General features: G+C 27.0%; 1 protein-coding gene across 1 annotated transcript; it reads left to right on the forward strand.

The window, feature by feature from the left end:
* Positions 1-17597: 17597 nt before the first annotated feature.
* Positions 17598-58779, forward strand: LOC100200601 (UV radiation resistance-associated protein). The gene is made up of 18 exons (XM_065788308.1): positions 17598-17747; positions 21496-21628; positions 32762-32796; positions 32976-33039; positions 34196-34299; positions 34484-34561; positions 35388-35447; positions 36825-36859; positions 37135-37240; positions 39138-39219; positions 39704-39748; positions 39884-39968; positions 40081-40168; positions 41258-41333; positions 49131-49296; positions 49519-49597; positions 57327-57418; positions 57838-58779. The coding sequence occupies exons 1-18, from the start codon at positions 17676-17678 to the stop codon at positions 58367-58369; spliced, it is 1932 nt and encodes a 643-aa protein (XP_065644380.1). The 5' UTR covers positions 17598-17675; the 3' UTR covers positions 58370-58779.
* Positions 58780-64506: the final 5727 nt, after the last annotated feature.

Genomic DNA, 64506 nt, shown 5'->3' on the forward strand with positions numbered 1-64506 from the left:
CTATTTAACTTTCAACTGCCTTTTTTTCATAAGTTATTTCTGTACCTATTGTATATTTAACGTAATTGCATCTACAGTAGAAACAATTACGTCGCATGTTGAAACTAATTATGTGCTGTAAAAACTAATTTTATCACTAGCTGCTGCGTTATTGATTGATTTATGGCAACCGCTAAACATGACATAAAAGTTAGTTTTTTTAAACTGAGTTTGCCAGTTTCGTTTTTATCGCAATACGTTTCGGCTGCAGAAACTGTTCACGGTGATTAACATTGGATGTCTCAATGTATCCAATATGAAGCATCGTGATATAATATATATCTTCCCCTATAAGGTATCAACACGAAAACGGTCACAAACAAAAGCTGTTACCATTATAGATTTTATTTTAAAATTGTCACTTTCTATTTTTATTTTTTTTTTCGAATTTCAGTTCTTTTTTATTACCAATATTAATTTTTTCCTTAAAAACATCTCTCTTATTATAACAAATAGTATATCAAAGACAACACAACAAATGATTGCCGAGCGGTCGAATAAAATTATAAAGTAAACAGTTATTGACTGTTTACTTGAGCATCCATCTAGCGGAATGCTTTGGCGCGAGAGCTAATTTTTAAAGCTAGCAATTTTTAAGTTTAATGCCACGCAATAATCAGCACGCTATTTACACAGTTTTTTACCAGTTCGATTTTCGCCCTTTTTGGATACCTCGGACACCTACTTTCTTCCTGCTTTCGGAGCATCAAACATTTCTTGAATGTGATTGGTATCAAGTAATCATAGCGTTCCGTTGAAGGCCTTACATATTTATGGCAGAGATGTGCTCTCTGATTGTAGTCCGTTTCTTAAGCAGCAAACAAAATCAATTGGCTCGCGCCAAACCGGTTTTTCGGAAACAGTGCTTTTCTTTTCGTTGAAAAAAAGTCTATTTAGAGAACATTAGCTTCAATTTTACTCGAACAACCTCAAAACAAAATTGTTTTAAAATTTTGTCTGTTGCTTTGTGTAAACAACAAGAAATCCAAAATGTCAAGACGTGCACATTCTAACATCTAGGGCATAAATTTAAAAGTTGCACATTCTAATATCTAGTGCAATTATCTGTCCGCTTTCTCTTTGCTATCTTTCTAACTGAACTTCTTCTGAGTTTCACTCTAACTTACTTTGTTCTTTGTAAACTCACTCACTCTTGGTCAGTGAAGCGAGTTATGATTCTTTTTAGTAAGCTGAACTTGTCTTCACTGGTCCGGGTATGTGGTCTCTATATAGCAATTAGCCATATAGAGACCACATAACCGGTCGTGTTCATCGCTTTTTACGCAAAAGCCACTACGCTAACCGCATCGAATCAATATATACACATATATATGTGTATATATATGTGTATATATACACATATATATACACATATATATATACACGCTAAAATTTTGGAATTGGTTATTAACGCAGCTTGAGACAACGAAAAAGTCAGAATTGTTCCTCGTCATTTACAGCTCACTGTTTGCAACGACGGGGAGCTGAACAAACTGTTGTCGGGTGTAACCATTGCAAGAGGCGGTATGTTGCCAAACATTTAAACTGTTTTGCTGCTCAAGAAGAACAAAAAACTTCTAAAACCAGCAGCAGCCAAGTAAACATTGGTCTTGGTGAGCAATACAAGCACAAAATAAAAGACTATTTATAGCCACACATCTGTTAAAAAACATTTAACTGATAAGAACGATTGAGAAACTTATGCTAATAATGTGCTTAATAATTAGTTAAGTCTGCACATTTAATACACATTAAAGAGACAACTTTTTTCTTAAAGGAAAAAAGATCTTACTTTCAAACTTATATTTTCTTCAAAAATAATTAACGGGGCGATGATCTTAAAAAGCTACGGATGGACTGGAAAAAAAGTTTAAAGACTATATAGAAACCTAAAAAAGAAAAAAATTTATTAAGTGTTCAAGTCTGTACTTGTACTGTTTATAGAAGTTTTTTTATATCACTTATCAAAATAGCGTATTCCAAAAAAATTATTTGCATTTCAATTAAAAGATGCAAAACTCAAGCGAATTCTGACTTTTGTCCTAGAGAGACCTGGTTATATCTGCAATTAAAAAAATGCGTACTATTGCTTTAGGTGTTGATGTAGATGTTGGTTTTGTTGTAAGAAGCACATTAAATGCTCTACCCGTCGACATGGGCGACGAAAAGTTTGCCGCTTATAGTTTTTGCTACATAGAATTTGCAGCGTTTTGAGTATACACACCTGCACTTCCAACTTCTTTTATCATTTCCCCAACCTCATTGTGCTCAGTACTGTTATTTTTAGAACCATGAGTCGTTCAAAAATTTCCACAGCCGAAGCAATATACCAAACTCCCTAATTGCAGTTTCTAACGATCTAATAGGAAATTTATTAGTTTAAAATAGATATACTCTCTTTTTAAATCCTTTGTTGCCTTAGTTCACTTTAACTTTTGTTTGCATGATCTTTTATTTAAAGAAATTGCATAAAAATATATACACAAAATGTGCAGTGACGGATCCAGGTAGGGGGGGGGATGCATCCCCCCACGAGAATCTGAAACTCCTTAAAAAATCTTAGAAAAAGAGGATCTTTTTTTTCTTTTTAGGAGACGCAAATGTGATACAAAATGCAAAAATATTTCAACATCAATCCCCCACCACCATCACAACCACCACCAAAAATTCCTGTATCCGTAATATATTTTGCTTAGTAATATATTATGCTTAAACAACCTAGCTACAAAATGTACCAACAAACAGTTGCGTTTACAAAAAGTAGAAAAATAAAAAATTAACATTTAAAATTACAAAAATAGATTTATACTCGGATTAAAAATAATAAAATACTTTGAAAGTATATTCTTTTAAATAAAAATATGCTAAGCTTTTCAACTTGTTATCCAATTTGTTTTTCTTTTCACGACGTTAGTTTTTAGTGAGTTTTTTTTAATATTAAACTTAGGTATACATTTTTCTCCAAGTAACATTAGGAACTAATTAGGAACAAAATTTCCAACTCAGCTTTTTAAAAATTTTTTAAGGTATATTAAGAGAAAACATTGTAAAAGAGGAGACTCTACAAATTATTTGTGTTTGTCAAATACAACAAAATTATGTAAACCAAGTTAACTCATTTATTCAAAGTTGAAACTAAGAAATTATGCATAGATAAGTTTATTTGTAGAAACTTCTTGTTTTATATGTGTAAATTTTTCTGTATATGAAACCGTTACGATTGTTTTTTGCATGAAAGTATGATGAGGGTTTATAATCTCTATTTATATAAAGAAAGAATTTCAAAATACATAGTGTTTAACTACACCAATTCGGAAAATAAGTACATATTAACGCGTTTTGACAGGAGCAGTTTGTAGTTTTAAACTTACTATAAACACTTAAAGGAACTAAAAAAAAAAACTAAATAAATATAAACAAAAAAAAAGAAAACTATTATTTGGTTACCAAAATAATGAACGAGCTGAAAACTATTTATTTTAAGCTACCCCCTTTTGCAGATCCGCCGTTTTTACGCGGAGCCATCAAATGTTATTAATAAAAATAATGCATTTAAAAATACAGAATATATATTAAAGTAATAGTAATTAATATAACTCGAAAGATAATAATTTTTTGTTTAAGTTCATCTTTAATTAAGAATCAAGTTAATAAAATTTCAGAGTAATGGAATTCGACTACTTTTGTTTTGACTTCCTCGCTGGCTGTGGTTGACTAGACATTGATCCAATATTATTGTGAGGACGTAAACTTTTGTTAAGTGTAGACTAGTTTTACGAGAAATTGCAACAAAAATAATAAAAATTGTATATAATTTTATATATATGTATATATATATATATATATATATATATATATATATATATATATATATATATATATATATATATATATATATATATATATATATATGTATATATATATGTATATATATATGTATATACATATAAATATATATATATATATATACATATATATATATATACATATATATATATACATATATATACACATATATATATACACATATATATTCACATATATATACACATACATATATATATATACATATATATATATATATATATATATATATACGTATATATATATATATATATATATATATATATATATATATATATATATATATATATATATATATATATATATATATATATATTGAATCACAATTGACATTATTAAGTTATAATATATATATATATATATATATATATATATATATATATATATATATATATATATATATATATATATATATATATATATATATATATATATATATATGTAAATTATGTTAGTGTATTTTACAAATAGAGTGCTCAATGTTCTTAAAAAACAGAGCAATAATTAATTAGTAAAAAACACTTATCTAACTTTTATCTTCAACTTGAAGTTTCACCATTGCTGGATCATCAGGAAGAGTTACTAAATTTTTAGTAACTCTTCCTGATGATCCAGCAATGGTGAAACTTCAAGTCAAAGATAAAAGTTAGATAAGTGTTTTTTACTAATTATATATATATATATATAAATTTTCTTAAGTGATTTTCTACTACTAATATATATATATATATATATATATATATATATATATATATATATATATATATATATATATATATATTTAACTGTGATTCAATATATATATATATATATATATATATATATATATATATATATATATATATATATATATATATATGTATATATATATATATATATATATATATATATATATATTTAACTGTGATTCAATATATATATATATATATATATATATATATATATATATATATATATATATATATATGTATATATATATATATATATATATATATATATATATATATATATATATATATATATATATATATATATATATATTGGATCACAGTTAAATATATATATATATATATATATATATATATATATATATATATATATATATATATATATATATGTATATATATACATATATTGGATCACAGTTAAATATATATATATATATATATATATATTATATATATATATATATATATATATATATATATATATATATATATGTATATATATATATATATATATATATATATATATATATATATATATATATATATATTGGATCACAATTGACATTATTAAGTTAAGTAAAACAAAAAAACAACTATGGTACATAAATAGAAATACTAAGTGTAAAGTTTCATATCTAGTTTATCTTTATAATACAGTTCGTAATCAAATCAAAAAGTATACTCGTTCAGCAATTAGAATCTTTAAAGAGGCTTTAGCAAATGACAAATGCAATCCAAAAAGGCTTTTCTATAGGCTTTACTATATTAATTCTAAACATTCATCATCAAGCTCTATTAATGCATTGACTACTGAATCAGATATTAGCATAAAGAAAGTGGGTAATGCAAATGTACTAAATTTGCAATTTTAATCCGTTTCCACAACCGGAAATGTACACATACTGGCGCATATCCCTTACAGAACATCAAGCACAATCAGTTAATTATAAATAGACCAATCTCTAGTAAAATCACATTTGCTCAAATTAGATACAAACAAATCATTTGGCACTGACTGTGTAAGTCCATTAGTTCTACAAAGTTGTGCAAAATCATTAGCTAAACCATTGTCACTTATTTCAATATTCGATTGATCAATCTAAATTACCAGAATCTTGGTTAGAAGCCTATGTTACTCCATTATATAAGAAAGGCTGCAAAACAGATCCAGCAAATTATTGTCCAGTTTCCCCCACTTCTGTTACTTATAAAAATTTTTAGAAAATAATTAGAGAAAAAATCGCAGAACATTTATCTCATGTCAACATGGATTTGTTACAAAATAAGTGTCACAAATCTTTTGGAAACTATGGATTTTATAACCTTTGTAAGATCAAGTATAAAATTGACAGATGTTATATTCCTTGATTATGCTAAAGCTTTTGATAAAGTATCGCAAAAACCTATATCATTTAAACTGGAAAAATACGGAATTGTTGGTAAACTTTCTTCTAGGATAAAATCTTTCTTTTCAAATTGTCAAAAACACGTTGTTTTAGGAGAAATAATATCTGATTAGGTTCCTGTCACTAGCGGTGTTCCTCACAGTTCTGTTTTGGGACCTACTTTGTTTATTATATACGTTAATGATCTGCCTGATAAGGTAAACAAAGTTTGTAAAATATATGCTGATGACACAAAGATACTAGCCGCAATTAAAAGCAAAAAAGATGATGAGCAACTGCAGAGTGATATTAATTGGATTACAGAATGGGCAAGAATAGGGAAATGCAATTCAACAAAAACAGTAAAGTAATGCATATTCTAGGGAGGTCTAATTTACTAAAATTTGATTACTATATAAATGACCTTTGTACACACCAGAGAATTAAGCTTGAAGTAACATCAACTGAACAAGATTTAGGTATAATGTTGTCATCTGATCTTAAATTTCATGATCAAGTCACAAAAGCATCATATAAAGCTAATCGAATGCAGGGAATTCTAAAAAATACATTTTTATTTAGAAATGTTACTATATGGAGTAAACTTTATAAAATTTATGTGCACCCACACTTATAGTATACAGTGCCAAAATGGCTGTCTTATTTAAAAAAAGATACTAAAATTTTAGAAGAAAATTAAAAAAGTGCCTCAAAGATACCACACAATCTTCATAACCTTAATTACTCTATTCACTGTTTTGCAATTAAATATTCATTACTAAAAAATAGATGCGAGCGATGAAATCTAATTAAATACAAATATAAAGCAGAGAATTTTCAAAATAAAGTAGCCTAGCACAAAGAACCTATGAAGGTTTCTCTACAAGCTGATCAACATTTACAATACCGCAGAGAAATTATAAAGAACTGTGCTCAACGATATCATTTCTTATACAATAGAGTTACTTCCATTTATGATATGTTGTCATGCAGCAAAGAACAAACTCTTTTAAAAATAGCTTGGACAAATACATTGAACAAAATTTAAACTTAATAATTTAATGAGACTGCAAAATGAAAATGCAATCACAATGCTACTATAGCTTTCTCATTCTGTGTCTGTATATATATATATATATATATATATATATATACATATATATATATATATATATATATATATATATATATATATATATATATATATATATATATATACATACGTACATATATATACAGGCTTGGCCAGGAAGGCATGCAATTTTAAGTCTTTATATGACTACGCAAATAATTTTTTTTTTTTGATGAATTAACCACCATTTTTAACAAATGCGTTGAAAAAAATTGGTTTTTAATTACGTTTAAAATAAATAACTTCGACACGTTTGTCTTTACTAATGTTTTTATATTAGCAAAATGCTTTTAAATAAAGTAGCTAATGATTTTAATTAAAGTATCATTCAAAGTTGTATAATTTTTTATTTATACTGTTTAATTAATTTATTAATACTATTTAATTTATACTGTTTAAGATTTTTTTATAATTATAAAAAAATAAAAGAATAAAAAAATAAAAAGAGTAAAAATAAAAATAAAATAAAATATTAAATTTTATAAGCAATGACTTTAAACAGCGAAGGTCCCTTTAATAAACTTTATATAAGAATCATTAAAGTTTTAGTTGAGAAGAAAAAAAAAGACAAACTTTTTTAAAAGCTGTTTGAATTAAATAACTTTGATCTTTACTAACGTTTTTATATTATTGATACACATTTAAATAAAGTAACAAATCACTGCTAATGATATTTTGTAAAAACATTAATGAATAATATATATATATTTTTTATATTATATAAGTATTTATTTTTTATTATAAATGTTTTTAAATTAAAAAAAGTTATATTAAATTTTTATATAAACAATTTAATTATTTTTTCTTTTGTGGGAAGAATTGTTAAGAATCTTTTTTTTAAAATGTGCACGTTTATTAAACGATCGTCAGTTGTATGTTGTTAAAAGTCAGTTGTTGTTATTTGAAAAGGATTTAAAGCATAATATTGTATTATAAAAACATTAGTAAAGATAAACGATTCAAACTTATTTATTCCAAACGTAATTTAGATAATCTTATCGTTGTAGTTTATTATTTACTTTAGTTAAGTTTTAATTTTATTTTTGCTATTTTAGTTTTAGTTAAGTTGTTTTTTGTTATTTTGTTAAGAAGATCTATTTGCTTCTTTAACGATAAGTTTTTTTAAAAGTTTATTTATAGTTAAGATAATTTTTTTACCGCGTTACAAATTTTTAAAACATATTAACAGCCGTGGTCTACATTTATTTAAGTCATGTTTTTAATTACGTTTGGAATAATTTTTTATCTTTATTAATTTTTATATAAAATTATTGGAAACTCTTAAAATAAAAAGAACAATTTACTTTTGATGATTGTATAAAAATTTGATGATTGTATAATACTTGCACTTTATTTAAATTATGTTTTTTTTTACTAATTTAAAAATATCATGTAAACTAGTAAATAATTACACATTAAAAAATCATTTCATTCTTTGTTTTAACATTTGTACTTTGTTTTTTTAAAATATGTTTCGAAATATTAACATTTATCATAAAAAGTACATAATTATACAAATTAAAAAAAAAACAGTTTGTTAATACTTCGTATAAAAACTCATTAGAAGTGTTATGTTACTTCATTAAAAAGCATTTTAATAATGTAAAAGTATTAAAGATCAAACTTATTTAATTGTAACGGTTTTTAAAAACATGTCTTTTATTTTCAACAAATTTTTTTAAATGTAGTAACTCCAATAAATCTTATATTACAATTCGTTAGAGAGACTTTCGTTGTTTTAGAAAGTCATCGTTTATAAAAACAAAATTATTTTTTGATAACATTTATTACAAAAAATGCATTCTTGAATAGTTTATATAATATATAAATTTATATAATATATAAGTTTATATATATAATATATAAGTTTATATAATATATAAATTAAAAAAATCATATACAACTGTCAATGATACTTTAAAAGAAAATCATTATCATTAAATTTTTACTTCATTTAAAAGCTATTGGGGAAACAAATTCTATCTGTTGACCAGCCTTGCACCCCTTCTTCATCTATTAGGCTGGCACAGATGTATTTTTAATACATCGTTTCCAGTTTAGGATGTTGAATGCTGAAAATTGACTTGTATAGGTTTTGCTTTTGTCTCTGTTTTTATGACTAGGCAACTCATTCTATTATCTCCTAATAAAGGTACAGCTCTAAAACTCAGTTTTATGTTTCTAAGGCCGGCTGGTAGTCAGGTTTCCCGAACTCTGTGGTAGCTCTCAGAGAGGCTGATTCCATTAACAGCTGAAAAATATCAAAGTATTAATAGTGCCATGTTGCGCATTGATGGTGTCCCTGTTTGTACTTTTAGTGTGCATTGCGGAAGCCAAATTTGGAGCCCTTTGTTACGGCTTAGAGTTTATTAATAGTAAACAGGCAATTGCTATGGCTATTAAACAGTGTTCTGAGTACCATCTATGCTTTGAGTCAAGTTCTTCAACAAATTTAAAAAGAAATAAAGTATAAAAAACTATAAAACACAAAAAACCATCATCATCACCAAGTTCTCTAAACCTATCATTCACTAATATTCGTGGTCTTCGAAGTAACTTCTCTTCTGTTGAGTCTTATCTCTGGCAAAGTTCACCAGACCTACTTGCTCTTTGTCAGACTAATTTGAGTTCAGCTATCTCATCTTGGGATCTTAGTGTTGATGGTTATCTTCTTTTAATTCGTAAAGACTCCAATAGTCACATGCTTGACCTGGGCATTTACATTTGAAAGAATTTACCCATTTGTCGTGAAACTAGGTTTGAACCCACAGACTATTCTTTCACGTGCTTTCATTTAGCACCACTTCACTTTATAGCCTTTCTCTTTGCTCTATATCGCTCTCCTTCATTTCAAGACTGCACTCTTTTCGATGTCATTTCTGATCATGTTGATCAAGCCCTCTCTCTTTATCCATCAGCCTATGTTGTTGTTGTCGGTAACTTTAATGCTCATCACACTGAATGGCTTGGCTCTAATGTCAGTGACTCTGCAGGCATTAAAGCCCATAACTTTTGCCTTTCTCAATCTCTAACTTAAATAGTCAACTTTCCAACTCGCTTTCCTGACAACCCGAATCATTTACCTTCTCTACTTGACTTATGTCTTGCTTCTGAACCTATTCAGTGCTCAGTTTCTCCATATTCAGCCTTAGGTGCTTTTGATCACAGTTTGATCTTTCTAAAACTATTATCTCATTCTTCTTTATCATCAAAAACCCCTATCATCGTACCTCTTACAACTACCTTAAAGCTGACTGGGATTCTTTCCATGATTTTCTTCGTAATGGCCCTTGGTTAGAAACCTTTTGTCTTCCTGTTGACAAATATTCTTCTTACATAACTTCATGTATTCAGGCTGGCATAGAATCTTTTGTTCCCTCTCAAGGATTCCAGGTCAAGCCTTACTCTCCTCCATGGTTTTCCTCACATTGTGCTGCTGCGATTGCCAATCAAAACCGTTGCTTCCATATCTATCAGCAAAACAATTCTCCAGAAAACAGACGTCTGTTTATTACTGCTAGAAACCATTGTAAAAAGGTTTTGTCTAATGCCAAAGCCCGCTATTCTCAGGTCATGAAGTCTCATGTCTCATCTCAAAAATTAGGCTCTCGTGACATCTGGAGAATCTTTAATAGTATTAATAATAAGGCGAATCTTTAATTCCACCTCTCTTGTATGGTTTAGATTTTGTCATCTCACCTAAAGACAAAGCTGAATTATTTGCTAAGAACTTTTCATCAATATCATCTCTTGATTCCGCTAGTTGCGTTCTACCTGATGCTGCTAACAAACAGGTTGATCCATTGCTTGACATTCGTATCACTCCAGCTTCTGTATCTTAAGTGATTTCCTGCCTAGACTCTTCTACAGCTTGTAGCTCGGACAACATACCTGCTATTGTTTTGCAGAAGTATTCTCCGGAGCTGTTGTCTATACTCTCAAAACTATTCAACAAGTGCTTATCAGGGTCTTGCTTTCGAGTCTGCTGGAAAGCGGCATCTGTTATTCCTATCTTTAAAAATTCTGGAGAGCAATCTGATTTGTCTAACTACCATCCCATTAATCTTCTTCCTATCATAAGCAAGGTTTTTGAATCTTTAATTAACAAACACTTAATCTCTCATCTTGAATCTAATAACTTACTTTATGATCATTATTATGGATTTCGACCTTCTTGTTCTACAGCTGATTTGCTAACAGTAATAACTGATAGGTTTTATCGTGCATTAGATAAAGGTGGAGAGGTTAAGGCCATTGCTCTTGACATTTCAAAAGCTTTTGGTAAAGTTTGGCATGCTTGTCTTCTCCATAAGCTTTCTTCTTATGGTGTATCAGGTAACATCTTTAAGATTATTGAATCCTTCCTTTCCAATCGTAGTATAAAAGTTGTCTTCTATGGACAGCACTCTTCTTCTTATTCTGTAACTTCAGGGGTTCCTCAAGGTTCTATCCTTAGCCTATACTCTTTTTAATTTACATTAACGATCTTCCAGATATTCTCACATCTAAAGTGGGATTGTTTACTGATAATACTACCATTTATTCTTGTCGTGATAAGAAACCAACACTCTCTGATTGCTTGGAGTGGGCATTTGAGCTTGAAAAGGATCTCACTTCTGCTACAGCATGAGGCTAACAGTGGCTGGTGAACTTCAATACAGATAAAACTCAATTTTTTTCAGCCAATCGGTATTGCAATAAGTTAGATCTTCTTATATTTATGAACGGTGATGTACTTGATGAGTGATCTACTCTTCATCTTCTAGGGTTAACTCTTACTTCTGATTTTACTTGGAAACCATATATCAAATCTATTGCAAAATTAGCATCTGCTAAGGTTGCATATCTTTATTGAGCTTGTCACTTTCTTACTTCGGATTCTGTTCTCTATCTCTATAAATCGCAAATCCGGCCTTCTATTGAATACTGTTGCCATATCTGGGGTGGATCTTCTAATGACGCCCTTACTCTTTTAGACAAAGTGCAAAAACGCATTGTAAATATAGTTGGACCTGCTCTTGCAGCCAACCTCCAACCATTATCACATTGTTGTAATGTTGCTTCTCTTTCTCTTTTCTACAAATACTATAATGGGCACTGCTATAAAGAGCTAGCGCCTCTTACTAAAAATCTACTAAAATTCATTCTCGTGTTACGCGTCATTCAATTAAGTCTCATCCTTTTTCTGTGACTGTTCCTAAGTCCTCGAAAAACTCTTATTCGTATAGTTTTTTTCCTCGAACATCAATTCTTTGGAATTTGCTTCCTTCATCTTGCTTTCCTGATTCATATAATTTGCAATCCTTTAAGTTGTCTGTCAATCTTTATCTTGCTCTTCAATCTTCATCTTTTCTCTTCCAGTAACTTCCAACTTTAATTAGTGGTTGCTTGCAGCCTTGTTGGAAGCAAAGAATTTAAAAAAAAAAAAAAGCGTTTCACTACAATAAAAAGGTTTGTTAAGAAATTTTGATGTAATTTATTTCACCTTAGGTATAATTCAGAATATTTTTCTTCTGCGCATTTTTAAAATATATTTTTTGAAATAGCCACAGATAGAAATAGAAATAGTTCAAATCGTCAAAGCATAATGTGGTTTGCCTGGTCATATAATCACTTGCAATCGCACATCTTCCTGTGAAACACTGGATATATTTAAGCATGTATGTTTATATATATATATATATATATATATATATATATATATATATATATACACAACCCTCAGAATTAGGGTCGGCATTCGGCAACGTCAACCTAACTGCTGACCTAAAAGTGTTTGAGGCAAAAAATTACCGACCTTGTTTCTATGTTTTATGGTAACCCCTTTGTATCAAATTTTTTTGCTGACCTAATTCCGACCTGTAACAGGGTGAGGTCGGCAATTTATTGCTGAATTCATTTTTCCTAATTCTTAGGGTTGTATACACACACACACATATATATATATTTATATATATATATATATATTTATATATATATATATATATTTATATATATATATATATATTTATATATATATATATATATATATATATATATATATATAATATATATATATATATATATATATATATATATATATATATATATATATATATAGTTTAGTTATGTATCTCATTATCCTAAATTCCGGATTTTTTATCCAAACAATTTTCTGGATTTTTAAGATATGACTAGGAAGACCTATAATCTATGATATATATGTATATATATATATATATATATATATATATATATATATATATATATATATATATATATATATATATATATATATATATATATATATACATAAATATATATTAGGGGTGTTCACATAACCACTGGAAAAAAAATAATTTTCTTTGATCTGAATGCACATAAATTAATGTTTAAAGGTTGCTCAATGGCCTTTTAGTTTTACAATAATAGCATTACGCCTTAAATAATTTCCTAGTTTTATCCCATATTCAATTTAGATAAAATATTAAATAAATTTGATGTACCATTGTCTTTTATGAGCTAACTTCTTTGTTTCTTTCTTCTAACTGTGCCATAGCTTCACAATTTCAGATGGGTTAAAGCAAAACATTTTATGAGTTAAATCATAGTTTAGCTCCTTATTTTAAATCACTTATACACTTTAATATTATATGTTTATAATTTGTCCTGATCTTGTTATTGAAACATTGGTTATTACAATTAAATTTGACAACAGTGCCCAATAGACATCATTTCTTGGTGGTCAAATGAAGTTTTGGTATGGACCATGAGGGTGCATAAATTTAATTTGGATATTATTTTTAGAAATATCTATTTCTGAAACCATGCCTACCCACAAAAAGAATTCTATTTGCATGCAACTAAATCATTTAGATATGGTAAGAATTTTCTTTGATCTGAATGCACACTAGTTTATTTTGTGCCCATTGGCATTAAAATTCACTGTGCAAAAGATAATTAAAATAAATTAATGTTTAGAGGTTGCTCAATGGCCTTTTAGTTTTACAATAATAGCATTACGCCTTAAATAAATGCTTAATTTTATCCCATGTTCAATTTAGATAAAATATTAAATAAATTTGATGTACCATTGTCTTTTATGAGCTAACTTCTTTGATCATGTGACAAGCAGCCATTTTGTCATCTGATGTTTTTGATTAAAAAAAACATTTTCATTAATTGTAATTTTTTGCTGAACAACTGAAATATTTAAATATTTTGAGGTTCTTATTTATTTTAATCCTATAAAATAATTATAGCTGTTATGCCACTATCTTGTTTTTTAGTGCTAAATATTATTGGGTGACTTAACTTACTTTAGTGTTAGTAGTTTTGTAACACTTATAATTTCTCAAGTTGAGTTTAATTTGGTATCATTTAATTTTAGTTTAGTTGCTGAAAATGAGTGAAAAGATAAGTTCTTCAAATTTTCCTTTGACACGTAATCGAACTGCAATATGGTTGATTGGTCAACCTGAGAAGAACCTACCAAATAATGTCCTTCCAACGATGGTTGATGTGTTAAGGACGTTTTTCCACTATCAGAAAGCATTGAAACAAACAGTTCCAGCCAGTGCAAAAGCAACATCTAATGGTTTAGCTCACATCTGGAAAAAAGCCAGAATTCCAATGACTTATCAGCCTCATATTGTATCAAAAGTGAAAGCATGTGTTGATGAGCATAATTTAATTAAAAAGAATAAAGGAAGAGCTATTAAGTCACAGATTGCTAGAGAGAAAGATTTTAGTATCAAATTAGATTTACTGTTTGACATTTCACACAAGGATGCAAACAAGCTAATTAAAATTGATGAAGATAAAATATTTCTGGAAGACCAAAAGAATACTTGTATGATGAAGATGGCTGGAGATGTAAAATTATCTCAACAAGAAAAGCGAACAGCAGAGCGTCAGCAAGCAGAAACAAAAAGATAGCAGAATGAGGAAGAGGAAGACAAAAAGCAAATGTTGTCCTTACCCCAAGCTGTAGCCACTTTAGTCTTGATTGTGATAGTGATAGCAAAGCAACAGAAGTCAGTGACATTCCTGATGACAATGACGATTATGAACTAGAAATTCCGGTTTATCACAAAAAACTAGTAACCCAATCAACTGACTGTGAACAAAGTCTTAAAAATAAAAAGCCACATATTCTCAATGAAATTTTGTCTTCTCCAGATGTATCATCCACACTTGATCGAATCAATTTATCTGACCAAAAATTCACTATATTAGCAGCTGCAATTGCTAGAGCAAGTGGAGAGGACCTCCAAAGTACACCATTATTAAGATCAACAGTCCGCCGCAAATGCATCATGCACCGTTCATCAACTGAAAATCATATTCGGCAGAAATTTATGTCAAGTTAGAAACAACATATGGTCGTCCACTGGGATGGTAAGATAATGAGAGACAGCACTAACTATGAAAATCCAAAATCTAATGTTGATAGAATTGCCATTGATGTGACTGGTCGTAATCTGGAGAAAATACTGGGTATTGTAAAGATATCATCTGGCACTGGACTGGCACAAGCAAAAGCAACCTTCCAGTTAATGACCATATGGAATGTTGCAAATTATATTGTCGGTATGTGTTTTGACACAACAGCGTCAAACACGGGTTCCAAAAATGGTGCGTGCATCTTGCTAGAGAATTTGATGGAGAAAAATCTTCTCTACTTTGCTTGCTGTCACCATATGCATGAAGTAATTATTGGGGAAATATAATCAGTTTTGCTTGGACCCAGCAGTGGGCCCAACATAGCTCTGTTGTCAAGCATAAATCAAGCCAATTATGCTCCATTAGATGATGCCCATTTTGCTGAACCACAGCTTCAGCAACTTAGATCAGAGGCTGGCTGCTTTCTGCAGCCTTTCTTATCAGAAATCTTGTGCGAATTTTGTACCGTTGCTGCTCATATCTATGTACCAGCATGGATTGCCTGTCCAATTGCAAGTGATGCTCCAGCAAATGATCTGATGCTCTTCACAAGAATTAAACAATATTATGAGATCAACAAGGTCATTTCAAATGCTGCTATGATGAAGCTTCAAAATCACACTTGGTACCTTGGGTCAGAAATGATTCCACTTTCATTATTTTCTGACAGGGTTCGTGACACAGAAAAAAGTTGATTGTTGAAGCTATGATTCAAAGTGGAGCTGATTGGAGTGCCAGGGGTATAAACTGTCCAGCAGCAGAATTAAACAAGTTGGAAAAGAAGCAACTTCATGAGCTTGTTACATCATCATCAACTGCTGCTTTGCAGTCACTTGGTCTCGATGTAACCATTTTATCTGGAACCGATCGAAAGACCTGGGTGGAAATTGCTGAATTTCGTTATACTAAAGCAATTGTTAAATCTGTGAAAGTTATCAATGACACCGCTGAGCGTTCTGTTGCTCTTATGAGCACATTTAATCAATACATCACAAAAACTGAATCTGAAATGCAGAAACTAATATAAGTTGTTGAGGACAACAGAAAATGCATTCCAGATTGCCACAAAAGCATCTTGATGACATATGCCACTGTTGTTACAGACTTTTGATCTTGTAAATAGTGCAATATTTGAATGTTATTTGCATTATTTAAGGAATTTTTTGAAAATGATTAATTGTATATCATAGCTATAACTCAAGTTTTTTAAATATTGTTGTTGCGGCGAATGCTTTTAACATAGTAAATTTTTATTTTCCTTGAGCAAACTCTAAATATTATCCAAAACACCTAAGATTTTGCACAGAAGTTTTTTTCAATCAAAGAAACAATATTTAAAACTGTGCAACATTTAATTCAAAAAAAATTTTTTTTGGACACCTTTAATATATATATATATATATATATATATATATATATATATATATATATATATATATATATATATATATATATATATATATATATATAAACATATATATATATATATATATATAAACATATATATATATATATATATAAACATATATATATATATAAACATATATATATATATATATATATATATATATATATATATATATATATATATATATATATATATATATATATATATATATATATATATATATATATATAATTAATTAGTAAAAAACACTTATCTAACTTTTATCTTCGACTTGAAGTTTCACCATTGCTGGATCATCAGGAAGAGTTCTCTTCCTGATGATCCAGCAATGGTGAAACTTCAAGTCGAAAATAAAAGTTAGATAAGCGTTTTTTACTAATTAATTATTGCTCTGTTCTTTAAGAACATTGAGCACTCTATTTGTAAAATACACTAACATAATTTACATATATATATATATATATATATACATATATATATATATATATATATATATATATATATATATATATATATATATATATATATATATGTATATATATATATATATATATATATATATATATATATATATATATATATATATATATATATATATATATGTATATATATAGTTTAGTTATGTATCTAATTTTTCAGATCTATAATTGTTTAAATATATATATAATTAATGGCTGTTGCAAACATTCAAAGTTATGTTGAATGGTCATAGTCGTTTTCGACCACGCTTTGAAGTCAGCAAACATACCAATCTTCCTACTCAACAGGTAAAATAATAATATAATTATTTAATACTAAATTTAATGTTACTGCCATTACTCATTTATGAGTGTTTGACACATAAGTCATGGCAGCCATTACACCCGAGTTAATGGCGAGAAAGATTTGCAGCACTTGTATTAGACAATGTGTATGCAAATATCTATTTTATGTAAACTTTAATTTATGTAATGTTGAAACATATATAAAGTTTTAAAGTTTTACTTTTATTTTAAAATTGATTTGCAGCAACATTTCCTTTAAATTTTATTTATAGCATTTATTTATCATTTTATTAAGTCTTTTGTTTATTAAATACTTTAAAACTTTAATTGAACAATAGGCCTTAGCGGCCGAAGTAGTTAGGTTGCAGCATTCTGAAGTGGATCGGCGTTCATATAATTGCTTTTCAGTATTTCTTTTTTTGAATTCTTTTTTGATTTTTAAAAATAAAAAATGAAACATTTTTGAAGTTCAATAGATGTTTTTGCTTTTATAAAGTTTTACTTATATGAAATTATCATTAAGAATGTGGATAGTGGATTTTCCCTATATTTACGTGATGACTTTAACCTTGTTTTTACATCTATGTTTCCAGACTGTGCCATAGCTTCACAATTTCAGATGAGTTGAAGCAAACTTTGTATGAGTTAAGTCACGGTTTAGCTCCTCGTTTTAAATCACTTATACACTTTAATGTTATATGTTTATAATTTGTCCTGATCTTGTTATTGAAACATTGGTTATTACAATTAAATTTGACAACAGTGCCCAATAGACATCATTTCTTGGTGGTCAAATGAAGTTTTGGTATGGACCATGAGGGTGCATAAATTTAATTTAGATATTATTTTTAGAAATATCTATTTCTGAAACCATGCCTACCCACAAAAAGAATCCTATTTACATGCAACTAAATCATATAGATATGGTACAACCACAACATCAGATCTTGTTGCTTTTTGGTAATATAAATCTGTCTGCATATTGATGTTTTATTTTGATTACATTGATGTTACATTGATGATTAGTTTTAAGCGAAAAAGTGATGATCATTTGTTCTTTTAAAACTAATTTTAAAATTTGAAATTTTGAAATTATTTTTGTATTTTGTTTATTTAAAAATATCACCATGACATAATATGATGTGATGGTGATAACTACTAGTCTCTAGAGTAGTATTTATCATATCAAATTATTCCTCTAGTTGTTGTTGCCTTGCTGTTGCTGTTTGTTTGGTAATGCAAACATAGTTTTCACCTTATTGTACAGCTGCTTTATCTAACCGTAATCTTTTTTTTTTAAATCTTTGTCACAAGAATAAATCTCTTCAGAAAAAATGCCTTTTTATTATTGCAAGAATCACTCTTGGTTCTGTTGCTTAAGTCATTTCTCAATTAAACTCTTGTATGGCTTGTGGTCTAGACAACATTTCTGTCATAGTCTTACAACAGTGTTATCCAGAAAAGTCATATAAATTCTCTCTAAACTTATAAGTGCCTGACTGTATCTTGTTTTCCTACCTGCATCTTGTTTTCCTACCTGCTGGAAAGGCAATTGTGGTTGGAATTTTTAAAAACTCTAGAGAACATTCTGATCACTTCAAATAATGTCAGATCAGTCTTCTCTTATTAGCAAGGTCTTTGAGTCATTAATAAACAAGTTTTTAACATCCCATCTTGAGTCAAATAACTGTAAACCCAACGTAATAGATGCCTTTATCTTCTGGGGTTGTTTTCACATTGCATATATAAATGATATTTTTACATTTTCCATTAAGTGGATATAAATCAATCTGCCGTCCACGCTTAATGCAATTTTTTTAGACAACTTGACCACGTTTATATATATATTTTTTAAGAATTAGCGTTTTAGGAATTGGCGGCAAAACAAAGATTAAAAAAAACCTACAAAGAATAAAACAGCAATACTTGAAAGGAAACAAATATTTTATGAAATAGAAAAATCTTTTTAAAATGAACTAAAAAAAGATTAAAAATTAAAAAAATTAAAATTTTGCGAAAAAAATAATATACCTAAATACTTTACTGTTTTTGTTTTCTTTTATCTTTTTTTAGGCCATTTGTTATTTTCCACAACCAAAAAATGATACAAGTTAAGGAAAAAAGCAAATATGATTATAATGAAAATGAAAACATCTTTTGATATACAATTTTTTTGCAACATTTTTCAGTCAATATATTAGGGAAGTACTTTATAATTTGCGTTAGAAACAGACACTTTTTAAATTTGTTTTTCAAATATTTTTGTTTAACTTTACTGTTTTTGTCAATGCACCGGAAAGCAAGAAAACTAATTGTTACTTATTCGTAAAAAAAAAAATTTTATTTAACAAATTTTTCATGTAAAAAAATAAAAAGTCTTTAATACCAATATTTAATTATAAAATATTTTTAGGAGCCTATTTAAAACTTTTTTTTTAAGTTTCAAAATACATTTTTTCAAACAGAGCAATTGTTATGTTCATTATCTCTAGTAATTCGTATTAACGTTGGAAATTGGGGAATATAAAAGAAAAATTCATGCATCAAATGTGGTAAATACATTTATAAATGAAACCATGTTATTCTTTTTTTTAATTTATTCCGTCATTACGAAATTTATTAATCAAATAATATGTTTTACCAATAAATAGCAGTTTATTTTCTTATTTTCCTATTATATAAGTATTTTAAAAAATGTCAAATTTTTAAAAGCGAAAATACGTCTAAACGAATCAAGGTAACAAAAAAAATTACCAATATTTGTTATAGTTCTAGCGTACATAGCAAATTAGTTTCTTAATTATACAGAGTGATAAAAATTGTGAATAAATTGCATATCAAAACTTTCAATTGTTGTTAAGTTGTTATAAAAGATAATTTTCATCAGCAATGTTTTTTTCATTAATTTGTGTAAAAATCGGTAGCTAAAAACAACAACCACTCTAAAATAAAGAATACCAAAAAAAAAATTTTTAATTTACTTTTTTTAATTATAAAATTTTCTAGTTTATTTAATTAAACCTAATATTTCGTTACAATTTTGTTTACTTTTTTTATGATTGTTTTTTTTTCCTCAGTTGATAAGTTTAGCTTTTTGCCGCGAATTATAGAAACTCTTTATAAGTTAAAAGTTGTAACTGTCGTGGTCAGTGTATCTAAGAAAGTTACTTTAAACATGGGCGAACAAGATGTACAACCGCTTGCGCTTCCTGGAAGCCTTAATATATATCACCCCTCGGAATTAGGGTCAACATTTGACAATGCTGACCTAACTGCCGACCTGAAAGTGTTTGAGGTTGTCAAAAAATCCTGAACTCGTTTCTATGTTTTATGGTAAGACCTTTGTATTAAATTTTATTTGCTGAACTGATGCTGACTTCTATAAGATTGAGGTGAATTTTCCTAATTCTGAGGGTTGATATATATATATATATATATATATATCAACCCTATATATATATATATATATATATATATATATATATATATATATATATATATATATATATATATATATATATATATATATATATATATATATATATATATATAAATATATATATATATAAATATATATATATATATATATATATATATATATATATATATATATATATATATATATATATATATATATATATATATATATATATAAAATCTCTTTTACACAGAAAAAGAAAAAAGAAAAAGAGGATATATATTATAATGATTATACTTTAAAAGGCTAAATGTATGTATGTTAAAACTTTAGCGTCGTCTCCGTCATCTTACATGCATAATTGGAAGAAATATTGATGCAAAATTAGTTCCAGTAACTCGACAGAATAAATATTCTCTTCTGAGCTTATACTTTACACTTCATGCATCAGATAATCAAAACAAAGGTAATCATTAAAATTTAATTATGAAACTTTCATTTGTATATATTTAAAAAGTTTTACAATCTTGCTTTATCACTGTAAACCAATCAGACTGCAAGGTTTATGTTGTGGCAAACTAAACCTTTAAAACATTTAAAAAAATGAGTTTTTAAAATCTAAAGACAAAGTGCTAAAGAGCAAAACAAGGCAACAAGGCAGACATAAGGGTAAGTCTGAGTAAGTCTTTAGTCCATTAAGGAATCATTAAAAAAAATTATTACTTTTATTTAATATTTATAGTTAATTTTTAACATAAAATTACTTAACGAGGAAATCATACTTTGAAAAAACTTAAATAACATAATATACATACATAAATAACATCTACAACAGCATAGTTATAAATATCTTTAGCAGTACATCCATATCAATACATTTATATATCTATTTTCAATACATTTATATAACTTAAATTGCTAGTTTAGATGAGCACTCTGACGTCACACTGAAATAGCCTGCTGCTGGGGGCTTCAGTACATACATTGACTGACAAATAGCCTTACTCGCACCAGAGTGCTGCTACATCGACTGAGCGTTTGGTATGGGGCAACAATCTTTTCTTTCATTATTCTTTGTTTTTTCTTCTTTTTTTAAAAACACATTATGCTATAAAGATAAGCAAAAATAGTGAGCAAATGCTCATCTAAAGCTATAGAAGATGTATTTCTATATTCAATATATGAATGTATATTTATATTTAGATACATAAATATATGTTCATACTAAATGCATGCAAATACATGCATTTAGTAAGTGACCAGGGCCCCGGCTAAAAACAGAGGTTTCAAGTTAATTTTTATGAAAGTTTAAGAAAATATAAGAAAAAGTCACAAAAATAATATATACAAATATAATATAACTCATAAATATTTACAATGACAAATAAGAAAGAACAAAGTAGATCAGATGGATATATGGTGTCTTTAAAAGATAGGAAAAGTAGCAATGATCTTAGAGAGAGTATGAGAGTAGTAATTATATTTATAGTGTGTATCAGAGAAGATGATATGATGCCAATGATTAAGATGATGATCATGATCATTGTCATCATCATCATCATAATCATCTTAATCATCATCAACTGTATGCTTGATGGTGATAATGATGATGATATTATGATGATGATGATGATGATGATGATGATGATGATGATGATGATGATGATGATGATGATGATGATGATGATAATGATGATGATAATGATGATGATGATGATATTATGATGATGACGATGATGATGATGATGATGATGATGATGATGATGATGATGATGATGATGATGATGATGATGATGATGATGATGATGATGATGATGAGTATGATAATGATGATGATGTAGAGATGATGATGATGATAATGATGATGATGATGATGATGATGATGATGATGATGATGATGATGATGATGATGATGATGATGATGATGATGATGATGATGATGATGATGATGGTGATGATGATGGCGATGAGATGATATATATATCTTTATATAAAATATATCATGAATTTTAAATAACAATATATTTATAAGGAATATCAATAGTAATGCAGCCCCGGTCACAAACCTGGCCCCGGTCAAATATTAACCCCGGTTGCTTACTACATGCATTCCTATGTATGTACAAACATAAGTATTTGTATGTTTATATATCAATGTACACACACACACACATATATATATATATATATATATATATATATATATATATATATATATATATATATATATATATATATATATATATATATATATATATATATAACCCGTAGATGTTGTCCGAAAGTTTTTTCCATATTTTGTTGACAAAAAGTAAAAATTAAAATGCAAGACCGGAATTGTTTTTTTTTATTAATTGATAGACTGCCTGCCCCAACCAAACCCTCAGTCGCTGTAGCAACACTCCCTTGCGGGTCAGGCTATTTGTCAGTCGATGTAGCAGCACTCCCTTGCGAGTCAGGCTATAAGATAGTCGATGTAGCAACACTCCGCGCATGATTTACAGTAAAAAAAAAAAAAAATTTTATTAAAAAAATTAAAAATAAAAAAATTTTATTAAAAAAAATAAAAATAAAAACATTGTTTATATTGTTTAAAACATTCAGAATGTTTTTAAAACATTCTGGTCAATTAAATTAGCGTTTTTGTGGTTTTTTTAAAAAACGATTTGTTTGTAATTAAATTAATGGTTTTTACTTTCGTCCAACACGCAAATGTTGGACGAAAGTCAAAAGTAATTAAAAGTGACGTATGTGTTGGCATAAGAATCACTTTTTTCCTTCCACTCTTCCCAAAGACAACAAACTATAGATCTCTCTCTCTCTCTCTCTCTCTCTCTCTCTCTCTCTATATATATATATATATATATATATATATATATATATATATATATATATATATATATATATATATATATATATATTAGGGTGTATCAAAAAAAACTTTTTTTTCAATATCAATTAACAGTAAATGGTGTTATTGCTTTATTTGAATCGGAACTAAAAAGGCCAGTGCAGTGGCTTGTTTGTCAAATACATGGTAATGAACTCCCCCTTCGACATCTAATTCAAAAACTAGATGGACCAATGTCAGGCCCTAGTGGATGGACTGGGCCAATTGGAAGAGAAATTCAATTTTGTGAAACATTGCCAATAGTTGATTTTGTTCCAATTAGTATTACTTTGCCAGAACTTGAAAGAAATTCTCTTAGTTCAGACCAAAAGTACTTACTTAATATCTGCACAGCTGTATCTACAGGTTATTGTCTGCCAGATCTGGCTCTAAGAAATCCTGGAAAACTGAACCGCGCTAGATGGGTGACCACAGCAAATAGAATATTGCGTTATTATGTTGGATGCAGCGAACCTTCCAACAAACTGCAACAGATCGTAGAGTTTGTCATGAAAGTGTACTGCCAAATGTGGTTCACCATAAAATCTGAACCATTGTGCACAGAAGGTGCAAGACACTTGTGGCAAATGATTCATTTATTAAGGTATGCTAGTAGTGAAATAAAAGCAATCGTCTTGCTTGCTATGCTAGTAGTGAAATAAAAGCAATTGTCTATCCCGTAATCCAAAGAAATGGATTTTTTGCACACACCCAGAGAACTTGCTTCTTTCAATGATATCGGGTTCTCGCCCACATGTCAGAAAATTGGGACTACTGCGAATAATGAAAGCAAGATCTTTGATAAAAGCCAACATTCGACAGTTTTACATACCCAAAATCAATTTTGAAGCAAAAGATTACATAGAGTTAATTGATTGGCAAAAATGCAAACTCACTGAACCTCCGATTACAACTTGCTTCTCAGATGAATGTCTTACAGAAATGGTAACAAATGGCCATGTCCCAGAAGTCCAACATTTTCCATGTCATACTCAAGGAGTAGAGAGATGCATCAAACTCATTACTGAGGCTTCTGTTGAAGTGTGTGGTTATGATAGCAGAGATGGATACATTTGAGCAAGACTTGCTTCACGACAAATAATGCCTTCATTCAACACTAAAAGTCAATTTCAGACAAAAAAAATTGTTTGATGCTTAAACAATGAACAATATTGTCATATTTTGTTCAGTTTCCAGTACTTAAAACTTAAATTTTTAAGTGTTTTGTTGAAAGATTTTTTTTATTTCTTCTTTTAATTGTTTAACTGTTTTAATTATTTAATTTCTTATGATAATAAGTGAGTGTTATAACTTTTTAAAAAAAAACAATAATTGATAAAACAAATATTAAAAAGTGCAAAAAATAGTTTTTCCAGAAATATTCTTCTCTTAAAAACTGAAAACAATATTTTTGTTTTTTGCTGTAAAATTGGCATTATTAATATTAAATTGGTAATTATTTAGTAATTTTAGCTCATTTTTCACTTTATTACAAGTCTGATATATACATGAGATCTGTAACATAATTTGCTATTTTTTACTAAAATTGATGAATAATATAATATTTTGTAAAAAACAGCCCTCTGGAGGAAACTGAAGACATTTTTTTCTTCAAATTGTTCCAAAATTATATCTTATAAATGATTAAAATGACTCAATGTGTTTTGTGTTATTTTTCCACTCTATTACAAATTTGATATTATGTAAGGGATTTACACTGTAGACTTTTTGACAAGAATTTTGACAAAAATTTGTCTTTTGTTACATATCAGCCCCCTGGTGGCAACTGAAAACATTAAAAGTTTTTGTTAAAATTTTTCCCGAATAATAAATGACTCGTGTCATTTTCCCACTCTATTACAACTTTGACATGAAAATATGCATGCCCCTTATCGCAACATATTTTGCAATTTTAATTAAAAAAATTGAAAAATTGTGTTTTTGTTCAAAATTAGCTCCCCTGGCGGCAACTGAAGACATCACAATTTTTTCTTGTAATTTTGCTCTATTGATAAATGACTCTTTTTGTCATTTTTCCACTCTATTACAACTTTGAAATGTGTAAGGGATTTGCGCACTTTTGTTGTCAAAAAACTTGAGAAAAATAAAAAAATTGTTTTTTTTTTTGCAAAATTCCACCCCCTGGCGGCAACTGAAGACATTAAAATTTTTTCACAAAAGTTTGCATAATTAATCACTGCCTGGTTATACAACTTTTATGCACTATTACAACTTGATATTGAAAAAAAAGTTTTTTTTGATACACCCTAATATACAGCCAATAATAATAATAGACAGCCAACACAATAGTTGTCTAAAAATTTAACTGTAACCTGTTTTTGCAGTTAAATTTTTGTCTAAATCAGAGTTTGTTAAAAATTGTCTTTAAACAATTTTTAACAAATTCTGATTTAACATGATGTTTATAACCTCTAATATTGGATGCTGGACCTGGTGTATTGATTGAATGCATTTGTATCTGGACTTTCTTCATATCAATAGATTCAAAACCTTTATATAATTTATATTGTTGTATAAGGTCACCCCTTAGTCTTCGAACTTCTGTTGTTAAATCTAATATTTTTAGTCTTTGATTGTATCCCAGATATCTTAATTCTGGTATCAATTTAGTTACTCTTCTTTGAACTTTTTCAAGTTCTTGGATATCTTTTTTATAATAGGGATTCTAAGCTTGAATCACAAATTCCAAATGAGGTCTAACGTACATGCAATAAAGCATTTTCATGAGGTATTTATCTTTATATCTAAAAGTATTATTTATTATTGCAAGCATATTGTTTGCTTTACTGGCAGCATTCCTTACTTGTCTTTCCCATTTTAAATCCTTGTATATATAAGTACCTAAATCTTTTCCGAGAGTAGATTTTTCAATTTCTATTAGTTCACCATCATCAACCGAATTTGTTTTGCATTACATCACTACTCGTTATTTCCTATTCAATAAGAATAATTCAATCCATTTATAAGGCATACCAAAAATACTGGAAGCATAAACCTTAGCACATAATTTAATTTGACTCTGTCAAATGCTTTTAATTTGACTCTGTCAAATGCTTTTAATTTGACTCTGTCAAATGTTTTTCGAAAGTCAGTATACAAAACATCAATTGGAATACCGTTTAATAATGCGCTTGTTAAGGTGTCAAGAAATTCTAGTAAATTCATTGTGCAGCTCTTACCTTTCAGAAAGCCGTGCTGTTCTTTTGCTAATAACTTGTTTGTTATTAAATGCTTGATTATATTAACAGCAACTATTCTTTCTAATATTTTACATGGTATTGACGTCAGAGATAGTGGTTTGTAATTTTTTGGTTTCAACTTACTACCTTGTTTAAATATAGGCGTTATATTAGCTTTCTTCCAAATATTAGGTACAGTACCATCTTCTGTAGATTTTTTAAATATTAAATAAAGAGGATATGAAATTGATGAACTCCATTGTTTTAGAAAAAAAGGATGTACCAAATCAACTCCAATTGATTTTGATATATCAAGAGCCTATAATCTTCTTTCTATATCATTTTGTGTTATCTCGACTGAATTAATGTTTTCCTTTATTTGGTTTCTGATTTCAATCTTTAAATGATTATCTTGAGTTTTATTTGGTTCATGTTCCCAATTTGTTGATTTATTTAAAAGCCACATTTTATTTTTTTACTTAATTTTTAATTTTAGAGCAGAAGTAATGTTGCGATATTTTGAAAAATATACAAGAAATTTTCAAAAGGCTATACTCAAGCTAGAAATATTTGATGACTGGTATTTCTCATTGAAAATATATTAATATGAGTTGTAAAAATATAATATTTCACTTGAAATACTCACAAGAAATTTATTTTCATAAAAATAGCTACATAAAGTTGACACATTCGCAACTTCCGTGCGTGACTTTCGTGCATGATCATTCTTGAACTGCGTTTAAACGATTGCTGTGACTCTATAATTCATAGTGCAATCCTTTAACTTTCAGAAAGTCTTTACTAATATCTAAAACATTGTTTTTTAAAAAAAGTATGCTACTGAATTTTATATCTTCAGAGATATTAAAGTTAATTTATCTAGTAACTAAATTTTACGTTTTTCTATTCCGTGCGTGATTATGCTTCAAACTTAATTTATTCTTTGATAACATTACTAGTGAATACCATTTTTTGCTTACAAAATGTTTATGTATATTAGAATTAAATGAGACTAAATTGGAGATTGCCAGTTTTATTTTTATGAAAATAATAGACAAAACATATAAGAGTTTCCGTGCGTGATTTTTTGGAAATGCTCATGTGTGTGTATATATATATATATATATATATATATATATATATATATATATATATATATATATATATATATATATAGAGAGAGAGAGAGAGAGAGAGAGAGAGAGAGAGATCTAAAGTTTGTTGTCTTTGGGAAGAGTGGAAGGAAAAAAGTGATTCTTACGCCAACACATACGTCACTTTTAATTACTTTTGACTTTCGTCCAACATTTGCGTGTTGGACGAAAGTAAAAACCATTAATTTAATTACAAATAAATCGTTTTTTAAAAAAACCACAAAAACGCTAATTTAATTGACCAGAATGTTTTAAAAACATTCTGAATGTTTTTAACAATATAAACAATGTTTTTATTTTTTTTAATAAAATGTTTTTATTTTTATTTTTTTTAATGAAATGTTTTTGTTTTTATTTTTTTTTACTGTAAATCATGCGCGGAGTGTTGCTACATCGACTATCTTATAGCCTGACTTGCAAGGGAGTGCTGCTACATCGACTGACAAATAGCCTGACTCGCAAGGGAATGCTGCTACATCGACTGACAAATAGCCTGACCCGCAAGGGAGTGCTGCTACATCTACTATCTTTTAGCCTGACCCGCAAGGGAGTGTTGCTACATCAACTGAGGGTTCGGTTGGGGCAGGCAGTCTATCAATTAATAAAAAAAATAATTCCGGTCTTGCATTTTAATTTTTACTTTTTGTCAACAAAATATGGAAAAAACTTTTGGACAACATCTACGGGATGTATATATATATATATATATATATATATATATATGTATATATATATATATATATATATATATATATATATATATATATATATATATATATATATATATATATATACACACACACACACACACAATAGAGTGCAAAAGTAACCGGACAAGAGCATAACTTGAGATTTGAAAAAAAGTTTTGTATTTCTTTAATAAAAAAAGTTTTGTATTTCTTTAATATAGTTCTCAAAAAATTGCTAATTTGTTAATGAAAACTTTTCTATGACCTAACTTCTGAATACCCCTAATAAATATACAGTAGCGTGCAAAAGTAACCGGACAAGAGCATAACTTAAGACTTTTTAATGAAAAGTCCAATTTCTTTCAAATTTTCACTGAAATGTTAAAAAATTGATTACAAAACTAAAAACAAATGAGTTTTTACTAAATTTAAGCAATCTAATCTTAAAAGTTCATTTAATTAAAATATGCGTGTGCAAAAGTATCCGGACAGAAAAAAAAAACTTGAATTAGATTTTTTTTTTTAACATTTTCAAAATCGAAAAATGCTTTATTTTAAAGTAAATTGCTTTAGTACTTCGTCGGGAAGTCCTTAGCATTAATTACTGCTTGAGTGACAAGACATTGAGTCCACCAGCTTCATAATCACAATAGGTTTGATTTTTCCCCATTCTTGTTTCAGAGTAATCAATAAATCAATTTACTTTAAAATAAAGCATATTCAATTTTAAAAAATGTTTAAAAAAAATCTAATTCAAGTTTTTTTTTTCTGTCCGGATACTTTTGCACACGCATATTTTAATTAAATGAATTTTTAAGATTAGATTGCTTAGATTCAGTAAAAATTCATTTGTTTTAAGATTTGTAATCAATTTTTTGACATTTCAATGAAAATTTGAAAGAACTTGGACTTTTCATTCAAAATTTATCTCAAGTTATGCTCTTGTCCGGTTACTTTTGCACACTACTGTATATATATTAGGGGTATTCAGAAGTTAGGTCATAAAAAAATTTTCACTAACAAATTAGCAATTTTTTTAGAACTATATTAAAAAAATACAAAACTTTTTTTTTAACTATTTTTTTATCTTGCGCTGGCCTCTTCAAGTTTTAGAAAAAAACATTTTTTTTTAAATTGCTTAGTATACAGGGAGAAAAAAAAAGCTAGATACTATTTTAACAAATGAATATATTTGTTATTTAAAAGACATAAAAATTATCATTGTAGGTTTATTTTCTGGCTGTCCTGTAACCATTGCGGACACTTTTTACCAGTTGCAATCAATTAATCAATGAAATCCATGTTTTTCTGGCAGAAAGTCTTCTGATGAAGATAGAGCTCTGATTTTTTTTAATGTATGCTTAAATAAGTTATAAAAAGGATCAGCAATGTATTTTGTTAAAATCCTATAAAAAGAAGGGTGTGGGGATTGTTCCCTTTGTCCTTCCAAGCTGAAATTTGGTCTAAAAAAGACATTTTTTAAACGTCGTTTGAACATCTTTTGAACGTTAAAAAAACCTTTTTCTAGATTAAATACTGGATGGGTGCATGATGTAATTATATTTTTTCTTATTAAACACGGTTCTGTTTTTTATTGGAAAAGAAGCCACAGAACATAAAAATTAACATATTGACTTCCACAGAAAATGAAAATTGATATCTTGCCAGCTTGGTTCAAGATATTTGTTCTGCAACATAAAATGTAGCAAGCTATAATTTCCAATTTAAAACTATTATTTAAATAATAACTCTTTTAAAAAAGCTAGCTAATTGTATAATTCTTTATTTTTTAAATAAAATGGCAACAGATCAGTGTCAAGAGGAATGCATTTTAGGATCCTTTATATTTACCTGGCCTAAATTTTGATTTCAAATTATCACTGCTAGTAGGCTGATCATGAATATCAATGCATATACCACAAAGTTTATGAAACTGAAGAAAAGTAAAGGATCTGTCACTTTCAATCCTTGGAAACTATAGCTGGTACCAACTGCTATTACTATTTTGCTGGAAAATTCAGACACTTCAAACACTAAATAAGAAAAGAGTAACCAAAATGCTCTATAACATGCCCAGACCAGATGACTATGATATGGATAGACATAATAATAAAGGTTTCTTACCTGTAATGAAAGACATATCTGTACTTAACAAGCAGCAAAAACTGGTTGACTTCATCACTGGTAAATCTCATGACATTTTTGGTCATGAAAAAACCAAGTGTTAACGGATGATTTATCTATATTAGATTCAAGAAATTGGGATTGTACACTGCTATTCAAGAACTCATCTAAATCATTATTTTTATGACAATTTAAGATATTGAAATCCCTTTCAAAGATGAAACACCGTCCATTGAAATCTTCATAAAGGTTGAAGTTGAGTCTAAACCACGTAGTTATAACAAGTCTAGAACAAAATCTGATGTATTTTAAACATATACAAGATCTCTTGAAATTAAATGGCCTATACTGTCATTAAACTCACCCTTCTGCACATTATAGTAATTGGAAATTTTTCAATTTAGAAAAACAACCAAAAATGTTGGTTTCTGTAAAGTTTACTTTCTAAACCTTTGCATAGAGTAGCAATATTGTCTTTGCATAGAGTAAAAAATTGCTCAAAATCTCCTAAATTCATCTAATTTTTAACTCAAAAAAAGTGTTTCCATCCTGCTTAAGATGGAAAGAAAGTTATTGAATTCGAATTTTTTGATAATCATTTTTGATTTTAAAATAGTCAATCTATGGTAACATAACAAAATTAATATTTGTCATGTTACCATAAAGTAAACTTTGAAAAATTTCTAGAGTTATCTAACTTTAATGGGTTCAAAAATATTTTTTAGATAAAAGTAGAGATGTTAGGATTGATAATAAATAAATAAATTGATAATTAAATCTATTTTGATATTAAAGTTACAATAATGCTGAGACAAGTTGAAGTTTTTAAAAAAAAAATTGGGCGTACTCAAAAGCAGGATGATATTTGCTGGGTGCCAAAAACAAGTTATTGTTAAAGTGAAAATTTAGTTTCATTATTTGAGTAATATTTGCTTATTCAAATCCTAATCAATGTATGTATGTATGTATGTATGTATGTATGTATGTATGTATGTATGTATGTATGTATGTATGTATGTATGTATGTATGTGTGTATGTATGTATGTATGTATGTGTATATATATATATATATATATATATATATATATATATATATATATATATATATATATATATATATAAATGTATATATAAAATATATATATCTATGAAATATATATATAATATATTTATATAGAGAGAGATTTTTTTTCCCCCTTCTCACTCTTTTTTTTTATATTTTATCTCTCACTTTATCCACTAACTTTGAATTGCAATTCTCAACCAGCAGTCAAGGCAGATCTCAGAGAAAAAAGTTGTAATTTATTCCATTACTTTGCTAAATTTTTTAGATTACTTGCTTTTTTTATTGCTTGATCAACTTTTAATTGTTTTTTGTATTTTTCTAAACAGTTGAATCTAGCACATCTCTTTCTCGCTTATACTATTATTAGACTCCTAATGTTATACACTTTTTATACTAAACGCTTTCATTAGCCATATTATTTATATCATATATTAATTTTATATAAATATGTATTTAGAAAATTTTTTTTTTTTAGTTTTATACAAAAGTGAAATAATTGAAAACACACTTGTAAGTATTATATACTTATCTATATTTATACTTATTTTATTTGCAGATTTATATATATATATTTTTTAGATTTATTTATTTATGTAGATTTTCTCGATTTACACAATAAACATTATCATGCTACTGGTTTTATGAAGTTAAATGAATATAACATGTTATTATGTTTTTTTTCTTTCTAGAATCCAAACTGGCGCGATTTTGATCCTGAAGTTTTTTTAAAAAACTCATCCAAGAAAAAAGATTGTATCTTTTTTGTATGCCTGTCTTTGTATATGTTTTATATATAGTTATGTTGACAACTAAGGTTATTAATTAATTAGTTGTTACAATAAATTTCACAAATTGTTTTTATGATTAAGTAAAAAGCTTTCTGTTGATTGTCAAACAAAACTCAAGATCTAAGCAATTTTTTATTGATTGTGTTTGTATATGAAGGAAAACAAACGATAATGTAGGTTAGTGAACGTTTCTGAAATCAACTGTCACTGAACTGCTGTTATGACTTTTTATTATCTTTTTTTCTTTTATCTAAGTTTAATGTCCAATCTTGGTTCACACTTTAGAGAGATTTTCAAAATACAATTTTCTAATTAAAATTTTTTTTGAAAGTGTTGAAGCAATTTTTTACAACTCTTTCTATGTGTTATCTTTTGTAAGATTTTCCATCACTTTTCAGATTTCTAATTTTTTGTTAGATTTCATGGTTTTTTTATAAGATTTACCATCACCAACTTAGTGCTTGAGTAGTACTTTGGAATGCAAAAATGTCAATGTCATAACGGACACAATTTAAATTAGTCTTAATGATTATTTTTCGCTGTTCCTATGCTAAGCCAACAATATCTTCAAATATAAGAGGATTACATAGAAAAACATAGTATGAAATTCAAACAAAAATATTTTAAAAAGTAATTGAAGTCATAAAATTGAGTCAAATTAAATGCTTTGGTAGGGTATACACTCTGATTTTATTTTTGAACTTTACCTGGAAATATAAAATTTCATTATGCATTATTTTTATTTTTAATATGCTTATTTTATGTCGCTTTTTAATTTGACATATAATTTTTTGCATGACTTTAAAAAAAAAATGCACAGTTAAAGATAATGGAAGGTTTTTGTTTTAATTTTTGTGAGATACTTTTTAAGATTTTTTAGAATTTTCTAACATAATAAACTTGAAATTAGTTGAAATTAAATGGAAACTTCATGATTTCTATTTTTTCAGCATGGAGGCATTGTTCATATTAGAGTTATCTTTTTTCTTGATAAGTTATTTTCACGCGTCACTTGCCCCTTATACATAACAATTATTTATAAGTAATTCTTTGTTGATAAAAATAGTTTTAGTGTAATTTTTTATTATAAAAATATTTATATTCCTTTACAATTTTGTAAGCTTCTGTTCTTCTTTGTATATGGGGGTCTTGCAAAAATAATGATTTCAAAATAATATTAAATTACCATGTTAATTTTTCTGGTCTGCAATATTTTACAGAGCAGGTTTTTTTTATATTGTATCATTAGTTTTTTTATTTAATTTTAACTTTGTTTTATTTGTTTTACTTTTTAATTTTTTTTTTAATTTTCAATATATATATTTTTTATTTTATTTTATTTATTATACTATTTTTGTATTAATTTTGAATAAGTTTGCCTAACAAATTTGATTTAACATATTCTCTAGTTGCGTTCACAAGACCATCGCTATGAAACCAATTGTATTTTGTTTCGTTTGTTTGGTGGCTTTTATTGTGCACCAAAGGTTCTTTTTTATTATTATAATATTTAATTAATAGTTGTTATCAGTTATCTTAATTATCAGTAATTATTAATGTAATATTCACTATTGTATTAATATATTAAAATAAAATATTTATCAAATTTATATTACTAACTTCTAAAAGTATATATGCATATATGTATTTATATATAAATATATATATTTATATATATAATTATGTATATATATGTATATATATATGTATATATGTATATATATATATATATATATATATATATATATATATATATATATATATATATATGTGTGTGTGTGTGTATATATATATGTATATATGTGTGTGTGTATAATATATATATATAAATATGTATATATGTGTGTGTGTATATATATATATATATATGTATATATATATACATATATGTATATGTATATATATATATATATATATATATATATATATATATATATATATATATATATATATATATATATATATATATATTCTAGACTGTTTTCAATAGCGTCAACCGTATTTGGGCACCAACCAAATTAAAATTTAAGGACCTTTTTCTTTTTATGTTTTTTACAACAAATTGCAAAAAAAATACTTCTGCTAAAGTTTGCCGGAACAAGGGGTACTGGCATCCAAATTTTTTTCCTAGGATAGGCCTTGTATATACATATATGTGTGTGTTTGTGTGCCAACTTAAAAACAAATAGCTTGTTTAAATATTTTTTTAGTAGGTTGTATTCACTTAACTTTTGAATAATTTTTTAGAAGATAATTTTTGATTTGAAAAACAAAGTGATAAAATTGCATGAAAATGTTATTTATATTTTAAAGGACGACTGCACAATTGAAAATGATGTAAAAAATCAGTTTGTTAAAGTTCACATTGACCAAGTAAAAGTTTTTTTTTTTTTTTTTTTTTTTGTAAAGATAGTAATGATGTATTCAATCAATCATATCGATCATCAATCATATACATTCTGAAAAAATAATTTCATGGATATTTACAATTAGTAATTCTACTAACCCTTAGTAAACACCGATCTTTTTATATATATTTAGTAATAATTACAAGAATAGTAATGATAATAATGAAAATAGTATTTATAATAATGAACAAAACAAAAAGTATATAATAGTAAAAAAAACAACAACAATTATAATAGTAATTATAATTATAATCAAAATAATAAGTCACCTTTTATAAACACAATAGCTAAACATACATATAAGTTAGTTACAAATAGTTGACTGATAAAATGTAACAACTAAAAAGAACATAAAACAGTTATTTAAATTGAAAATAATAAAATTAGAATAATAATAATAAAGTTAAAAATAATAATAACTGTGATTACAATAAATATTTAAAATTAAAAAAAATAATACTATAACAAAAGACAAAACAAAAATATGATAAAAGTTAAAGATAAAATAAAGAAAAATAAAAAAGCATTAAAAAAATGAGAAAGTTTAATATTGTTACACGCATACAAACATAAATATACAAACATAAATATAAAGATATATACATATAATTACACACATGCATGATACACACATATTTGCACATAAATACACACATGCGCGTACATTCATTCACATACATATGTATACATACACATATAGATACATATACATATAGAGCTTTAAAAATATATACATTTTTAAAAATGTCCAACCAACATAAAACTAAAAAAAAGTACTTACCGAGTACTTACCAAAAACAAAAAACAAATGTCCCTCAAAATTAATAAAATTTAAAAATTTTTCTTTTTCGTTTCTTCAAAATTTTATAATTTAATTCTTTTTAATTCGAATATTTTTTACTTTTAACTTTGGTTTTTTGTCTTTAATTTTTCTTTTCTCGTTTTTTTTGTTGTTTTTTTCTTTTGTTAATTTGTTTGATTTGATTTTTAATTTTTTGGTTTTTTGCTTTTTTTTTAATTTCTTTCTTTTTCTTTTTTTCACTCTCTTTATTTTTCTTTTGTTTATTTTTTCTTATTTTATTCTTTTTCCTTTATCTTTCTTTTTTTTTTTTTTTTTTTTCCTTCAACTTATTTATAAAATCGTTATAAAAAACCGTCTGACATTGGGGAAGTCTCTGCACTGTCATGATTAGTATTATATTTAGTGTTAAGTTATTTTTATTAATATAAGTTTTTATTTCTTAAGTTATAATGAATTTTTAAGATTAAAAATGTATATAATATTATAAGAAAATATATAAATAGGCCTAATTTGTTAACTTGCCTACATTTTGCATTTCAGCTTATGCCTTCTTACAAAAAAACTTCTCTTTTGCGGTAATTTTTTAATTATTTTTTATTAAATTTAATTTTATATTGTCAAACTTTAACTATTTACTGTTTTTTTTTAGCATTCTTTCTTCATTCTTTCATTTATAACCTGTTGCTTTTTTAGTATTCATTCATTTATAACCCGTTGCTTTTTTGCATTCATTCTTCATTCATTTATAACCTGTTGCATTTTTAGCATTCATTCATTTATTTATAACTGGTTGCTTTTTTAGCATTCATTCTTCATTCATTCATTTATTTATAACCTGTTGCTTTTTTAGCATTCATTCTTCATTAAAAGCAATCCATCAGGCAAGATTGCAAGTTGAAAAAGTGCAGCATCAGATGGTTCAGTTGCTTGCATCATCAAAAGAAAAAACAAGAAAAGTACTTTTATTAGTTTTATAAACAAAGATTATTTAAAATATTTTTGAATACTTAAACACAGAATAATCATTTATAGTTTTGCTATAAATGATTTTAACTCTCTGTTATTATTATAAAATATTTATACATTTTCAAGAAAATTTATAAATATTTATAAACATTTTCTAAATCCTTTTTACTGTCTTAGTTCACTATTATTTAAACAACCTACAAATAGAGGTCTGCAGAGCTAATAAGGTAAAGTAAAGTGAAATCCAGCGCACCCACATGCATATGCATATATGTATGTATGTATGTTTGTATGTATGTATGTATGTACATATATATACATATATAGATATAGATATATATATATGTATATATATATATATATATATATATATATATATATATATATATATATATATATATATATATATATATATATATATATATATATATACATGCGAGCTATCTATTTATTCATTAAAAAATTGTCTTTTTTTACTCGTTACCAAACTTGTAGTGTTACAATAATACAAACATAACAAGCATCTTTTATCGCATCGTGAAAAAATTCTTTAGACAAGCATTTTCTTTGGGCTTTAACTCAAGCTATCCATTTATTCATTAAATTTTTCATTATTCATTCAATAGAAAATTGAATAAACAAAAAGCTATATAAGTTTTTGCTGTTTATAAAAAACATTTTATATTTTCTTACTGTAATAGAATGCGGGAAGTTAAATAATTATTACAAATGTAAAAGTTTCCACAATTATAGTGTTAACAATTTTTTTAACAAAGTATTTAATTTTGTATTATGTTTCTTTATTTAGCTCAAATTGAGAAAAATTTGTATAATTTATTTAAAATTATAACTAATATTTAAAATATATATAATTCATGACAAAATATAAAAATTATTACTCAATAACTTTGTTAGTAATAATTTCAAATTATATATATGAGCTAGAGCAAAATAAAATAAAAAGCAGATTAAAGTTTGCACAAGAATTTTTAATTTTATTAATAGAGAAAAAAAAAGGTATATGTTTATGAAAAATGTATACTTTTGTGAAAGCTGTAAATTGCTCCCCTAAACCATTTTAGGAGAATTTTTACGAGAGTTAAAGGTCTTACTTCAAAGGGTCGGCCTTTGGCAATGCCTATCTAACTGCCGATCTAAAAGTGTTTGAGGTCGGCAAAATGGTTGACCACGTTTCTATGTTTTATGGTAACCCCTTTGTGTCAAAGAATTTTTGCCAACCTGATGCTGATCTTTAACAGTTTGAGGCCGGCAATTTCATTTTACCTAATTTCAAGGGCTGCCTATATGTTTATATATATATATATATATATATATATATATATATATATATATATATATATATATATATATGATATATATATATATATATATATATATATATATATATATATATATATATATATATATGACTTTGCTTCTGATAATTGATAAACTTTTTCAATAATAATTCAATATTTAATAAACAGGGGTTCTTATAATTAACAGCAAAATATGTAACAGTTACATAAGAGTCCTTAAATGTTTTAAAAATTAATAAATTTTTTTAACTTTATCATTATTTAAAAAGCTGATCTGCTTTAAGAAAATGGGAATTCTGCGGTATGTGACATTAGACTGACTAACACCCTGCCTTTATTATACTTAATATCTCCATCACCATATATTTCACTCGCCATACTTAGTATTTCACTCACCATACTTAAAACTTTGTAAACTGATTTTTATTTATTTTTGTAAAAAAACTTGTCAAAAAGTAGCTAATTTTATTAAAAGTTATCGATGTTCACATAAAACTTTTTAAAAAAAGCGAAAAGTGTTTCCAACTAAGGTTAAGCTATAAATCTGATTTATTCTTTTTTATTTAAGAACACTGAAAAAGAGACAATTATATTGCGAAATAAACTTATGCGAGAGGAATTAAAGGTTCTCAAACAAAAAATTCGCTACGGTAAGATTTATGTTATTTAAGTTTACTATTTAAATTTGATATAAGTTAGGTTTTTTTTGAAGTTTTTAATTTATTTATTTTTTTTTTTACTTTTTTGATTAACTGTTAAATTGAAATTAAAATTTAATTAAGAAAATTATTTTATATAATGACCATAACTCACTGTTTACCATAACTCACTGTTGACCATAACTCACTGTTGACCATAACTCACTATGGACCATAACTCACTGTTGACTAGAACTCATTGTTGACCAGAACTCACTGTTGACCAGAACTCACTGTTGACCAGAACTCACTGTTGACCAGAACTCACTGTTGACCGTAACTCACTGTTGACCAGAACAATTATTATTTTTATTAACTAATTTCATTAGATTTTTCTAACAGTATTAATTTTATTGATGATATATGTGATAATGATGTATATAAGATTTTTTTTTTTAATTTAAAATCAAAAAGTCTTTATTAAATTTGGATCTAGAAAGAAGTGCTTCTTCAGAACAGAATGGATGGCTATGTAGTCGAGGTTTAAAAAATTAGACAGTTTAGTTTTTTTTTTGTATTCGTTACTTAAAATTACATGATTTTTTTAAAGTTACAAAGTTTAAATATTTATTTATAGAATGTCTATGAAAGTAATAGTTTTATGTGTAATATTTAGAGAATGAGTTAAAAAAAAGATTGAAAGAACTATCTTTGAGTCAAGAAGCCATGGGAGTCAGTCACAGCCTTCACATTCAGAGAAGGCGAGTTTTCATTTCTTATCTATTTAGATGATTTTTTTTTTCATTTTTAGTAGTAAATAAAGATTTATTGATGATTATGGTGATGTTTATAGATAATCTTGGTTATCTTTAGGGAGCTTCTTGTTCAAGTCAGTGCTCAAATAAACCACAGAATACGACAAATAGCAGCTGACCTGATCGATATTTACACAATTAAAGAAGTATACATGATTAGTTGGTTAAAGTAACTGAAAAAAAAAAAAACGCAACACAACAATGTTTTAAATAAAATGAATTTCTTATTGTTTAAAATTGTTTTATAAAAAAATGTTTAAAAAAGTACAAATTATATGTCAAAGTAACATTCTCTTAAGAACTTTTACATGTGATATAGTTTTCTAAAAATTTATTTTATAATAATCATTATTTTTATGTTTATCATACAATCAACATAAAAATCATGTTGATCAACAAATATACGTAACAAATTCACTTTAATCACAAAATTAAAATTTGAACAAAACCTGAATAAAAAGTTGAATGTTAGTTGCATAATGGAAGTTTGTGTAACTTAGTAGCGGGAATTAAATCAACATAAAAATAGTGCAAATTTTTATTTAATAAAACTTTTTTTTTCACTAAAACAACCATAAATTATTTTTAAATTAAATTTTTTCACCGAGATCCTTTTCCAAATGACTGAAAAAAAGGTAATTTTTTACTTTTTCTCTATACATTATAGTTTTTGAATTGACTATGGAAAACAAAAATGTCCATAAACAGACAGATAACCACTTTGTTTTTTATATGAGCATATAAACAATGGTTTGTTGCCAAAAAGTCTTGGAAATGGTCTGAGGATCATTGATGTCCAGTACTTATTTTGACCCCCTGATTCTTTACATTGTTTACAGCTATTAGGCTCAGATGTCTATTGAGATTTTAAGATTTTCCTGAAAAAAAGAAAGAAAACTTAGATTTACAAATAAAAGTTACAGATGAAATTTTGAAAATTTATTTTCGATTTTTTCAAATTTAAATTTTTAGGAAAAAAACAAGTTTAGTTAATTACATTTTTTTTTTATCAAAGTATTAGTTACATTAAACTGTTAGTTACATCAGAAAATATATCCTTTATTGTTTTTTTTAATTTATCGCTATTATTATTTATTATTATTTTTTAATTTATCACTATTATTATTTATTTTTATATTTCTTAAAATGAAAAAAAATTGGACTTTTTGTTTTATGTGTAGCATTAAAGTTTTATTTCATCAAATCTTTTGTTTGTAATTGTTTTATTTTTTTAGTTGCCAATTAATGAAAAAAATAAACGAGAGTATGCAATTTGTGGAGTCAGATTACCAAACTCTGAAGATTTTAATGGTATTGATAAGTTTCATAAAATATTTTATAGTTCAGATTTAATAAAATATTCTTAGAGCTAATTTTAGAGCTAATTTGTTGTGTACATTAAATAGGATGTGTGAAAGTAAGAAATTTGTATTTGATGATTATGTTACAGTTTTGACTATTTCTGTGATAAAATATTTTATAGAAAGTTTACTGAAATTTACTAGTCACATTTAGAAAAAAAAACTAGTCACATTTCTTAGGTCTTCACATTTCTTAGTTCTTTGCATTTTTTAGTTCTTCTAATGAAGAACTAGTCTAAATGTGAAAAATATTCTATACAAGGATGAATAAAAGATTTATATATGTACAAAACAGAATCAAAAGTAAGAAGGTGTTGAGCACAACAATTGACACTTGGTGATCTTAACAGATGTTAACTTTGCATTAAATTATATAAACCATATTCAAACATATACATATACAAACCATATTTCATAAGAGATCAGGAGTACCTATGAAAGGTTTTTAGTAGTAGAATGATAATCCGAGAAGATGTAAAGTAGAGAACTCAGTAAGAGTTTTATCATTAATTGATATAGAACAATCAACATTATTGCCATAATTATTAAAAGTAAAATTTAATAATTTTTGTCGGGATTAACATTCACTAGCCACTGCTAGCTCCAAGTATCACTTAATAGATATCAGATTCAAGATCAGCTGCCTGTTCTAATGGATCAAAAAGTGATGATTTTTTGTCAAGACTGGTGTATTGTTCAATTCCATCAACAATTAAAGCTATTTTAGAGATAGGACAGAAAGATCATTAATGGAAACAACATGGAATCAAGGATAGTACCTTGTGGTATCACATATGCTACTGGAAATGTAGAAGAGTTTTAGGTCAACTTTAATACTGAACTTTGTAAAAAAATGGTTCAATAATTATAAAACCTTTTCCAGATAATCTATATATAAAGAACTTATGGAGAAGACCATCTTGCCAGACTTCATTAAAAGTCTTTGATACATCAAGAGCAATACTCATTGCCCCTACATCACTGCTTCCATTTAATGTGCAAAAGTAAAAGGAATAAAGTCAGTTTTAATATTACCAGGGTTTAAATGGTATTGTATTAAAATCACAAAAGTTAAAATCTGTATTGATTGTCATTGAGTTATTAGACTCAAGATAAAATATAAGAAGTTTGTTAACTAAGTTGTTAGAATCATGATAAAATATTAGCAGTTTGTTAACTAAAGATTCAAATGTTTAAAGATCTAAAGATTTAAATAATAGTTTAAGATCTAGATGATAGCTTGAGGGATCAAAGCAATCTCTAGATTTTTAAAAAAATGAATGCATTTTTAGCTGGCAAGAAAATAAAATTTAGTTGTTAAACATTGATTACCTGATGATGATCAAATAAATTAAAATATTAAAGTTAAAATCATAATTTTTAATAATAATAAAAATATTAACATTAGAAATAATAGTAATAAAATAGTTTTATAAAGAGATTTTGTTTCATAATTTTAAGATCAATATAAATATTTTTTGTTGAATAAGAACTATTGAGTTTAGTGAAAAACTCAGAGTTTATGGTTTTTAACAAATATAAAGACCAGAAGCATTTCCAGATATTGCAATTCACAATCACTTAATTCAAGATCACTTAATTCAAGCCTTGGATTAACCATTGTTAATGACACTGTTAAAGATGTTAATGACACTGTTAAAGATGTTAATGACACTGTTAAAGATGTTAATGACACTGTTAAAGATGTTAATGGTACTGTTAAAGATTAAAGATGTTAATGACACTGTTAAAGATGTTAGTGATACTGTTAAAGATTAAAGATGTTAATGACACTGTTAAAGATGTTAATGACACTGTTAAAGATTTACTAAAAGTCACACCTGAAATAAAGTCTAAGATTTAGTAATCTAAAAATAATGGACCTTAGTGTCAAAGTTAGTGTCAAACCATTTCACAGAATAATGGACCTTAGTGTCAGACCATATCTGAGAATAATGGACCTTAATGTCAGGCCATATCTATTAGACATACTACAAAAACTTAGTCAAATAGACAAATACTTCAAATTACTCCAACAGATTTTGTATTACTAAAACCTGATAGTGCTTTTCTAGTGTTGGACAAAATGATTGGTTTTTTTTTTAACATCAAAATTATAAGTTTTAACATTTCAAAAGTAATTTTATGCTGAAAGATAAATTTAATTAACTTTATATAATTAACTTTAATAAAAACCAATCTATTTAGGGAGTTTATATTAATTTACAAATCACTTTGATACCCTTGACATAGTTTTAGTTTCTAATTTAGAGTGTTGTGGGATTTGTTGAGTTGTTATTGATTGGTTAGTGATTTGTGATTGTTTAGAGATTTGTGATTGGTTAGTGGTTTCTAATTTGATAGTCATTTGTGATTATTTACTAATTGGTTTTGATTTCATTTTTCTAATAGAATTGAACATGTAATAATTTTATTTTAAGTAACAAATCTATTGTGTATATTGTCTATTGTTGTTCCTCACAAGTTTTGGTCTAATATTGTTTTTAATAAATGATGAACTAATTATTTTCTCTTTGTTTTTTCTATTTGCTGAGAATATCCTGCATAATCATACCTTTCATTTTAAAAATCTAAATTGTTCATTAGTTAAATTTATGTATAATAAAAGTAATTGATATATATTAATTCAATTATTGTATGTGTAATTATGTGCTATTTATTGTATATATTTATTGTATATATTGTATATATGTATGTTAGTTTACCGGCTAAATAATGAATTAAGCACTAAAACCTGCAGTTCAATCTTTTTTTTTCTTGTGTACTTTTTTTGCATATGTTTAAGATAAGTTATAATTGTTTTTTTTTTTTTTTTAATCCTTATTTACTATTTGTTTTTATTCTTTCAATTAGAATTCCATATGAGTGACAGGTAAAAATATGTGAAATCATCCAAAAAAAATAATTTTCGACACCCTTACGTCTCAGACTTTGTTTATTTTTACACCACTTGCAGTCCATATCAAAAAATAATAACTGCGAAAATTTTAGTTAAAAATACCAATGGGTTCCAGAGATATCGTCACTTGAAATAATGCTGACTCAGCATTTTAGTGATTTTCTGGATTGACTACAAAGCAACTTTGACATACAGTATCTTCATAATGGCTTGGAGAAGTTTCCTAAAATTTGGTACTCTAATAGATTTTAACTTGAGGAATCCAAAAAAAGCACCCTCAAGACTCGATTATCTCAAGAAATGCCTCATTTGTCCAATTTTGTTCAAAATTATTGACTTGTAAATTAATGATTTTTGGAGGTAAAATAAAGACTGTGGCCCAAAATCCCGAGTAAAAAGTTTAATTGTATATCATTATTTCATCTTAGGTCTACTGAAAAAAATTAGATTCATCAATTGTCTCTCTAATACATGATCAAAATTTGCATTTAAAAATGGTGTCTTTTTAGAAAAATTTAAATTTTGTAACAAAAGCAATTAAAATATTTTGTAAAACATTTATTTGAATAAAACATCAAATAGTGTTATTTATTGACTAGTTTAGGATATTTATAGTCATGGGCCAAGGAAGACGCCCTCCCCTCCCACGGGAGGCCCCCACGCCGCCCCCCATCTCCCTAGATTTTTTTTTTTACATAAAATGAATAAATAATAGTTGATTGTTAAAATACATTTTAAAAACATATTTTTTCAGTTTAAGTTTGAGAAACAGTTTATTTGCGTTACTTCAAATCAATAACTACATACCTCTTATTTCAAAGATCTTTTTACGATTTTAAGTCATAAATTTTAAAACCAAAGATATTCAAACGTTTTTAAAACATTTTGACAATCAATATCTTTATGTAGTTTTAGACTAATATAGTCATTAACATAATAAGATGGGAGTGATTTGTGATTTATTTAAACCCCCACCCCTCCTTCTCAGCCTACAATTCAAGAATTTGAAAAAAATAAAAGACATTTTAAATGCAAAATAGGTAAATAAAATAAAAACAAAATTATTTTAAACATAATTAATTTTTTTTTGTAACCAACAGTTTATATTCTTCAAATCTAAATCAGATATGTTGTATGTACGACCTGATATTGTTCGCGGTGTAGAAATTAGGCATATAACTTCAGAATTGAGCACCCAACACTCATCAGTTCTCATTGGCCAAAAGAAGTTTTTACCTGGTCCATGTGGATGCATGAATCTGACTTTTATATCAAGCTCACTTACATCTTCAGCAATCCCTACCCACCAAAATCCATCATAAAAACATGCAATATAATCCATTTTTTTAATATTTAATGAAATATCTACATAATGTTTGCTTTTTGGAATGATATCAAATATTTCAGTGCATGCATCAGTACTTATTTTTTTATAATTTATAGTGTTTGGAGCAATTGGAATAAAATGATGATACATCCTTGTGCCAGGAACTGTTCTTCCACCTAAATATCTTTTTTCTAATTGTGCTCGTGTTTGATCAATTTCTTCTTTTGAAAATAACTTAAAATAAATTCCATTTATCTTGGCTTTACAAAAGGAGTACATTAAATTAACATCTAAAATCTGCCCAGTAGTTATTTGTTTTAGACTTTCTTGACATACTACTCTTTTAACAGTCCCACCAATACCATCACAGGGGGATTTACCATGACTGGTAGCAAAAAATACCCATTCAGCATTTAAATCAAAGTCTTTACTGTGATGACAAAGATTGATAAAATTTTTAAAATTTTTAAATTGTGCTGCACAACCATCGGAAAAGTATTTCACACTTGATACATCAGGTAGATTTTCTTTGATATATCTAGTTATATCTTCATGAGTCTTGTAAATAAATCCTGTGTCATGATCAACATCTTCTGAAAGGTAACAAAAAGATTTATGTTTGAGAAGTTTGTTCTCTATAAAATAAAGTACAATTGTATAAAGTGAGCATTGACTTTTGCTCCAGTGATAACTTTGAACCTCATCCTGAACAACATATTGATAGTTTTCAGCAAAATCTCCTAAAATTGAGCATTCGTTTTGGTTAAGATTTTCTTTACAGTTTTTTAAGTATCTACTTTGTGTTTTTGCAATATATGAATGAGTGGTAAGGTTGTCAATGCTGTCACATAATAAATCATTAAATTCATCTAGTGGCAATGACTGTGAAAGTAGTGTTGTACGATCGGTACTCTGCCATTGCTTAAATACTACATCTTCTTCATGCTCATGGTCCATAAACTCCTGCACTAAAAAACTTTTTAACACTTCAATACCAGGGCATTGGTTACATCGATGCAACATACATTCTGCATTTTCAAGAGAGCAAACAATCAATGCCATGAAATCTTTATAACTTTTATTCCACCTAATGGCATCAATGAGAAATTTTGTATTTTGGTGATGTATGCAAACACATACATTGTGGGTACCTGACGCATTAGTTGTAATACACCATTTAGGTTTAAGAGTACAAAATTTTGACAAACTGACTTTGACGTTAGGGTAGTCTTTTTTAAATGCAACATGTAATTCATTAAGATTGAGTAGCAATAATCTTTTTTGAACATGTTGGTTTTTCTTAATACTTACATAATCTTTTTTTCCTGGCATCATTCTTGAAAATTCATCACTTTGATAAAAGTTAATCACTAAATTAACTGTTTCTGGTGAAAGTGGGTTTCCAGTTTTTTTTCCGGGTAATGATAGAATTCCATTCTCATTTTTAACTTTTCTTGCTGTTCGAACAAGATACTCAGACACTTCAAAGTAGCTTGATATCTTTTTACGTGTCCATGATTTTGGTGCGAGTGTTAACATTTGCACCTTATGGCAATAAGAGTCAGTCTCTGAAATTTTATTTTTTTATTTCATACATTAAAATGTCTAGATCATGGTCATTGTTAATGTTGTTGTTTAAAATGGGGCTTTTTATTTCTGTTGTTAAAAAAGTTTCTTTAATATTATATGTTAATGAGACCATTTTTGCAACTCTGTCAATAGTGTTCTCAAACTTTTGTTTTGCTACAGGCAATTTGCTGTGTTTGGAAAGACTTTTTAGTTTGACTGGTGAAATTCCAAGCAATTCTATAGTGGTATCTAACTTAATTTTTTTCTCACTTTTGGATTCCCATTCCTCCTGTGAATTTAAATCTTCATCAGTTTCTATTGCTTTTTTGTAACATTTACTGCAGAATTTCCAACCTGGGGTTACATAAACATTTTTTTGCAAATAGTTTGCCATGTCTATGGAAATCTTTATATTACCTAAAAAACAAATTTAGTTTTACGTGGTTAAAATAACTGAAATTATCAAACATTTTATAAATAATAAATTGTTTTCTTTTAATTTCCATATCAATTCCGTTGTAAATAAGGTAAGATTACCTTTTATAGCAATTTTTTTACTTTCCTTGTGTGTTCCAAAAGGATTGCAACACTTTGTAATTTTTCTCTCAAAATATTTTCCATAGAATTGCTCATGATAACAACATATAATTCTTATTGAACTATACTTTTCCTTTAAATTTGCTCGCCATATTATTTCTTCTTGTTTTTCACAAGGAAGATCTTTAAATTGAACAAAACCTTGTTTTCTTGAAAATCCAGTTTTGTGGCAATGAATGTTAAGACTTTTTCCAATGTCACATTTCTCCATATTAATTATTTTTATTATTTATTACCTAACAAAATAATATAAAAACTATAAAATTAAAAGTAATTCTTTAAGAAAATACAAACAAGTAAATACCTTTAAAAAGAACAAAACAAAACTTATGTTTGTTTTTTATATAAAAGGAGGTTTTAAGTCACCAATTTGAAATAATGAAAATTTTTTTTTTCAAAATTAAAATTAAATTGTATGTTTTTGCATTATTTATTCATTTTATGCACAAAAAAAAATCTAGGGAGATTGGGGGAGGGGTGTAGGGGCCTCCCGTGGGAGGGGAGGGTATCTCCCTTGGCCCATGACTATAAATGTCCTAAACTAGTCAATATATGACACTATTTGATGTTTTATTCAAATAAATGTTTTAAAAAATATTTTAATTGCTTTTGTTACAAAATTTAAATTTTTCTAAAAAGACACCATTTTTAAATGCAAATTTTGATCACGTATTAGAGAGACAATTGATGAATCTAATTTTTTTCAGTAGACCTAAGATGAAATAATGATATACAATTAAACTTTTTACTCGGGATTTTGGGCCACAGTCTTCATTTTACCTCCAAAAATCACTAATTTATAAGTCAATAATTTTGAACAAAATTGGATAAATGAGGCATTTCTTGAGATAATCGAGTCTTAAGAGTGCTATTTTTGGATTTCTCAAGTTAAAATCTATTAGAGTACCAAATTTTAGGAAACTTCCCCAAGCCATTATGAAGATACTGTATGTCAAAGTTGCTTTGTAGTCACTTCAGAAAATCGCTAAAATGCTGAGTCAGCATTATTTCAAGTGACGATATCTCTGGAACCCATTGGTATTTTTAACTAAAATTTTCGCAGTTATTATTTTTTTGATATGGACTGCAAGTGGTGTAAAAATAAACAAATTCTGAGACGTAAGGGTGTCATGGTCTGGATGATTTCATATATTTTTACCCTGACATCATCTTTATTATTCTTGTTATGATAGTTATATTTATTATATTTTTTCTTATTATGTTAATATTGTTAAATTTTATAGCCATTTACAATAGTTATGTTTTAAGGGAAATATTTTGTTTTTTATTGTAAAGTTGCAAAATAGTAGTTAAAATTTTAAAAAATACTACAGGTGAAGATGAAACAATGTTAGCTGTTGCTGTTGGTTATGTAGCACATTTAGTGTATATGATGGCAAAGTTTACAGAATTGCCTCTAAGATATTCCATTTGCCCAATGGGTTCTCGTTCTTCTGTTCAAGACCTATTAACTGATAAACTGACAGACAAAGAGAGGGAGTAAGACTTTCTTCATTCATTATTTAATTATCATTATTTGAATATTATATAATTTTTAAGTATTATATTATATTGTTATAGGTTATACAATACTATATTATATTTTAATATAATATCATTATAAAAATATTAATTAAATAATATTTTTTTAAAATACAATTAAAAAAATTATCTTTAAAATTTTTTATTAATAAAATAAAAAAACTTTAATGCACATTTTAGGTTCCCTTTATTTTCAAAAGGGAAAGATAAGTTTCAATTTCGATATGGAATGTTTCTGTTAAACAAAAATATAGCACAGGTATTAAAATAATTTTGGTATTTTGTGGTATTTAAATAAGTTGGGTATTTAAATAATTTAATTTTGAGTAGAGTTTAGACTATTTTACTTTAACTTTGACAAAGAATTAAAGTTTAAAAAAAAAAGAAGTGAAAACCTTTTTATATCTCTGTAATATATTTTCTTTATACATAGAATACTGTTGGCTCAGAGCCAAACCCTCAGTCTATGTATGTACTGAAGCCCTCAACTATGGTTATTTCAGTATGATATCATTAGAGGTACCCAATGTTCAGAATAAGGCACAAAAGTTAAATTATAACACAATTTTCCTCCTGAAATTGCATATTTAGAATGACAGAAATGTTTAAAAAAAAAAAAACATTTCAAAATTTACGGCCATACAATTTAATGCAATTTCTCAGGAAAAGTACTATATACCATTCAACTTAAAAATATCTTAAATTGCTACTAATGAATTATTATTACTTTTAGTAAATGTATTTTAAAATTAAACCAAAGTATTTCATGCAGAAGGAACTGTGGCAAGTGCTTGAAAAATACAAGAATCACTTGAATCATAAAATATACCTATTAAGATATATCTTGAATACAAAATATATGATATTATATATTGTTTGTAGAATGTTGAATAAAAAATATAAAATATTGAAATATAAAATATACCTTGAATAATAAAAAATTATTACATAATTTGATTGTAGCATATGTTAAGATTTATCAATGTTTGCTAAGGTAAATTGTTGCTAAGGTACATTGGAAATTAATTTACCAATGTTTACTAAGGTACATTGTGAATTGATTTTAGAGTAGTTATAAAAGGTCATTTTGTTTTGAAGAAAAATTTAAAATTAAACAACTAGATTAGTTTTGTGATGATCATTAAATTTAAAAATTATCAGCATCTGATTTTTTCCAATTCCTCCAAACTGAAACAAAGCCTTGGTTTCATCTGAAAGTGTTGGCTGTTTTTTTGAGCTCAGTTCAGTTGTGACAGGAACTGGATTAGCAGGTTGCTAATGTCCATAAGGTGCATGAACAAGTCTAACAAACATCAGTCCAGGATGATTTCCATGAATTACCTAACCTTACATTCCTCAAAATCTTGTTGTTTGCTTCTCCAGCTTCTTTATTAGTCAACCTAATAGGGGAATGCAATTTACAATAATTGCTTGACCATGACAAATAATTTTATGAAGTGTTGGAGGAATCTGATATGTACAAAATGAGGTGCTTTTGATTCCTTCTGGTCTACATTTAGACTTGGCTATACAAAGGTAAAATGGTTATATAACTATGATTACCAGGTTGCAATTTGGCCAGATATTAGCATTTGAGATCAAGCATTCCATTTTTATATGGTTATAGAGATGCTTTGAAGCATGATTGTCCAAGATAAATGCCAGTGCATCTTTAAAGTTAAAGGCTCTGGCTTTGAATTGTCTTGACTGCTTTTGTTTCATAGTTGTAAGGCACAGTGGCACTTTCCAACTGTTATGACCATGTAAAATTTCTGCCCTCCAATAAATGGGGGAGGGGGTGGTAAATATCACATGATCAAAACTTGGATAGCTAGTTTAGTATAATTTGCTAGAAAAATGTATTTTTTTAACTTATTGCCCTCACATTCAAGGCACACTTTTTAGGGTATTTTTATTGTTAGGTCTAATTTTTTAAATTAAAGAAAATAAATTACAGTGTATATTTCATATTTTAAAGTAAACATTTTTTGATTTTAAAATTTTGAAAGAAGAAAAACTAATAATAGAATTAAAATAATTAGAATTTTTTTTCTTCAATAAAAAGATTGCTGAGTTGATGTAGTGGCAGTCCTTGCATGTTCTACCTATATCAATCGACGTATGTTTACTCCTCACATGTTCTACCTATTTTCCTAGATCTAAGTGCACTCCTGGCATGTTCTACCTGTTGTAGTTGATGTAGTCTGATTTAGTGAGGTAAGATGAAGGTGTGCTAATATGGCTTCACTGGATAACGCTTTGAGAGATGGAGTTGCTTTGGTGGCACGGTTTTGGACTTTTTCAATTTTTTCAACGTTGAGTGCAGAAAGATAATTCCACACAGAAGCAGCATACTCAAGGTGAGGTCTGACCAGCAATGTGTAGACGTACACTAAAAAAATAAAACAAATAAAACTGAAAAATAAAAAACATTAAAAAAACAAAAAAAAACATTCAGCATTAAAAAAAGTTTTTTTTGTGAAAAATTAATGTCTGACTTTGCAGTTTTTGACAATCTCCTAATGAAATCTAACTCTATGCTCAGCTCTGGGTTCTATGCTGCAAGGCTTTATATTCCAAAAGTATAAATTGTTTAGAAGCTTATATTGTTGTATAAGAACTCTATCTCCTTTCCATCAATTTAATTTTTCCAGTGTTAACATTCATGATCTTACATTTTTTTACATTAAATTTCATTAGCCAGGCTTGCACCCATTCTCATTCTACAATCTCATCCAACAAACTTGTCCAGATTTGATTGTAAAGTTGCTCTGTTTTCAACAACTTTCATGTGCTTTGTGTCATCTGTAAAACTTATCAATTTTCTTGACTTGCCTTTGCAAAGTCAAGAAAAATCAGGTCAACTGGTTTCTTCTTTGATTTGCTATGAGTCAAAAGTCCATTGTTTCTAAAAGATTTGTGACAAATATTTTTAGAAACAAAACTATGCTGAATTTTGGAAAGCAGTTTGTTGGTTACCAAATAATTGATCCGATCTTGCATTACTTTTACCTACTTTTACCATTAATTTGCATGGAAGTAAGCAATATTGGTCTATATTTTTAAATAGCTGTAACATTAGCTGTAATCCAAGGTAGTGGAACCTTATAAAATTTTTTCTTTATTGATTTAATTTATTATAAATATTATTGATTTCTGAATTAGTAAATTAAATAAAATTAAGGAATAACATTCTTGAACATTACAATCCATATATCTTGCCAATTTATGTTGTTTTAAAATATAATTATTTCATCATGTTTACTGTGTTTGTAAAGGAATATTTTGCTGTTAAAACTATTTTCTGATTACTAATGCTTAAATTATTCTGCCAGCTAAGAGATATATTTCCTAAAGAGGCTGTATAAAAGGGTGGGTTTTATATTTTAAATTTTAGATATGGGAGCAATATTTTTTATGTATTAGGATATTAAAAGAGACATGAATAATTTTTTTTTTCTTCAAAATGTTTGTCTGGGGGTGCAGGGCATGTATGTAAAAAGTTTTACTAAAAACTTATCAAAGTGGTACTTTTTTGCCTTTTTTTTATAAAGCTTATGGAAATGCAATCATCAAAAAACAGTTAGACATAATACAGACATAAAAATAGGACTTTTGGTGCTATTTTACTTGAGACCATACAAACATGGTAGACGTAAGAGAAGTGTCTACCATTATGGATTTTACATATATATATATATATATATATATATATATATATATATATATATATATTTAAATGTTAGAAATGTAAATATATATATATATATATATAAATATATATATATATATATATATATATATATATATATATATATATATATATATATATATATATATATATATAAATGTTAGAAATGGTAGTGCGCTTAATTATTTAATTATGTAATAGGATATTGGAAGAAACATGAATCTTTTTTTTTCTCTTAAAAAGTTTGTGTGGGCGCTTGTCATTTATAAAACTTTAACTAAAAGTTCTTAAAAAGTTAGTATAACAATGTTATTATTGTTATTTTCAATGTACATTATGCTACTAATATAAAATGAGGTGAATCATAAAACATGGTCATCAAAATTTGTAGACTTAGGGCTTATATCCTCCTCTCCATTAATACTAAAAACCATAAAAATTGGTCAATAACAGGAAATGGTGTATGATTTTTTATTTGTTATAAAGTATTTGTTAAAAAGTTACTAAGATAATAGTTTCCTGACGATTTGCTTTTTAAACGTGTTCTATTAATTATGATCAATTTTGAATCCTAAATGTTATTAAAAAAAAAAACGAAGCATTTTCTTGAAATGATGAAATTAACAAATTCATAGCATGTATATAAAGGTAGTCTTTACCTACAAAAAAAACTACCAAAATTTTTATAAACAAACATAATATCCATTGTTACGATAATGTTGCGATAAATGGCCAAGTCTACTCAAGTTTCAATAGTATTAAAATGCCCTAATTTGCATGAGCTATTAGGTAATGGACTCAAACTTTGTTCATCAGAGCTGTCTATGCTGAGAGACAATATGGAATTTTGTTGCTTGATTGACCAGTTACACATTTGAGTACAAGATGTATGTATATACCAATATTTATTAATTTAAAAAGTATTTGGATGTCAGCAAATTCTACAATCTTGTTGGTCTTAGAAAAATATACAGTGGATAATAATGCAGTCTTGTCCTTGAATGGAACATTGCAAAAGACATTTGAAAATTGAAAACTACAAAAAAAAAAGAAATATGTATAAGTTATTTGACTTGACAAAATGTAAGTGCAAAATCTTTTGCTGTAATGACAGTTGATGCAACGGTTGTCTTTTTAAAGCCCATGTGACTTGCATATGTCCAAAAGTAACAAAGACACCTTTGCTGGAACTATTTTTCCTACAAGCTCTAAGAAATAAAATTGGTTACAAAAGTTCCTTACAAATAGGATAAGTTGAAGTATTAGAGACATATCGGTTAACAAGATATTTGGGTAGAAAAGATTCAGACTCTAAAATTCCTGGAACAAATAATGCGGATATAGCTAGATGCTAAAATATTACAAATATATTTCTCTAGTGTAGCTGTATTATTAAAATTAATTAACATAATTTGAACACTTGTTTTCTCTTTTAGCAGTAGAATTTCAAATAAGATGCGATTCGGACATTGGCAACAAAAATGCAAATAATTCAGAAAAAGCTGGCTTATGTTTGAAAAAAAATTACTTATATATTACCAGGGTTTCACTAGCAGCTATTAGCTATGAGGTATCTAGCAGAGCTATAACTACTAAGTTTTAAAAAAAAAAAATTCTATTTTCATTGATCACAACAAAATAAAACGAAGTAAGACTAAGTTAATGAAAGAAATCCAAGGCCGAGCTGAAAAAGCGGCAATGAATGGTAATATTCAATGTATTTTATTTTATTTTTTTGATGGTCGAAAAGAATAAAGTAAGTACATGAAAGAAGAAGTTACATCCATCGAAATCATGGAAATTACATCTATCGAAAAAAAAGAAGAACATTATTTAGCTTGTTCTGAACTTGGAGGTTAATACCAATTTCATTTCACTAATAATTCTAAAGAAAGAGTAGAAACTGCAGCTGAGCAAATAGCTGATAATCTTTACGAATGGATTGTGGATCATGATATTGGAGACTTTTTGGTTGCCATTGGTACAGACTAAACAAATTTTGTTTAGTTCGCTTTTATTCCATTTCCAAACACTGGTCGGAAAAGAGGTGTTATTCACTACCTTGAACATAAATTGGATAAAATACTAATGTATATAATGATAATTTGTGCTCATCATATGAATGAAATTCCTCTCTGACATCTTATGATTCAGCTTGACAGAAAAACTGCATCGAAAAGTAGTTTTTCTGGTTCTATTGGAAAACTTATAGGTAAGCTAGCTTCAAAGTCAAAGATAGAATAATAAAAATTGAATTTCCTAATGCAATGATAGAACTTGACTCTTAATTTGTTAAATCGCTATCAGATGATCAAAAGTATCTTTATGAAATTACCCATGCAATTAACGTTGGGGTTTTTCCCGAAAATCTTAAAGGCAAAGAAATTGGGTCACATTCGCATGCAAGATGGTTGAATTTCGCAAATAGAATATGTTTACTTTGATGTTCAGAACTTGTACTTTCAGTTGAAGAAGCATATAATCTTCAACTTCTGGTAGAGTTGATTGTTGGAGTTTTTGCACCACTTTGGTTTGAAGTGGAAGTGGAATGAAGGGCCTAACCATATACTCAAGCAATTAAAACTTCTTTGTCATCAAAAACTTCAAGTTAAAGACGTTGTAATGCCCTATGTTTTATCATCTTCATGGAATGCTCATAGTGAAAATGTTCTTCAAGCATTGTTATGTTGTCTAGAAAAAACAGAAAGACAATTTGAAGTTAAAACAATTTTAAAATTAAGAGGAGATTTAGAATATGGAAACACAAATGTAAGAAGTAGAAAACATATACATAATGAAAATGCTGATTCACTTTTTGATCTATTTAATTGGAGTTTAGATGTACACGAACCTTTACTTACATATTTATTGTCAAAGGATGAATTTTTAAAATACAATGGTACTCTGATGTATGTACTTTGTTTTCCTGTTTATGGGCAAGCTATTGAAAGATGTGTCCAAGAAGTCACAAATGCTTCTCAATCGGTATTTGGAAAAGAAAGAAGAGATGGGTTCATCAGAGCAACATTAGCATATCGAGAAATCATGTCCCTGAACCAATCAAAAAAATATCTGTTTGAATTAATTAAGGTAATATAAATTTTTTTAGTTGTTTTATTTTGGTTTGGGATATTATTTATGATCACAGTAAATAAAATTTAACGTTAACATATTGTATCATTTTGATAACATTTTATTTAGGACCAATAAATTTTCAACCCTTCAAAAAGTTTGTAAATTTCTGTAAAAACTATATTATTTAATATTTATAGAGCAAATAAGTTTTTTTCTTCTTCTAATATCCTAGAGCAAACACGGTATACTTACGTATACTTTTTTGTATGACCTTATAAAAAGTAGCACCCAAAATTATGTTTTATTTTAATGTCTATATTATGTCTAGTTGTTTTTGATGATTGCATAGGCTTGTAATTAAAGAGCAGAAAAGTGCTTATTGCGTTTTCAGCAAAACTGACATTTTTTAGAAAACCTGCGCCCTTACAAATTAAACTCTTTCAGAGAAAAAAAATTATTCACGTTTCTTACAATATCATATAACATAATTAAATATTGCGCGCACTAACATTTCTAACATTTATATTTATATATTTTATTATAAAATCCATAATGGTAGACAATTTCTCTTACGTCTAGCGTGTTTGAATGGTATTAAGAAAAGCAGCACCAAATATTATGTTTTATTTTTATGTCTATATTATGTCTAACTGTTTCTTAGTGATTGAATTCCCATTGGCTTTTTAAAAAAAGGCAGAAAAGTACCATTTTGATGAGTTTTTAGTAAAACTTACATTTTTCAAACACCCTACACCTCCACTTGACAAACTTTTTAATTAAAAAAAATTAATTACACTCCGGAAAGTTAAAGTCACTTGTCAAAATTAAGCTGTTATATGTTTTGTATCAACTGAGTATTTAGGGTAACCAAATTATTATATTATTATTAGAGCACAAATTATTTCATTTAATTGTACTGAAGCAGTTTACGAGTTCCTCTAAGCACAATAAATTCAACCTACTATAAATTTTTCTGATTTTAATTTTATTTCAACACAAAGTTGTTCGGAAAGTTTTTGTTCAGCTGCGAACTGTCTAGTTCACCTGCCATTGTACCGTTTTGAACATAAATTGCTACACCACCTCTATAACTGATTCTATCTTTCATAAATAGCATATAGTTATTGATTGATGGGGTTCAAGTAAAATCGATTTTATCTTTTAATCGAATTTTTTTTTTTTTTTGCTATCTTGCTTTTTAATACCCTTTCATACTTCATAGCTTCGTTACCACAATAAGTTGGGTACAGCAGATCTGCGAAATACACTTCTTAATTTAAAAAATCTTTTTGAAACGAAATTTGGTTTGAGATTGTAAGTTTTTAATTTTTGTTTAATTTTCTTGTAATATTGTTTCTTGAATTTGCAATTCACAATTTGTTGAAAGTTGCTTTTTTTCAATGTCAGCCAATAATATTTTGCCAATAATATAATAATAATATTTTTAGAAAACAATTTTCTCTAGTTTAAATTTAAACTTTTTTTTTTTTTAATTTTTTTACCATTATTTCTTTATTATTATTTTTTTTAGTCATTTTTATTTTTATAACTTCCTTATTATTTTTACTTGAAATAATATTTTAATTTCTGATTATAAAACCCTGTTAATTTATTTGAATCGCGATGGCTGTATTTCTTATTCGATTTGCGAATCAGTAATAATGAAAATTTGTTATAATGAATTTTAATCAAAATTTAATTATAGTTAATCATGATTAATTTGTTATATTTAGTGATTTAAATAATTCCCTTGATGCTCGATCTGGTCAAAATCAATTTGCGCTTGGTAATCCTAGCCACCGGCATTCTTTACCTTTTGGAGCAATAAGTTCTGAACCAGTTTCATTTCAAAGTAGCTCCTCACTTAATAAAGAAAACTATTTTTCAGGACTTCCAAATGTGCACGTAAAGGCGCATCATCAACACCGTTTTATAGCCAGGAAAAATGTAAAGCCTAAAATTCATAAATCGCTTAGCCTTCCTAATGGATTAACTTCAACGTCTCCAGACCTTATTCAAACGCCGTTCGAAGATATATTACGGCAAAGCCGAGAAATCCCTGATGTAACGCAAATGCATTCCTCTATGACTGCTATATCAGAAATAAAAGTTCACGAACAACTTGGTTCGGATAAAAACGTTGTAATGAAATTAGATGCGCGAGTAATTAATCGACAACTTAGTGACGCTCTTATTATTCCAGACCCTTTTGAAGAGCATCATTTAGATTTCGAAGAGCGTCATTTAGAAAATATTTTAGTGTAGATTCTTTTTGCATCGTTTGTTTTTACTTACTAATGGAACTACTTTATGACCTTTTGTGTTTTAGATTGTGACATGACTTATTTGTGACGTCGCATTAATTTTAATATTTATAATTGTTTAATTGACATTTTTCCTTCCTTTTTTTTAAATAAAACTCATTCTTCTTTACTTTTTCTTTATCCTTGACTTGAAGTCAAAATGTATATAACAAAAAAAACAGATATAACAAACGGTGGAAAGCTAACACTTGAAACTGCTGCTTACGACCTCTTGTCAGTCGGCGACGGTTAATTGGTCAAAGAAATGGTTTTGTGAGATAAAATCTTGTACAAAATATAATAGATGTATTATAACAAATTTTAATAAAATATTTTTTTATATTAACTTTAGTAAAAATACTTATCTCTTAATCTTGTCTCATATTGTCTTAAAATTCGTAAACATAGTATATAGTTTTGTAATGTTCTTTAATTTTTCACACACGCTAAATATATCAATATATGACTGTGTGTGCGTGTGTGTGTGTGTGTGTGTGTGTGTGTGTGTGTGTGTGTGTGTGTGTGTGTGTGTGTGTGTGTGTGTGTGTGTGTGTGTGTGTGTGTGTGTGTGTGTGTGTGTGTGTGTATTAATAAAAACACTTATCTAATTTTATTCTTCAACAGCTTTTTTCTCCAACCTACTGATGGAAAACAACCTGTTGAAGAAAAAAATTAGATAAGTGTTTTTACTAATTTATTATTGCTCTGTTCTTTAAGAACATTGAGCACTCTATTTGTAGAATACACTAACATAATTTACATTTATTTATATATATATATTTCTCTGTGTGTGTATATATTATATATATATATATATATATATATATATATATATATATATATATATATCAGCATATGGCCTTGTAGTAAAACGTATCATCCCCAATAATAATAACAAAATCATTATTAAATGTTCAAGTGCTTATTTACAGTTTGAAAATTCTGAAGTAATACTGACGAAATACCCCGAAAAAGTTATTTTGGGAGGTAATTCTTGACGCATTTAGATGTCCATTGCAAGTGATTTTGAAGTTTTTCGAAACCGTCCTTGAGACTTTTTTCACTTGTAGTTTTTTCTACTTTTTTTTTTAATTTTTTCTATGGTTGGTTAAGGTTTTCATCAAAATTAGGTTCAAAACTTTGTCCTTAAAAAAAAGTATCAAATGAGTAATAACTCTTTACAAAATTTTTTTGTAAAGAGTTATTATTCATTTGTTACATGTTAGCATCATTTGTATGAGAAAAGCTGACGGATCCTCATAAAAAGCATTAAACAAGGTACAAAAGGTAATACTTAAATTCAAAACTTAAATTCTACAAAAGGTAATACTTAAATTCAAAGATGACAATGTTCCTTTGGTACACGGTCGTTTAGAAGAAAGTTATACGCAAGCGCAGTGTCAAATACAAGTATTAAAATTTTAAAGATGGTTAGACCTTTAAATACAAAAAAATTTTCTGAGTAGCAACAACATATTTAAAGTTTTACTTAGTGGTTATTATTTGTATATTTTTGATAGAATGAAATAATTATAAAGATAATTGAATTGTTGATTCAAAAATGATAAAAATAAGATAAGATGTTTTAGTATATAAAAAATTGCGGTTCTCTGCTACATTTATCTAACTTCCAAAACTCTTTTTCTTAAAATCTGAGCGTGATAATTATTTTTTACTTTTATATTTAAAAGTCTTTTTATAATTATTGCTCACTTTTTTTTTTATGCTCGATTAAAATTATTTTGAAAACTATTCAATTTTTTAAATTTTTCATTAGTTCTAATTAATAAGTATCGTGTTTATTGTATTAATTGACATGTTTCCATAAAATTTATTTTGTATCCCTAATTATATGTAACTTTATAACATCTATATTATTTTGATTTTTTGTTGGTCAAAAGTTAATGCTTACTGCTTTTTTTTTTTTTAATTAATGTAATACATTGATAATTTTCTTTGATAATTTTAATTTTTGTTAACATTTATTAACTCTAAATTTTTAATTTTGAAAGTACTGATGAAAAAACAAATAAATTAGATATTAAAAAAGATGCATTACGAACGAAAAAATACAGCATGAAATTCCAAAATCATGGTAGAGAATCTCTGAAAAAACACGTTACAAATCTATTTTTCTTAAAAATGTATCTCATCGTCAAATAGCCAATAAGTTAAATATTAACTATAACAACACAATGGTTGATGAAACATGATGACAGAAAATTATCATCAAATAAACAGCAAAAAGCAAGGATTGCCTGGTGCAATCAAAATAAATATTGACCTAATTGAAATTGGCGAAATATTATACTCTTAGAGAAATTAAATGTTGAGGTAGATATGCGAGAATTTCATGTTATGCTACGGCGGTCACCCCAAGAGTGATTTGACTTGAATTGTACATGAAAACAAACCAAGCAAGGTAGTGACAGTGTAGGCATTTGGGCCTGCATGAATTATGCAGGACTTAGATGCTATCAAATATTTTAAGGTCGACCTAATGCTAATAGATATATTGAAATTTTAAAAATTGCCTTCTTCCCTTAATTGAAATATTTAAAGAAAAAAACAGCAATATCAACAAGATGGTGCATCGTGCCATTCTGCAAAAATGGTTTGAAGACAACCAAATTTTATTAATAAAGTAGCCTGCTAACAGCCCTGACTTAAATTGTATAGAAAATCTTTGATCATGGTTAGATCATATCTTAGAAAAACTGAAATTTCAATGTTAAACAACTAAAAATTGAAATAAGGAATATATCATTGTGTATGTGTGTGAGTGTGTGTGTGTGCGTGTGTGTGTGTACTAATTGCCATAAATACTAATTTATGGCAATGGTGTGATTTTTTATCTTCTCCTCGATGATATGTCCTTACTACTATTAACAAGTCTCACCGACACCAAAAACCAGTTTAAAGTCATGTCCTGGACACACACACACACAGAGATATATATATATATATATATATATATATATATATATATATATATATATATATATATATATATATATATATATATATATATATATATATATATATATATATATATATATATATATATATATATATATATATATATATATATAGGGCCCCTGCTAAGCTTCAATATTTGAAATCAAATCAAAAAATTTATTCAAGACTTAATTCAAAAATCTCCATTTATTTGAATCAAGCTGATTTCATTATAAACTATTTATTAATAGTTTATAATGAAATTAGCTCAAGGAAAATTCATTATAAATTTTCATATAACATTATTAAAATGTTATTACTCTAAAAACTGTAGCCTGTGCATAGAAATTTAAAAAATCATTTTAAAAATGTCTTTTTTGAACCAAATTTAAGTATGGTTCATGCTTAGGTCAAAACTGGTTATTTTGCAAAAAGTTTCATAAATTGTAAACAATGATACCCCTACAAGCTCACTGCATCTGCTCAAACATGATGGTAATGACTTAATAAAATGTTTAGTTTCTCTATCTTATACTAAATATATCTACAGTTTTTCAATTCATCTAACTATATTTAAAAAATGTTAAAAAATATTTTATTATAAATAGTTATAAAAAGGAACACTAACTTTTATAAATTCGAAATTCAATTCACGAGAATATTAGTGAATATATTTAAAATTCAATTTGATGTTCAAATTTCTAATTCACATGGGCCAACATATATATATATATATGTATATATATATATATATATATATATATATATATATATATATATATATATATATATATATATATATATATATATATATATATATATATATATATATATATATAACAGGGCAATAATGTAATTTTGTATTGTGACCATAGAGTAACCAAGCAACAGCTTACAAAAGGTTAATGTTAAATAGATCTTTTAATCTAGAAAAAAATGAATACTAATTTTAGTAAATATTCCAATAAAGATAAAAAGTTCATCTATCTGAAAAAGTAAAAAATAATAAATTTCTATCCTCAAAATTTTTTAAAAAGAATTGGAAAACAATAAACAAAACTTACTAAAGTAGCTATTGCTCAGGGGCGGATCCATAGGAAGGGGCAATGTGGGCGATTGCCCCCCCCCCCTTATGGATCCGCCCGTGGTGCAAATTCGAAATTGTGTGATTGTTTGCTTACAAACCTTAAAATCTGAATATTGCTTTCCCTCCTTGCTAGATCGCCTGCATCCCCCAAATCTAAAAATATTTTAAATCGCTCTCCCCTCCTTACGTCTGGGTCCGCCCTTGGTATTGCTGAAATTACAATTCATTCAATAAGAGAGGTTTTTTATTTACTTTGAATCATTGCATTAAGGTGGCGACCCACTATTTAAATAAAATCTTTAAATGAACCCTTTTATCCTCATATTTAAACATTTCAATTGCATTGGAATCAAATAAGACAAAAAAATTTATAATTTTAATATTACGTCATTAATTATGCGCATAATTAACTCAAAAATAGCATATTTTCTAACAAGGATAACTAGTTGCAGAGTTTTCCAAATTAAGTGAAACTTTTCAAAAACCTTGCTTCTTATATGAACTGTGTGCTGAGTCAAAAATAAAACTGATATTTTTATTTAATTCTCTGAAATTTACAATTTAGTGTAAATCCCTAAAAAATGGCCCCATTGACCCAAATTTTAATTTGAATGGGATACCATAGTATATATATTTTTGACTCAGCACATTCATCTAACTAAGTTTTATCTCTGTAAAAAATTTCAAAGAAAAATATTGAACGAAACCAAAGATATCTTTGTTAGAAGGTAGAAAATCTTTAAATGGAGAAAAACGCATTGGAAAAAAAAAATTCAAAAATAAAAAGCTACTAATTCAAATATGGTCTGATTTTAGTACTTTTGACCAATGTAATTTAGCTCGGGAATAACTTAACAGTATAGATAAGAACTTGGTTAAGGTACAGTAAAAATATGGAGAAAAAGTGCATATTAGTTCTGGAGAATAAAAGTTCCAGCTGTCACTAATACCGTTGCTAAGAAACTTTTGGCTGTTTACCCCTTTCTAAGGAACAAAATTAGGGCAAACTTATAATTTTTTCTTCCATTGTTATATATTTCATTGTTTATAAAGGTTAAAACTTCCAAAAAATAGAAAGAAATTTTTTTTTTTTTTAGACTTTAAATAGTGGATAGCCAACTTAAGTACTAAAAGTTACTTTTATACTGATTTCTTTTTAATAAACGGCTAAATGCATATTTAATGGCCAAAAATTACAAAAAGTATCTCGCTGTCAATGATAAATTTTTTATAATTCGGTATCTGTAGCTCTTTTAAAACTCTTGAAATACGCAAATTTTACTGCGCTTGCGTATAACTTTCCACTTATTTAGTAAGTCTGAACGACGCTGGGCAATATGTGAAAACTGTAGAATTCAAGTTGGAAAATTTGGGAAACTGTAGAATTCAAATTGGGAAAAAGAGGATAAACATAGACTTTCCAATTTTGACTTCAGCTTTTCAATTTTAATCAATTTTAATAAAGCCACCAACAAAAATGACTACAACAGATGACTACTTAATTTGTCAAATTGGCAAACTAAAATCCTATGAAAAAAATCCTTTGAGAAACTCCAAGTATATGGCAGCTAAACCTTATGAGACAGTTTAGAAGCGTTGTATCAAATGTTTGTCAGTTCTTGCTAAGGGCTTTTCACATCAGTGCACTCCTGGACACCGCCCTGATAATTTGAAGATCTTGGCTAAATCTGATCATATTTGAGCTGAGCAACTGGCATCAACGGTTGTGGCTTACTGTGCTCTCCTGAGACCGTCAGTGTAAACTTTGGTTTACATTTACTCTAATTTTTTTTTTTATTATTAACTATTATTATTGTGTTTGGTAAAGTGTTATAAAAACAGTTATAACCAACAATGTAAAATATAGAGGAGGAGGAGGGGGGTGCCTTTATATCAGAATATTTCCACCAGACCAAAGTTCTTTTTTTAAAACACTTAAAAAAATTTCTATAAAAAAATTTAAGAAAATAGTTCTTATTTTGGTTTTTACTAAATGGTTGTTCTAATTGAAATTCTTACTAAATGTTCTTACTAAAAAGGGGATTTAATGAAAC

This window comes from Hydra vulgaris, chromosome 01, assembly GCF_038396675.1.
Source record: "Hydra vulgaris chromosome 01, alternate assembly HydraT2T_AEP".
NCBI classification, from domain to species: domain Eukaryota; kingdom Metazoa; phylum Cnidaria; class Hydrozoa; order Anthoathecata; family Hydridae; genus Hydra; species Hydra vulgaris.

Bases quoted from the DNA above. Each gene is read 5' to 3' on its own strand.
- LOC100200601 (XM_065788308.1), top strand. From the start codon at position 17,676: ATGTTGAATGGTCATAGTCGTTTTCGACCACGCTTTGAAGTCAGCAAA. The intron at 34,562-35,387 runs GTTCTTTTTTAT...TATATTTTAAAG, and splicing joins GCTTTTATTGTGCACCAAAG to GACGACTGCACAATTGAAAA. The intron at 39,969-40,080 runs GCGAGTTTTCAT...GGTTATCTTTAG, and splicing joins AGCCTTCACATTCAGAGAAG to GGAGCTTCTTGTTCAAGTCA.